The sequence below is a fragment of the Acinonyx jubatus genome, chromosome C1 (assembly GCF_027475565.1).
Source record: "Acinonyx jubatus isolate Ajub_Pintada_27869175 chromosome C1, VMU_Ajub_asm_v1.0, whole genome shotgun sequence".
NCBI lineage: Eukaryota > Metazoa > Chordata > Mammalia > Carnivora > Felidae > Acinonyx > Acinonyx jubatus.
Genome location: NC_069381.1, coordinates 128,655,710 through 128,727,798, shown reverse-complemented (window position 1 = coordinate 128,727,798; position 72,089 = coordinate 128,655,710).

Genomic DNA, 72,089 nt, shown 5'->3' with positions numbered 1-72,089 from the left:
GTAATATATATAGCATCCCAGTCCATGTGTTCACAATATTTCAGGTTTCATTTTTAGGTTTTTCAATCTTTCCCAGATGATCTCATATTAGCCAAGCTCATAAAAACTAATGCAAAACTGAATGCTAATTTAATAACTTACAAAAAGAAATGTAACTGCTAAGCATACAAGATTTATGGTTTCTTTGACCAACTTATTTTCTTGCAGGAAGCCACATAGGAAGCCAAAACATAAAGACAAGCTTACTTACTGAATATAAAGAATTAGTACAAAGAACATAAGGTGAATAATTACAATGTCAAATCATATCATATTCGGAATTGGCACTGCTAAATTTGCTTTCTGTTAAAAACTCATTTCTAGGCTTACCAATATTATTCTGATCAACTCACTTCCCTATTTCTCAGTTAGTATCAAATGTCACTTAAACACTCATTTTCTTTAATATGTTGTTCAAACATTTATTATTTGTCATTTGTTTTGTCTAAAAAATGTCATGACATCACAAGAAACATTTAAAAAATGTGGTAATGTATTTGAATGTTAGGAAAACAACAAAATATCTGTATACCCAACATAGGATTTGTTTTCAAAATTTCAGCGGAAATACTCAATTTAAGCAGTGGAAAAGAAGAGCAATAAAATCAATTATTTCATATTACAAAAATTGAGATACATTGGTTTCATCAGTGCTTTGGGAAGAAGAGTCTCTAACAATAAGAATGATAAGTTCTTGCTAATTTTTATTCTCTAGATTCATGAAAGAAAATAATGCAAATTATATTTGAAGGAATAATTGAAAATGTTAACTTTGAAACTGTTATTTAGAATTGTTCTGGCAATATGGTATCCTCGATGTTAGAAAAGTATGTACTATTAAACATCTACAAGTGCAGAATAAATTTTGACAAACATATCTTTAAATGTATAAGAGCTCTCATAGGCTAAAGTAAGATTCAAAGAAAGCAAAGATGAAAATAAAGTTGAAATCAAGGTGATATGCAAAAAATAAACCACAGCTATCTTATAGACATATGATAATACCAGGAACCTAAGACTGTGAGTATTGATCATCATGTAGGGAGAGGAGAAAAGGGCTTGGCCAACAGAAATGAGATCCTACATATATCTGTAATCCTTAAACCCCTATATTTTCAGTAAAAAGTGTAATTCAAAAAAAATCTAACAGTAAAATAAACAAACAAAACAGAAAAGTAAGATAATAAGGAATTTTTTTTCTGCTTTAAATAAAACATTTGAGCGAACGTATATGCAATTCTTGGCTTAAATTAGGATTGGGTGCTATTAAAAATGAATAGGTTAGAAAACAACAGGCCAAGATATCACTTATATGTATAGGGAGAGTAAGACAAAGAAACAGAGAGAGACAGAAAGAGAGAGAGGGAAGGAAAGAAAACATATATGGAAAAATATAAATAAATATAAAGGCATGTAAAGCAGCAAGAAAATAATACCTATAATGAGAAAATAACAGAGGTAATAAAATTAGTACACCAGAACATTAAAACAGCTGTTAGAAAAGGGTTTCATATATTCAAGAATCAGAGGAAAAATTGAGCATGGTAAGCAGAGACATAGAAGAGATAGAAAGCAAGAAAACAAGAAAGCAAGCAGGCAAGAAAGAAAGATAAAAGCTACCATGAACTGTGCAATAAGTTCAAGCAGCCAACTGTATGTGTAATTGGAGTGCACAACTGGAGGGGTAGTTGAGATAGAAAAAATGTACTTAGAGGGCCTGAGTGGCTCAGTCAGTTAAGCATCCGACTTCAGCTCAGGTCACAATCTTTCAGTTGGTGAGTTAAATCCCATGTTGAGCTCTGTGCTGACAGCTCAGAGTCTGGAGCCTGATTCACCTTCTGTGTCTCCCTCTCTCTGCCCCTCCCCCATTCACACTCTGTCTCTGTCTCTCTCAAAAATAAACAAACATTAAAAAAAAGAAAAATATATTTAAAAATTGCATAAAAAGTTTCAAATTAAACAAAAATTAAGAACTTTCATATCCAAGGAGCTCAACAAACTCAAAGGACAAGGAATGACATGAGGTTACATCATATTCAAATTGTTTAAAATCAGTGATCAAAAGAAGGTCTTAAAAAGAGCTGGAGAAAAAGACTCATTCTATACAGAAGACAAAGATGAGAATGGAAGCAAATTTCCTTTGGGAGAAAACACTAGCCAAGAAACAGTGGAACAATATGTTTAATATTCAAACAGACGTGTGTGGGGAGAAGTCACTGTCAACCTGAAATTCTATACCCAATGAAAATATCTTTCTAAAACCAAGATTAATAAAGACATACAGAAATATGAAAGCTTATATTTTATTTCTTTTTAATGAATTAGTGAATTAAATAATTCATTACTGGCAGGCTTTTATAACAAGATAATATTAAAGAAAATACTTCACGGAGTAGAAAATTGGTATTAGATGGAAATCTGGGCCTACAAAAGGGACTTAAGAGCACTGTCAATGGTAGTTATGTGAGTAAACAAAAGACTTTCTTTTTTTTTCTTTTTAATTATATAAGTGCCTTTAAAAGAATGGGCAATTTAAATGAAATTTATATAAATATATTTTGGAGTTTATAACATATACAGAAATAAATTATATGGTAACAATAGCACAAAGTTTAGGAGAGAAGAAATACAAGTATACAATTCTTAGGTTCTTATACTGTCCATGAAATAGTATAATATAACTTAAAAGTAGACAATGAGAAGTTAAAGATGCAAAACCCAGAGCAACCCTAAAGTAACAACAAAAAGTTACAGCTAGTAACCTAACAAAGAAGAAAATAAAATCATAAAAAATATTTAATTAATCCAAAATATGGATGATAAAATACAAAAAAAGGAAAAAAAAACCCAGAACCAATAGAAAATAAATAGTAAGACAGTATTTTAAAATCAGCTATATCAATTACCACATAAAATATAATATGTCTTAATACTTGAATTAAAAGGTAAATATTGTCCGACTGGATAAATAAGGGAGACCAAACTCAATGCTACCTATGAACGACCTATTTTAAATGTGAAAATAAAATTGGTTTAAAAAAAGAGAACTAGTAAAGATATTATCACTAAGTATATTATCACTAAGATATTATCACTAAGATATTATCACTAAGCATATTATCACTAAGTAAAGGAAAGCTATATTAAAATCAGAGAAATTAGATCTCAGAACAAAGCAAAGAACATTTTTAGAAATAAAAGGAATTATTCCATAATTTGAGAAAATTCATCTACATTCCTAATTTTAAAGTCGCAGAGAACTAAGAAAGAAGGGAACTTCTTAAAGCTGATAAATTACAGCTAGAAAAGCAAAATAAAAACAAAACAAGCACATAAGACAAACAAAACCCCAAATTATTTCTAATATCACACTTAATGGTGAAAAACTAAGTGATTTTTCCATGAGTTTAGGAATAGGAAAAAATGTTGTCTTTCACCAGTTGCATTAAATATTGTGCTAAAGTTTCTAACAGTATGATCAGTTAGGATAAGAAATAAAAGGCATTCACATTAGAATGGAAAATGTAAAAATCTCTTTATTAGTAGATAATTTAATCATTGATGTTGAAAATTTATGGAATCAACAGATTACTGGAACTAATAAGTATGTTTAGTCATGTTGCAAGTTATAAGGTTAATATACAAATATCTGTTGTATTTTCATACACTACCAACAATTAGAAATTAAAATTTTTAATGCCATTTGTATAGCAACAAAAAAGAAATATTTAGAGATAAACTGTGCAAAATATATTCAAGTCCTATACACTGAAGCCCAGAAAACATTACTAAGGGGGAATAAAGAAAACCAAAATTGTTGGAGAGTTATAGTATATCCCTGGACCGGAAACTATAATATTGTTACAACGTTGATTCTCACAAAATCGGTAGATAAATTCAGACTAATTTCAACCAAAATCCCAGAAGGCTTTATTGTAGAAATTAACAAACTGATTTTGAATTTATATGGAATTTCAAATAAATTCAGAATATCCAAAACAGCATGAAAAAACAATAGAGAACTTATATTGTCTGATTTCAAGACATTTTTATGGAGCTATAGTAATCAATAGAGTTTAGTATTGGCAAGAGACATTTAAAAAGGTCAATAGAATAAAATAAAATATCAGAAATAAACTCATACCTAAATGGTTAATGGATTTTCAACAAAGATGCTAAGTCAATTCAATAGGGAAATCATAGTCTTTTGAACAGATGGCAAAGTAATATATCTATCTGCAATAATAAAAAATAAAATTTGCTCCATAACTTGAATCACATACAAAATTATTCAAAACAGAACAGAGAGCTAAATTTTAAACTTAAAATAATAAAACTTCTGGATGGAATACATAAGAAAATTTTTGTGACCTTGGGCTAGGCAAATATTTTTTAGTTATGATACCAAAACTATGACCCACAAAAGCAAAACATGGGGAATTAGACTTCATTAAATTTAAGAACTTATGATCTTCAAAAATTACTTTTGGGGAACCTGGGTGGCTCAGATGGTTGAACGTCACCTCAGGTCATGATGTCACAGTTCATGAGTCTGAGCCCTGCATCAGGCTTTGTGCTGACAGCTCAGAGCCTGGAACCTGCTTCGGAATCTGTGTTTCCTTCTATCTCTGCCCCTTCCCTGCTCACATTCTGTCTCCCTCTCTCTCAAAAATAAATACACATTAAACATGATAAAAATAAAATAAATACATGTTAAAAAAAAAACTTACAATTCTACTGCTCATAATCTTGGAATTCTGCCTCAAAAGCACAAATAAGCCCATGCTAAGATGCCGGACAGTGAGAGACTAGAGTGAGGAGAAGCCCCAGTATGCTAGCTGTTCCAGCCATGGCTATCATAAAATGACCAGCATTAATTGACCCTTCAGTTGATTGCAGCCACATGAACAAGCATAGACACAATCAGCTGAGCCCATCCCATGTGAGTAGTACCAACCAGCTGAGTCCACACCAAATTGCTAAGGTACAGAAACTTGAGCTGAATACGTTATTCTTCCAAGCTCAGGGTACTTTGATCAACAGTAAAAGCTAACTAACACAAATGAGAACAAATTACACAAGGTACAGCACAGAGACAAGAAGACGTAGAGAGGGAGAATATGAGGTTGGCCATGAGACTTCAAAGATGGTCTGAAATGATCTCACACTCATATAACTGAAATTTCAGAGGAAAGCAACAGAATAAGAAAGAGATAATATTTGAAGAGATAATACTTGCATTGGGTTGAATCATGTTCCCTGTCCCAAAGATAATTCCTCTCAGAATCTCAATATGTGACTTTATTTGGAATAAGGATCTTTGAAGATGTAATTAAGGTAAGGATCTCGAGAGATAATCATTTTAGATTACGATAAATCCAATGATGGCTGTCCTTCTAAGACACAGAAAGGAAGGCCACGCAAAGACAGGAGCAGAAACTTGAGTGATGTGTCTACAAGCCACAGAACATCAAAAATTCCTGAGCTTTACCAGAAAGTAGGAGGAGTATTGAACAGATTTTCACTGAGAGCTTCCAAAGGAAACCAATGTGTTGATATGTTAACATCAGACTTCCAGCTTCCAGAACTGTGAGAGAATATGTTTCTATTGTTTTCAGACATTTAGTTTGTGGTAATTTGATATGGCAGCCCTATGAAACTAGTGCACTGATTACAAATTTTTCAAAATTAATGAAATAATATTTTAAAACTATGAATTCTCAGATTTCAAAAACATAACCAATGTTAGACAGTGAAAAGAAAAAGAAAACTAGGTGCACCTGGGTGGCTCAGTTGGTTGAGCATCTGACTTCAGCTCTGGTCATGGTCTTGAGGTCCATGGGTTCGAACCTGCTTCAGGCTCTGTGCTGACAGCTCAGAGCCTGGAGCCTGCTTCAGATTCTGTGTCTCCCTCTCTCTCTCTCTCTCTGACCCTCCCCCCATTAGCATTCTGTCTCTCTCTCTCTCTTTCAAAAATAAACATTAAAAAAATTAAAAAAAGAAAAAGAAAAAAAAAACTATATCTAGACAAGTAAACAAAACTTTATCTAGGCAAACAAAATGATTAAACTCATTGTCCAAAATAATAGTGTAAGTGAAAACTGTGTCTTATAGCTACCCACCTCTCCTCCTGGAGACCAACTGCTTTACCGTGTCATGTGCATATATATATGTCCTCTCATAGATTTTGTATTTTGTAATTTTTTTAATATGAGAGAGAGAGAGAGGGAGAGAGAGAGAGCACTCACTAACAGGGGAGAGGGGCAGAGGGAGAGAGAGAGACAACCCTCAGCAGGCTTCATACTCAGTGCAGAGCCCAACACAGGCCTTGATCCATGGCCCCCAGGATCATGACCTAAGCAGAAATCAATTATTGGTCACTCAGTTGACTGAGCCACCCAGATGCCCCTATTATTTTTTGTAAAGATGTATTTCAGTAGTAATTGTGCAACTCTAAAAAATGTAATAGACTAAAAACAGTTTTAGGTCTTAGGAAATACTCATTTCTTTTTGCCTCTTATTTAGGGTAAAATGGGGGTATCTGGGCATTCTATACTTGCTTAATTTTGTTCAATTGTCTTTTATCCATATAAATTTCTATAATTAGTTCATTAGTCACTTTAAAGGGTGACAAAGCAATAGTCCTCAGGCAACATTTAACCAGTGATGAATTTGGTGGTCTGGCATTGTGATTTTTATCGCTGTTTTAATTTTAAATTAAAGTTAAAATCCATTAGGCTAGGCTTGTGTTCTGCTTCCCAGGCCCCTACTGTCTTATTCAGAGATTTAAATTACTTGCTTGGGCCCTCTTGGACATTTAAATTTCTCTCTCTTAGGGCGCCTGGCTGGCTTGGTCAGTTAAGTATCTCACTGTTGATTTCAGCTCAGATCATGACCCCAGGGTCGTGAGATGGAGTCCTACGTCTGGCTCCACGCTGCTTAAGATTCTCTCTCTCACCCTCTGCCTCTCTCCCTTGCTCACTCTCTACCTCTAAAAATGAAAAATGAAAATAAATTTTCTTTCTTAATATAACAATTTAATAACTCATTATTAATTCACAAACAGATTAATAAAACACTATTACAAGTAATAATGGAGGGCACTTTTGTAAAAAGAAAACACGTTCTTGGTATACGGATTAGTGGAAAGAAAGTAATCTTTCTTAATCTTATAAAAATATTTATTTAACTAATAATATGTAATAAAAAATCTGGGAGAAACTTTACTAAATGTGAATAATAGTTATCTCTAGAAAGGAACATAAATTTCCCAATTCTTTCTTGGCTTATGTAAATTTTTTATATAATATTTTTCATATTTTTATATAATGAAAATGTATTAGTAACATAATTAAGTATTAAAAAAGTTAGAGGGACACAAATATAGCCATCTTTCCTTTTTTCAGTGAACTCTGAAATGTGTTTTTATTTAATTACTTTCCATTCTGTGTTCAGGATGACATTTTGATAATTAAAACAACCGATTTAAAAAAAGAACCGCAAACTGAAATACAATACTTCTTGTAACATAGAAGACAGGTACATTTACTGACACAATTTTTCATTTCTGATAGATATTAAATGAAGAAAATCTGAGTGTTATAAGAGACTTCTGTTTCTCTGGATGTTTAAAAAGAAATTATAATTCTGTGTGATAGATGAAGAGAGTTCTTAAATGATCCTGATGACATGAGTATATATTGCAATTTTTACTTACTTTCTCATATATTTTCGTATTTTTAAAGGTTGGAGACCATGTTTCTCTTTTTTCTGCTCTCCCATACATTTTATACATATTAATACATGGGTAATTTTTACCCATATGGTAGGCATTATATTGATGTATCATGTAAGCACCTCTCCAGAGTAAGACCTAAATTTCCCTCTCCCTTTATTCTTTGTATCTACAATATATGCATATCCAATAAAGAAAAACATTTTTAATCATGAAAACATTTATTTACCTTCTTCTTGGCTCTATCTACGTGGACTTTTCTTCTCTTCTGCAGTTTAAAAATCTCATATTCACGGCAAGGAGTCAATATTTTGAGTCACACTCTTAGAGGAAAACCAAGAAGCTCATATTCAGTTATATGTACAATCTGGTTACTGGAACTCATGAATACCCATTCATTAATGATTAAATTGAATAATCTCTGTGACATAAAAAGACATATATGTTTGGTATCTGTCTCTGGTTCCTGCCACAAAACTCCTAAAATCCTTAGATTTTCCTAAGTGATAAGGGTGAGAAAAATATTTTTTCTTATTCATAATGAGCCCCTTCTAACCACATCTGAGTGAATGCTAATGAAATGACTGTTTGAGATTGGGGACTGGTTTCCAGAGGAAGCAACCGTGAGATTAGAGGGTTAGAACTTTCAGCCCCACTTCCTGACTTCTCGGAGGGGAGAAGAGCTGAGATTGAGTGAATCACTGAAGGCCAGAGATGTTAACCAAGTATGCCTACATAATGGAACTTCCATCAGGGCCCTAAATGAGACAGGTTGCAGAACGTCAGTGTTGGTTAACATGTCTAGGTGCTGGGAAGACAGCTGTGTAGAGAAGGCAGAAAAGTGCCACGTTTTCCATCCATGCCTTGCCCTATGCATCTCTTCCATTTGACTCATTCTGTGTTGCATCCTTCACAATAAATAAGTCATATCAAGAAAAGTGTTTTCCTGAGTTCTGTGAGTCACTCTAGCAAACTATTGACTCTTAAGAGGGGGTCGTGGGAACCCCTGATTTATAACCAATCAGTCAGAAGTATAGGAGGCTCAGAGTTGAGGTTAGCATCTGAACTGGGGGCAGGCCTATGAGACTAAGCTTTTAACCTGGGGGGGTCTATGCTAACTCTAGGTAGTTAGTGTCAGACATGTGAGCACAGGAAAATGTTTTTCTTCTGGCCTTTCATAGCTGGTAAGAAAGAACTGTGCTAATACATAGTTCTTAAATTTTAACCTACCCTTTTATACTAATTTGATTCATGCTGTGTTTGACCTTCTATGATTTGTTCATAGCCTGGGCATTTTATTGTACAAAGAGCTAAGCTATAAGTTCCTATTATGTGCTTGACAAATTCATCATTTGATGAGGGCAAAGATGCTTTAAACAAAACCCTTGAAATAATTAATAACCTACAAAGTTTTCTATTCTATATCTACCCTACTAGCTAGGTACCAGAACCAAGAAGAGAGGAACCATCAATATGTTTTCTCAAATAAATGAAACTACATAATAGTTTTAATGGTACCACAAAGAGTAATTGAGATTTAGTAGCACATTATGGTTTGAACTTTTATTGACTTTCTCCCAACATAAACTGGCAGAGATATTTCTTCATAATGTTCAAATGTGCTGCTCTTTTTTTTTTTTGCAATTTTACTCTAAGCACTGATTTCAGCTTACAGACAATATGTTGGTAACATTTATGTTATTCAAACTATTGTTGCTTTAATAAATAAATCTTTAATCTGTCGCTCTTTCTACATAAATCCTGAAAGAATTTCATTCCTTTGATTTGAAAATCCTAGAAACCTTATGTCTTATTTATATAGTATTGGCAGAGGTCATTCCCTTCCTGGAATCACGGACATCTATAAATTATAGTAAGCACAGGGTGTGTAATGAGTTATGCTGAGAATGGGGATGTTTAATAAGAAACTAAGAAGAGTTTGCTGAGAAAATCAGGTCAAGCATTTATAATGAAAGAAACAATAAATATTTTCTTAAAACTGTAAATGTATTTTTATTTTCTCTTGAGTTCTCACTTTCACTGCTTTGTTTTATTGCATTTTATGTTTGTAATTGAAAGTTGAATTTCAGGATCCTAGTCAGGACAACATTTTTGTTTAAAAGGGTTTGTCATAAACACAAGCAGTCAAGACCAGAATTTTGCAATCTCATTTTGAATCTTTACTAAATCATACACTTGTAGTGTGATTTTGGCAAAAATTATTTCTTAACATAGGTTCCTCATCTGCAAATAAAACATACAGTCACTTCAAAAAGGGTTAAAAAGACAGTCCTGAGAAAATGTCAGGCATATTGTAGATGCTCACTATGTTCAACTTCCTTTCTTCTGGCTGGATTTATTTCAGGTTAATTAGATTTTATTGAGGACATGGAAAAGACTGATTTCAAATTATATCAATCAGTATTCCATTCATTTCAACATCCGAGTATTCTATCCCCTGAAGCCCACCACTCCTTGCCTAACTTACTCGAACCAATCTTTTAGTCAAACCAGAGCATAAGTTTTTCCCTTTAAATGGTGAAGTCTTCAAGGCTAACAACTGTGTCTTATGCACGGTTACTACTTTGAGATCTATTAATAGTGCCTGACACATAGCTAGCACTCCTTATTCAGTTCTCTCTCTTTCTGTCTCTCTGTCTCTTTCTTGTTCACTGTTCTCCCCCCCTCTTCTCTTCCATTCAAATGAGGTATTCATGATAAGTATTTTGGTAGCACTAAAATTTCAGTGGCACAATGCTATGACTCTGGTAGATACCTATATATCTATATATCTATATCTATATCTATATCTATCTATATATGTATATATAAAATCATAGGGCAGCAATTGAAATTTTGTGATGTTGCTGTGTTGAGCCCATTTGCACTATTGAGCACACGATAGACATTCAAAACGTAGCTATTGAGTGAATGGAGAAGTAAATTAAAGAATGATCTATCTGTTAGTAGGATTTCAGAATTCAAAGAAGCTCAGGCACTAAAGAAAACATGTAACAAGTTTAGCAATAACTAGAGATAGGGGAATGATTATTTTTGCCATCCATCCATCCATCCAGCAATCAACCAACAAGCAGTTATTGAGAACCTGTTTATGTCACTAGTACTGGGCTTTGAAAGATACAAATGAAATATATAAAATACATGGGAAGTAGTTCCTTACAGCAAATTATTCATAATACTTACAAATATAAACATTGCATCACTTATCCAGAATTTTGAGGACTGCAGGGCATTCCTTGCTTTTAAGTAAGTATGAAGAAGTCACATCAGATTTGTGCTACAGCCCTTGGGTTTCACTGTAATGAAATGCTCTTGATTATAGTTATTTGAAATAACAGAATTGTCTATAAACTAAGACCAATTTTAGCACCGATGAGCATTCCGGTACTCATTGCTTATATAAAGAGACCAAATTCAGGAATAAATAACATAACTAAGTAAATGTGATTTAAGATAAATAATTGACTAAATTTACCATTTAATAAATAATTGATACCCATTTGCTTCAGGAATATGCCATCCCTCAGAAATGTGCCAGGTCAGTTCTGACTCCAATTCCAAATGTCACTCTGCTGTCAGAATATGACAGTCACCAGTGTTAGATGTTCCTTCCAAGAACAAATTATTTCCGGCAATAAAAGCCCATCTGTTTATCTAATTTGTGGATGTGCTCTGCCTACATTATCATTTGCCCAACTAGCCTTGAAATGATCACTCTCATATGACAAAGCATTACAGGCGCTGCATGACAGCATTTTTCTACATAGCCATTGGAAGAGACCAAAAGCTACAGCTTAGAGAATGAGACTAACAAACTAGCTTTTGAAACTAACAAACACTCTACAAATATTAGGGGCCAACTTTGTCTGAAATACTATGCTAAGTAACCTGGAGGATTTCAAAGGTGAAGGATATAGCCTAAGCCTTACGAAGAATGCAGTTTTCTGAATAATAATAATAAAAATAACATGTAAATCTTAACCGACTGAGCCACCCAGAAGCCCCCTAAATAATATGTTAATCTTTCCAATAATTCAACTGTAAGAAATGGTCCCATGGGGATTTAAAAAATGCTAAGTACAGCAAAGATTTATGGACATAATACATAACAGTAAAAAACTGGAAATACACTACTAACTGACCAATAATAGTGATAAGTCCATAAAATGGAGCCCTTTGAACTCATGTCAATGAAGGCTAGAATAACACACACAAATATTTCATTTGTAAATAATACCAACTAATATATAGACACTAATTCACCTATTATCTATCTATCTATCTATCTATCTATCTATCTATCATCTTTATCTTTAAAATCCAAAATATAGCAAATGGGAAGAGAGATTGAAAAAAAAACCCATATTATCTTTAATTGATAGGTCTACAGATCAATGAATTATTTTTTTAAATTTCTTCTCTGAGGTGCCTGGGTGGCTCAGTTGGTTGAGTGTCTGACTTCAGCTTAGGTCATGATCTCACAGTTCGTGGGTTCGAGCCCTGTGTTGGGTTCTGTGCTGACAGCTCAGAGCCTGGAGCCTGCTTTGGATTCTATCTCCCTCTTTCTCTGTCCCTCCCCCACTTACACTCTGTCTCTCCATCTCAAAAATAAATAAACAACAGCAACAAAAAAAACTTTTAAAATTTCTTCTCTTCTGTGTTCTCCAAACTTTTAAAGTTTATATATAATAAAATATCAGAGTATTATGCCTCACATGACCTTAGTCTTGACCTGCCTTCATTGAATTTTTTATAAGCTAGGACCAAATGCCTCCATACTAGAAGAAATGTATGAAAACAAAAAGGATTTAAATAATTATAGATGGAAATTTTTTTACAGAGCTTCTCAAATAAAAACCAGTATCTTATAGTACTTTATACTATACCATATACTTTCAGAAATATTACATCATTTTTTTTCCACATAATCTTCCTGGACAATAGACCTATTCCTTGTTTTACAATAAGGAAATTCTGACTCAGAGAGTTTAAACCATTTGGCCTGAACCAAAGATTTAGTAAATGTCAAATTCGAGCCTCAAATCCCCACTTTATAACTCAGGGTCTAAGATGCTTTTTCTGCACATATTGTCTTGCACTACAAGTACAGCCTCTGACTTCACTTGAATGTTGAGACAAGTTCTTTGGGAAAAAATATTTTTAATATTAGTTGGCAAGCATGCTTTTCATCATCAGCTATATGCAAACGATTTGCTTTGCCTTTAAATTGAAAAATTGCCTCATTTAAAATAGTGTATCACAAAAAATAATACGAGTATTACAAAGAGACTGAAAGACAAAAAGTAAAGGTGAGTGTACATTTTCATGACTGACAAAGTTCTGTCTTATATAAGGCATTTATGTTAACTACACCCACTCACCTCTAAGCCAAAACAGAAATTATCTTCCAACAAATTCATATAAGGCATGTATTTTGGGTCCTGCTAATTAATTACTTCTGTGTCTGCATCACCTTATGCTTGTGTCACAGAGGATAAAAACAGCTAATTAATTTTACATGATCTAAATGGTATAACTTTAATCAAAAGAAGTTGCTCAGTGGCCAATATACAGCTAATTTTCTGACTTTGATTTTCCAGAGTTCTTTCTAGGCCAATGATTAGCAAACTTTCCCAGACAAAAGACCTGAATTCACAAATAACTATAGAAACAAGAAATCAAAGCATTAATAGTATCACTTTTTCAGGTTTTAAGAAAATATTAATGATGCTGAGTGCTGATAGAAGAAATTGTACAAAAGCTGATTGGCACCAGTGAATGTTTCTGATCTCTATCCAGTGTGTGCCTTGTGGGCCATAGTCAAGCCCTTTATTTGTCTTTGGCCTGTTTTCTCCAATATTTCTTCATTTGTGTTCTAGACTTCTATTTCCCCACCCTCCTACACAGCAGACAGAAAACTAAATCAATCATGTATCATGTTTCTCAAATACAAAGCCTCTCCCAGACTATATTTTTTCTCTTCTTTTTTTTTAAGTTTATTTACTTATTTTGAGAGAAAGAGAAAGAGTGTGAGTACAAAGGGGCAGAGAAAGAGAGACAGAGAGAGAGAGAGAGAGAGAGAGAGAGAGAGAGAGAGAGACTCTCAAGTAGGCTTCGTGCTATCAACACAGAGCCTGAGGTGGGGGACTCGATCCCACAAACCTTGAGATCATGACCTGAGCCAAGACAAGAGCCGGTTGTTTAAGTAACTGAGCCACCCAGGGCCCCCTATTTTTTCTCTTCTTAACCCTTTTCTCCATTCCCAGACATTGTATTCCTGCTATTTGAAGGCAATCTACCCTTCTCTACCTAGAGCACCTGACTCCACTTCCTAGGTCTTGCTTTAGATCGCTCTCTCTCATTGCAATTTATAAACATCCTATAAAATTGTCCTTCCCTGAGCTAAAGTCATCTTCCAATAACTGAATCTCTGTTCCATGCTTTTCATCTAAATTTGTCAAAAGAGCCATCTATTCTGATTGATACCACTTTTTCACCTCATATTCGCTTTGCAATCTGTTAAATTCCAGCTCCTGCCCCATGACTCTGTTAAAGTTATCTCTTACTAAAATCACAAGGAGCTTTCAAATTCCAAATTCAGCGGGCATTTCAAAGTCTTTATCACACGTGATCTCTTCACTGAATTTCTTTTTAATTACTTACTTTTTGTTTAAAATGTCATACTTTCTTACTTCTATGGCATCATACTCTCTTTGTCTTCTTTGTGATCTTTAGGTATTATTTTCCCTTAGAATGTCAATGCCTTTGTAATTGTTAAGAAGTAATTTACCAGAAGCATCTCATCAGTACCATTAAATAAAGATCTATAGAATCAGATAGTCTAAAAGTCTTCTAGGAGTTTAAAATGGAAACATGATATAAGAGAATTTATTGAAAACCAAAAATTCTTTTAATATAAATTTTGATTTTTGACACTGTGCTTATGTAATAGCCTACAAACAATAGGATAGATGCATTTTGATTGTTTTATTTATTTTTCAGAAATTTTATAACTACATTGGTTGGCTGCATTTCTGTAAAACTCTTCCAGAGTTTTACAACCTTGGTTTTAATTCCAATATTGCCGCTAGCCTTGTGGCAAATATTTAACCTTTTTGTACTATTTTCTAGATTTATAAGTAAAATGAAATACTATTCATGATCATGTAGATAATTAACAATAAAATAAATTATCAAGAAAGGAGGCACTAGGATTAGTAGAGACTGGAAAATGGGCTAACTTCTAATTTTAATCACTTTAAAGAACTAAAGCATGTTCTGCCTCCCTCTGGGAAGCTACTTTCTTGTCTTTATTTCCAGATAGCTTACTGTCTATGCAACCCATTTATCATTTATTACCTTGGTGTATTAGGCTTTAAATCTGTGTAGGTCCTATTTTTTTTAAACTAGATTGTAACTTGCTCAGGAACAGAACAATATTTTATTCTTATTAGCATTTCTCGGGTTGCTTTTCAAAATTAGATGTTCAAGACTATTTTCTTACTACTTTATTGTATAATTGATCTATTAAAATACAGTAATTTAGATCTCCATTTCAGCATTAGATTTTTTTTTTCTGCCTGAGAAAATTACTGCCTGATTATTCTCTCTAGGATGTGGAGGTAGAGAGGAAATAGCTGTAAGAAGGCATTTGTAAATAAGAAGACACGTGTTAACCACAGAAACTAATGTATTTTAAAATATCCTGGAGAAGGACCATTCAAATAGAACTGTTTGGGAAAGAAAAGTGTGGTGTGGATAAGTTTGCATTAGTTTTCTATTACTACATAACAAATTACTCCCAAACTTAGTGGTTTAACCAAAAACTCGGTAACATTTGTTATACCACAGTTTTTTTTCATCAGGAATCTGGTTCAGAATCTCTGGCTTTGTGTTTTTTACATAGCAGAGACTACAGTCATCTTAAGGCTCAACTGGCGTTGAGTTCGCTTCCAAGCTCAGTCAAGTGATTGTTGGCAGGATATAGATCTTCACAGTTTATTCGACTAAGGGTTCTGTTTCTCATGAGCTGTTGGTCATAAGGGTACCTCGGTTCCTTATGGGTTGAGATATTCCAAACAGTAGCTTTCAAAATGGGAATTGATGTCATCAGAATGAGCAAGCCAGAAGAAAGGAGAGAGTGGGACAATATGAATTCACCAGTCTTTTGTAGCCTAATCTAGAAAGTGGCATCTCTGTTGAATCACTAAACTGTACCTGAAACTAATATTACACTGTGTGTTAAACACCTGGAATTTAAGTAAAAGCTTAAAGAAAAGTGACATCTCAAAACTTTGACATATTCAATGTTTTAGAGCCAGCCACTAGGTCCTACCTATATTTAAGAGGAGGAAAGGATTACACTGGGGAGTGAATACCAGGAGGAATTATTAAGAGCCATCTTAGAAATGTGCCTACCACAGTTATTTATTTATTTCCTTCTAATACCTTGTATGAGAGAGACATCATTTGGGGATGATGAAGCAAGGAGGAGATAAATTGGAAGAGACTCTCTCTTTATGTGGAAAGTTGAAATGGAGAGATAAAGAAAAATGAAAAAAATAACTAAAATAAAGAATAATAAGAATAATAACCACCACTTTATAAAGTAATGATTATATCCAGGCTTTGTGATAGACTTTATATACGTTGCTTCCAAGCCTCTACAATTCTTTGAAAGTTAGACAACATAATTCATGTTTTATAGATGAAGAAATGGTAGGAAAGAAAGTGGCTTCTTAAAACCTCATAACTATTAAGTGGCAGGGGCACAATATTAGAACAATATTGAGAATTTTTCTGGTCTTCAAAACTCACAAATTCAAATTCAAAACTAATTTAGAGTTAGAGTATTTCACTTTTTATGAAATGTGAAAAGTCCTATTATTCATAGATCAATTGCATCCTCTTTTTCTTTTTTTTAATTATAACTCAGATTCTTTAAAAAAATGAGATTCTTCTGGAAAATGCATTAATCTGTCATTCAGTTCTCATTACTCTACTTTGATTTTTAAATCATATTTTAAAGCCAACTTTGTTTTGAAGGGACTACTGAGATGCTGCTTAGGATGTATCTGTCCCAGATGTGTGTGTTTGTGTGTGTGTGTGTGTGTGTGTGTGTGTGTGAGTGGTGGTTGTCAGATTCTGACTCCCACAGTGGGAAGACACAGTACAAAAATGCAATTCATGGTTCTAATTCACTCAATTCACTATAATTCTGGCACATTGATCTATCTGGGCAGGGAAGATATACATCTATATCTATCTATATCATCTATCTGCCTGTATAACCAGCCTCATCCCACATTCAAATATTGCCTAATAACCTGTTACTTTATTAATATTAACTGTCATAAAATATTGACTTTAAGCTCAGTAAAATATATTCTTTTCTAGGTTCACCCTTATTTCCAGAAAGTGAGTAAATTTGCATAGCATACTATTACTTGTGAACATAATTAGGCACCTAAAAAAATTGTATTGTGCAAGCTACTGCATTTATCATTGCCTAATAGTGCTTGCATGTATCCAATTATCAGCATGATTGGCCACTTACCCTATCAACAGCAAAAGTGTTTAGCTGCATGTAAAATTACCTATATGGTTAATTCAGAATGTTCAGTTGCCCCTACATTTAGGTTTCTTGAAACTGTATCTTCAAATAAGGAAGCAGTGCAAACTGCTAGAAACAGGTCAATAGCAAAAAAGTAAAAATAAATCTGGAATTTAGTCATTTTATTGGTTTTGGTCATAGTATGATTAATTAACTTATAATTTGTATTATACTAACAATACTCATTGTATTACAGATTTTTTAAAATCACTCTTCCTCACATCATCTTATGAAGAATTAATGAGGGAAGTTTACAAATGCAAAAATAGATTTTTAATGGTAACTAATGATAAGTAATTAAGTTACTTGGGTATCTAGTATGTAGTATGTTGTTTGTGGTATGATTTCGGAAATCTTAATGGACCAGGATAGAAAATAGTCTAGGAAATACAATAGACTAAGGATAGTTGAAGATGCAAATAGGTAAAATTAGGCTTAATTTCTGTATTGGGATTGACACAAGTAGAACAGATAAAACGATGGGAAGAATTTTATATCTGTAGTGTATTCAGGCACAGGACTGATGAAAATCGGCAGAGTGTTTGGCAGGTAATTAGAACTTGATAATGACCTCAGGAATAATGATTTTCATCTATATAGGGAGGTAATCAAAAAAGGTTGAGAAGTCAACAGTAGAAGAATATGGGATTCTGAAGTGGAGGTTTGTTAAACAGAGCAGCCTATCTTTTAGAATGAAAATAAAAAATTACCATTTTTTAAAATAACAGAGTGTGAAACAGCAGGTACCAACAGAGGACTCATGTTATTATTATTATAAACTTGGTTTGTTTGCTTTACTTTATTTTCTACAGGATTTAAAATGTAAACACAGAAAAATAATTATAAATTTATCTTAATGATTATGATATATAAAAATATAATTTGTGACATAGTTACCAAAAGTAAAGGTGTCTGTGTTGTAAAAGAGTACAGTTTTGTATGCATTTGAAGTTAACTGGGTATTGATTGAAGAGAGATTGTCATAATTATGGATGTTATAAGTAATCCTCATGGTAATCACAAAGAAAATATCTATAGATTATACACAAAAGAAACACGAAGATAATCAAAGCATCTTGCTAAAGAAATCACCTAAACACACACAAAAAGCCATAATGGAAGATATAAGAATCAAAAAGGAATAAGACATTAAAAAGAGAAAACACACAAGTTAGCAAAGTAAATGCTTTCCTACCAGAAATTACTCTAAATGGAAATGGATTAAACTCGTAATCAAAAGACAGAGATTGACAAAATTAATATAAAAAATAAAGGAGTTGTGTAGTGTATATTACTTTAGGGGCGCCTGAGTGGCTCAATTTGTTGAACAACCAACTTTAGCTCAGGTTATGATATCATGGTTCCTGCATTTGAGCCCCACATCAGGCTCTGTGCTGACAGCTCAGACCCTGGAACCTGCTTTGGATTCTGTGCCTCCCTCTCTCTGCCCCTCCCCCATTCATGCTCTGTCTCTCTCTCTCTCTCTCTCTCTCTCTCTCAAAAATGAATAAACGTTTAAAAAAAAAGAGAGACCTACTTTAGATCAAAAGGCACACATAGATTGAAAGGATAGAAAAAGATATTCCATGCAGAAATAACCAAAAGAGACCTGAAGTGGCTATAATAATATCTGACAAAATATACCTCGAGTCAAAAATTAAGAGACATGCAATGGAATATGATCCCACCTCAGAAAGGAACATCTGACACATACTACAACAAGGATTAACCTTGAAGACATTATGTTAAATTAAATAATTCAATCACAAAAAAGACAAATACAGTTGATTCCACTTAAAGAAAATACCTAGATTAGTCAAGTTCATAGTCAGAAAGTAAATTAGTGGTTGCCCAGAGATGGGAAGAGGGGATTGCCAAAGCAACCGAAACTGGAAAAATCAAGATTTCAAAGAGACAAGAAACACAGAGAAGTGAGTCAATAATTTGTCAGCCACTTTCTCTCTATGGGCATTTCATATTTCTTGGCCATGATGTAAAATATAAGAGCCCAGGTAGAAGCAAGGGAGAGAGTACTTTTGCCAATCTCATGGAATTTTCTTATCATCAAAAATTAAAGGTTATCACTGCGATGGAAGCCAACAGATGAGAAGCAAAGACATTGGTGAGAAGGGAGGAATAGAAAATGAGTCCAACATTCAGTTATTTCTCCTTGTAGCATCTGCTGGCCTAGAAATGAGCTAAGAAGTTAAATGGAAAACTGTTGAAACAGAAAAGCTTTTTCTTTATTCTTATGATATGAAAGAGGCAAAAACTGAAGTTCAGGATCTACAAAAAATAGGGAGCCTCTATTAAGCACACTAAGCTCTCTGCAGGGATCCTTGAAAAGTTGAATTTTAAGAACAGAGCAAACCAGTGGTAAATTGGAGACTTACAAAAACTACAACTTAATTTTAAGAATTTTAGATTTGGTTAATTAGAGAAAAGTGAGCAGTATGGTTTATCACAGTAAACGATTAAAGTAGAAAATCACATGATTATCTTAATAAATAACCAATATTTTTTGAAAAATTTAAATACCAAATCCTGATAACTACTTTTAGCAAATTAAATTTAAAAAAATTCTTTAATCTGTTTAATAGGACCTATGAAAAATCGGCAGCAAACTTCAGGTGAGCTATCAGCAACTTTTCTCGGACATGAGGAATAAGTCAAGAACACCTGTTATCAGCACATCTATTCACCTTGAATTTGAGATCTTAGGTCTATGCAGGAAGGCAAGATTTAAAAAAAAATGTAGGGGCGCCTGGGTGGCGCAGTCGGTTAAGCGTCTGACTTCAGCCAGGTCACGATCTCGCAGTCCGTGAGTTCGAGCCCCGCATCAGGCTCTGGGCTGATGGCTCGGAGCCTGGACCCTGTTTCCGATTCTGTGTCTCCCTCTCTCTCTGCCCCTCCCCCGTTCATGCTCTGTCTCTCTCTGTCCCAAAAATAAAATAAAAAAAAATGTAATATGAAGCAAATAATAATTGGAATGGGAACTAAAACCTGTAATTGTTTATAAATGACATAATGATGCATATGTGAAGCCAAATGAATTAATTTGACTATATTGCAAGGTCATTAGACACACTGTTAAAATAGAGAATTAATTATATTGCTATGTATCAGTCACAAAAAGGAAATTTACTTTTAAATGATATCACTTATAATGCCAAAAGAAATAAGACTACTAATTTTCCAGTGAAAAGTATGAGCCATCTACACTGAAACAAACTAACAACAACAAAAATGCAGCCAGAAATATAACTGAGATTAACTGAAGAAAACCTAAAACATGAAAGGAAATGCCATGTTCACAGGTTGGAAGGTTCAATATTGTAAAGCTGCCAAAATCCCACAGATTTATTTATAAATGCAATACAGTCAATCAAAATCCCTACATCATTTTCTTGGAAATTGACAAGCTTACTTTAAAATGTACGTGACAATATAAAGAGCTAAAAACAGCCACAACAAACTTGAAAAGAAACAAAGTTGGAGCACTTATGCTACCAGAAATCAAGATGTATCATAAAGCTACATTAATTAAGATAGTATAATATTAGCACATAAAAAATACAGTAGAACAAAGATATGGGGAGGAAAGGGGGAAGGAGGGAGGGAAGAGGGAAGAGAGAGAGAGACAGAAAAATAACCCAGATCCACATGATATAGTTATTTGTTTTATGATAAAGTCACTTGTATTAGAACACTGCATTGTATAGGGATAAGGATGACCTTTCAACAAAGGATTGCCACATGGATGGGGAGCCCGGGTGGCTCAGTGGTTGGGTGTCCGACTTCGGTTCAAGTCATATTCTCACAGTTCGTGGTTTGAGCCCCATGTTGGGCTCTGTTCTGACAGCTCAGAGCCTGGAGCCTGCTTCCGATTCTGTGTCTCCCTCTCTCTGGCCCTCCCCCACTCACGCTCTGTCTCTCTCTCTCTCTCAAAAATAAATAAACATTCAAAACAACAACAACAAAGGATTGTCACATGGAAAAATAATTTAAAAAGTAAGTCCTTACCCCTACCACACACCATAGATGAAAATCAGTTCTAGTTGAACTGTAGATCTACACTTAAATGGTAAAACAATGAGCTATTTAGATAGAAATAGGATAACATCATCCTGTGTCTGAAGAAAGTAAAAATGTCTTAAATGGCACACAAAATGTACTAACTATATTGGAATATATTGATTAAGTGAACTTTACTAAGTCTTATGCTCATAAAGGACAACATTAGGAGCATAAAAATTCAAGCCAGTGTGAGAGTGGATATATATATATATATATATATATATATATATATATATATATACACACACATATATATATACCTCACAAAGGACTCATGTCCAGTATATTTATAAAAAAATTTTACAAATCTGTAGGAAAAGTACAGACCATCAAAATAAAAACTGGCAAAAACTTTACCAGACACATTCAAGATATTCATGACTATTAAATACATGAAAATGCTCAGCCTTAGACATCAGAGAAATATAAATTAACAGTAGAGGGAAATACCTATCAGAATTGCTAAACATTAAAGAGACAGACATTATGAAGTGTTGCTGAGGCTGTGGAAAAACTGAAATTCCCATACACTTATGGAGGTGATGCATCTTTTGATACTGTGCAGTACTGTCTCCTAAAGCTGATCATAGGCAAAAGTTATAAAATGACCTTCCTACTCCTAAGAATATACGCAACAGAAATGCATGCATATGTTCACAAAAAGACACATAAAAGAATGTTTGTAAACTGCACTAATTGTAACAATTACCCATTGTTTGTCAACAATAAAACTGATTGATAAATTGTGATACATTCTTATAATGCAATGCTATATATTAGTGAGAAAAAACAAACTATTGCTAGAACCAAGGATGGACACACTTGAAAAATGTAATACTGAGAAAAACAAAGTAGAAACATACTCTATGATTGCATTTATAAAGATCTCAAAAGTAGGCAAAATTAATTTATGATGTCAAAATACAGAATAAGAGTTGTCACTGAAGGGGAATAATGATAGGAACAGGCATGAGGGGGACTTGTAGAATGCTGGTAGTATTCCAGATCTTAATCTGGGTGTTGATTACAAGGTTTCTTCACTTTGTGTGAATTTATGAGGCTGTATTTTTTATGATATGAGCATGTTTACCTAGTATGTGATATTCTAATAAACTGTAAATGAAAAAGGAAGATGTTACACAAGCAATCTCCCTCTTTCTCCTTCCTGCTACTTGCAATGTAAATATGATGGTTGGAGGCCAGGCAGCTGTTTTAAGCCAGCAGGCATGTGACAACGTTCTCAAGAGGGCAGAGCGAGGAGAGAGGAGCTCCATATCCCAGATGCCATGGAACAGCTACACCAGCCCCAAACAGACCACTTCTGGGCTTCTCTTACATGAGAAATGTATTCGATCTTCTTACAAAGTAAAGCACGGTCATTTCCTGAGCACCAAACAATATGATGAGATTAGTGCCCATACTACCAAAGAGTTTTGGCTGGATAAACTTCATGACAGAAACAAGTAAAAACAGGAATTTAAAAGTTAACCATTCTGCAGACTCGTTCTTGAATGTCTCGACCATTTCCCTTAGAGATAAAATCTCCTAAACAGATTGATAGGAAATATATAGATTTAATTCTTTTCTCATGTACATGCACAAAAGCAGAATAGTGTGTTTTATTTATTGGGGCTGTTCTCTGCTGTCACAATTCTTTGGAGGACTTTTCCTCATCAGCATTCTTTGCCTGAGAAGAGTGATGACTTTTCTGCTAAAGTCAAGGTAATTCCACAACTCAGCTTTAGTGAACACCCCTTAGCACATTAATGAATAATATTTGTGCATTAGCAAACATGCTCCAGAGACAAAATCAAATCAAATGGGCTTGGATGTTCATAAATTCTGACACTTCTAAGCTCTCGGTAAGAAACTGCTTTATAATGAATTGCATGGGTTACATGCGTTCCACAGGGAGATTTAGGCTCAACTTTGCTTAAATGGAGTGAAATTTAGCTAAGGATAAAACAGCAACAATAATTAAGAATTTTCACAAATCCATGAGGATTCTAATTAAAATCTGACTTTCTAATCATCAGCTGTGTATATTCAGTGCTGATGTAAACTACCCGAACTTTAGCGTTGTTCTAGGTACTGTGTTATATCCAGTGATCACAGTCTTAAAAGCCTCCTATCCCCTCCCAGTTATGTGAATGCCTTTTTGGTGCTGTGATGATGGTAGAAGAGTCTCCACAGGGTGGCTTTGAGATTCAGTTAATCTCACAATGAGTAGTTTGCAGTTCTTATTGCTTCTTAAGAGGAACACATGAGATTTATAAAAATCAAAAAAAAAAAAAAGAAGAAGCCAATAGCTGAATACAGGTCTAGGCACATCTGTGGTCTTGATTTCTTTTTGTATATTTTCCCTCCCACTAATGATCTCATCTTTTCAAAGCCTCTTCTTCATATCCTTTCCTGTCCATATCCTTCTTCTCTGTCCATCCAAACTTCTTGCAGAAGATGCTGATATTTGCCATCCTTTTTTTCATACTGCCATTCCCATTTGAATTACAATCTGATTTACTTCCCTACCACTTGCAGAAATCTAAGTTTGCTAAAGTCTTCCATACTCTCTTGCTACTGAGCATGATAGATACGTTTCAATCTGACTCAAACATTTGATACTATGAATACTCTTTTAGTAGAAACTGCTGTCTCTTGGCCTCCTTATGGCCTTGGTTTGCCATGGTTTCAATGAACCATATTTCCTTGGCTCTGTGAGTTCTTTTACTCCAGATATCACGTTAGCTTTTTGTTACTTAAGCTTCTCTACTAAGCTCTTTCACAGTCCAAGTTGGTTAACATGCCTAGGAGAAGCTCATCCACTTTCATGGCTTAACCTGTATTCATGCCATTAATTCCAAATTTTTAAAAATAATTTGTAATGTTTACTTTTGAGAGAGAGAGAGAGGAACAGAAGATCCAAAGTGGGCCCCACACTATAACAGTAGAGATCCCGATGTGGGGCTCCAACTCAATGAACTATGAGATCATGGCCTGAGCCAAAGTTGGACACTGAACTGCCACCACCACCCCGGCAACCCACTAATTCCAAATTTAAGTTCCCCATGTAGCCCTCTCTTATTATTATTATTATTATTATTTTTTTTTTATTATTTATATATAGAGAGAGAGCCAGGAAGAGGGGCAGAAGGAGAGAGAGAGAATCTTAAGCAGGCTCCACACTCAGCGCAGAGCTCCATTTGGGGCTCAATCCCATAACTCTGGGATCATGTCCTGAGCTGAAATCAACAGTCAGATGCTCAACCGACTGAGCCACCCAAGCAACCCTAGCCCTCTCTTCTGTAAGCCACACTCCTAGATACAACAAACTAGACACCATTTAAACATTAAAAATCCCCCAAAAAGAAGTTAATTAAAATCTGACTTTCTTGTTTTTATCTGAGTATATTTGGTATTGATTTTAAACACCTAACCTATGGCAATGTTCTTTTTTCTCAAATATCCTAATCTAGTATTGCCTATTTGAGAAAAAAAATACTATATCAGACTGAATTCTACCTATAAATCAGATAGTTATCTTTAATTTTCCTCTTCCCCACCACAACATCCAACTATGTCATCACCAAATTCTTTTATCTTTTAAGTAGCTCTTGAATATATCTACTTATTTTTTTATCTGTTGACCTACTTCAGTTCAATTTACCACTTTATCTTTTCTAAATTATATAGTAACACATTATGATATGTACTATTTTTAAAAAAATCATTCTAGGGGTATCTCTCTACTTTCTAGATGAGATGCTGCCCAATTTGTGACTCACTTAATAAAGCCAATTACATCTTCAAATTTATATATACATGTATATAAATATATATAAATGTATATATATGTATAAATATATATATGTATGTATGTGTGTATATATGTATATATGTATAAATATATAAAAATGTATATATAAATATATTATATATAATGTATGTATAATGTATATATAATGTATATATAAATATATAATGTATATATGTATAAATATATATATAAATGTATATATATGTATAAATATATATGTATGTATATATATATATATTTATACATATATATACATATATATACACACACACACACACACACACACACACACACACAGGGCGCCTGGGTAACTTAGTTGGTTAAGTGTCCAACTTCCACTTCGTGAGTTCAAGCTCCTTATTGGGCTCCACAATGACAATGACAGGCTGCTTAGGATTCTCTCTCTCTCTCTCTCTCTCTCTCTCTGTCTCTCTCTGTCTCTCTCTCTGCCCCTCCACTGTGCACACGTGTGTGCGTGCTTTCTTTCTCTCTCTCTCTCTCTCAATCTCTCTCAAAATAAATAAATAAATAAATAAGCAAAAAACATTTACACAAATGTTAAAAAATAAAATAAAATAGCAGCACCTGGGGGATCAGTTGGTTAAGTGTCCAACTCTTGACTTCAGCTCAGGTCATCACCTCATAGTTGCTGAGTTCGGGACCCACATCAGGTTTTGCGCTGACAACATGCAGACTGCTTGGTATTCTCTGTCTCCTCTCTCTCTGCCCCTCCCCAGTTCATGCATGCACATGCACTCTCTGTCTCTGTCTCTGTCTCTGTCTCAAAATAAATAAACTTTAAAAAATAACAAAATGAAACCAATAAAATAAGTTCTACTAACCATATAGGATATGGTTTCTCTTCCTCCATGGATGCATCACTTCATTTTGTTCCTCACTCTACAACAAGGGTGATTATTCTAAAACTATATCTGACCATGTCACTCCTCTAATTGAAATTATTTATTAAATTATTTTTTTCCTTAAGAACAGTTAGGAGTTGAAGTCTTTCTGTCCATTCGTTCTGCAGATACATTTCGTTTGTCATCCTTTAGCTTTTTAAGAATATTGGATTTGAATGTATTCAGTCAGTGACCTCATTCACCCAGCTCTGTACTGGCAGTATGGTTTACAACCCTTTGTGATTTTGCCCCTGCTTAGGCCTAGTCCTAACTAATGCTTCACTTTTGGTATGCTTTATAATCAAGCCAAAATTACACTTCCTTTCAAAAGTATACACCAGTTCATAATGCTATGCTTTGTATATACTGATCCCTCTGTTTTGAATGCATCCTCTCTTTCATATTTAAGGAATATCCACTCATTTTAATGCTCAGCTCACATCACAGACCACCAGAAATATTTATTTCTACCTGAGATGTACATAACCACTTCTGATTTCGTTCCTGAACCATTGTCATGATGTTTAAAGATATGTCCATCCATGTACATCTAACCATAAGGTTCTTGAATTTCTTATAGTCTTAGCTCCTAGCACAATGTCAGGCATACAGTGGGTGCTCAATGAGAGTTTGTGATTAAATAATATATAAATGGATCATTTAACACCCTTTTCTGCTAAAATCTTATTATTCCAAGCTCCAACTTCTGGTCACTTCCTTAAGCTATGGGCGTGAATCCCTGTTGCTTCAGAGGAACTATTAAGAATTGTCTTTGTAGAATCAACTTATAATGGATTTATCACAACCACAAAGCTCCCTGTAGGAACTCTGAGTGCAAGGATGAATGCCACAAAATTAAATCACTCAAATGTCTCTAAAACCAAGCTTCTCCAGCAGGAATGAGTAATTATTTAAACTCTTCAAAATGTGGGCCATAGACAAATTTAGTAAGTTAGGATTTTACAACTTAATTGGACTCAGTGCTGGAAAGCAAGTCTTAGGCTCTTTCCCGACAGCTGTTAGCTAATGGAGGAGTCATATGGATATCATTTGCATTGTTGAAACGGTGTCTCTTATAGCATCGAATGGTACACAACTTTACGACTTCCAGACACTTTTTTTATTGTTTTCCCCACAGGAAACATTATCCATATCAAAATAAATGCCCTGCCTTCCACATCTGATTGTTAATCGGGAAAAGTGTAGATTTACAATAATTGCCTAAATAATCGTTTCTTAATTAGTTACCTGTTTTGTGTGATTTAGTGTGAGCTTATGTTTTCCTGCAGAAATAATGTTTTATGCAGTCTCTTCTTGGCGTTCTAAAAAAGCAGCAGGCTATGTAAATACAAAAATGTTCTGTGCATTTTGGGTTTCACCTGACTATGAACATTTCTTGGTGCTTCTTAGGTATACAAGACACAGGAGTCAGTTTGGGCAACAAAAATAAGTACAATCCTTCTTCCTAAATATATCTGGAATCTACTCACTTTCCTGTCTCTCCTGGCAACTACTCTACCCAGGCCAATTTAATTTCCTGCTTGGACACCTGCTATAGCTTGCTAACTGGGCTCACCAATTCCTATTTTCCTGCAGTCCATTATCTAATAATCACAAAGTCCTCTTTCAGACATTTTAATGGTTCTTAAGATAAAGAGTATTGTTCTTTACCTGAACTCTGAGCTATTGCAGTATCTGGCTCCCACCTCGTTCTCTAACCTTGTTGTGATGCCCACCAGCTGCTCCCTCTGCCTAAGTTCTGCCACATCGGTGTTTTTGAGATGGGTCCAAGTTCTTTCCCACTTCAGGCCTTATACCTTTACTCTTCTTTTTCTTAGAACCCTCTTCTTACTCCACCCCTACCAGCGTGGCCATCCTTAGCTACTTGTCATGTTTCAGCTTAATTATCACACATTCAGAGAGCACTTCCTGTTTGCACACAAAAGGCAAGGCCACACTGGTATTTGCTTTCATAATAGGCCCCACAATCATCCAGATGATTAGGAAAAAGTTAGTTAAGCAAGTGACATGGACTTAAACATTAATATGACAGTTATCCAGTACGAAAGCCCTTGTTAAAATTAGCAACTTCTGGGGGTTCCTGGGTGGCTTAGTTGGTTAAGTATCTGACTCTTAATTTCAGCTCAGGTCATGATCTCCACATTCGTGGGTTCAAGCCCCATGTTGGGCTCTGCACTGACAGTGCAGAACCTGTTTGGGATCCTCTCTCTGCCTCTCTCTCTCTCAAGATAAATAAATGAACTTAAAATTTTTTAAAAATAAAATTAGCAATCTCCGGACATTAGTCAAAGTAACACATAAGCAAACATTTTAAACCTTTGCAACTTGTTGATTTACATGATACAGCCTTTTATTCTCATAATTTTGGATGGAGTACATTCTAAATTAAATTATGCTGCATGTGCTTTAAAATAAACCATACTGAGAAAATTAATTGCTGCAGTAATTTGGTGCTACAATATGAACTGTTATAGAGAATACTAATAGTTGATAGGATCTCTTAGGGATCCTCCAAGAACTATCACTCTTCCTTCTTGACAAGGTCCTAAAAACTTGAGTAAGAAAGCAGAGACATGAAAGAAAGCCTGAAATATCAACCTTATGACCAATCATTGCTAAAGTATCTGATGTCAATTTGTGTTAGAGCCAGTTGAACCTGCTTCCTGACCCCCAGAATCCGGCGTGCTTATTAACTCTCTCAACTAGGATTTTCTCTAGAGCTTCAATGCTCCCAGTTGGAAACGACACTGAGAAAAAGGACAAAGCTGAACCCAACATGGTAAATTATTCTCCCCCAGTTTACCAATAGGTAGCTGTTGGGAAATAATTCTCCACGGGTTTTTCATGTGCCTTAATAGTTAGGGACTCCTCAGAGAAAACATGTTTGAATAACAAACAGCTTTGGAAGTCAGGTTCTTCCGGAAGAATTTGAAGACGTACTTCCCCAGAAACATCCCAGGATAATAATTATAATGTCTCCTCATTCCCCTTCCCAGAGCCATTCTTTTTCATTCCAGGGTGATGAGTATTCTCTCTCAAGGGCCGAAAAGGGTGGATGTGCCGCCAGCCCCATGCAAGTTCAGCCTCACGTCAAGGTTCCTGTCCTGAAATGCACTTCCTGCCTTCCTCACATTGACCTTTGGGAACCGGGGTGTGAGGAACCCATACTGCTCTGGATGTTCTTCTCTGTAATAAGTGGTCTGTCTCTCTGATCCAGGGATTTTTTGATCCTTTTGTCACAATTTCTGACTTAACAATAAATCATCCCAATTCCCCAAAAGTGGAGAGAGTAAAATCTCCATACAATGTGCTCGGGGACAACTCCTAATTCTAGGAATTAGCAACAAAGTAAAAAGGTGTTTCCCCTTCACTAACTATGATGGCTTTGGTGATACGATATCAGTAAGAAGAACAACTGTATAGTACTTACCCTTTTTTTAAAGGAACTTTTATAAGGAACTTTACTGTTGTTATCTCTCTTTAACAATTTCATGGGAGAAGTACAGTTATTATCTTCATTTTATAGGAGAAATTACAGTTTAGAAAGCTTAAGAAACTTGCCCCAAGTCAAAATAATATGTTCAAAAAACAGAACGAGAGTCAAAGAACGTGTGCCCTTTTTTTTACTAAATAATAAGGAAAACATCATTAGGATAGAAAATGTGCCAGTCTTGCTTACCTCTAAAGTTCCAGTCTACCACACCCCCAGACCCTCGAAGTATATTGGGGAGATATATATGTGAATATATATTCCATTTTTAAGCTGTCACATTTTGATGATTTCCACTTGCCTCCACCTACCAGCCCTGTATTACTCAAATGTGGAAAAGTCAACTGTGAACCAATTTTAATCATATCTAAATAAGTGCAAACAGACTTTGAGTGAGACTATGAGGAATTTGTTGATCCTTGGGTTTATTCTGAAACATTAAGAGTGACAAATAAATGAGATGAGGTTAAGTAAGGGATTATGTATTTATCACTTCCTCAGAAATTCCCTGCAAAGAGCAATTGCTTCTTGAATACAAGAAAATTTTCAAACCAAGCCACTCTCACTTTGTAGTCCTTCTTAGGGAATAGCAATTCTCACTTTTGTCTTCCAAACACCAGAAGCTTATAGCAAGTGAAATTTGAAAGACTCTTTATATGGACGTGGTTAATTATTTCTGTTAGAATACCCAGTGAAATGTACTGTTGATGCAAAGTTACATTCTTTCTTTTGCGTTGCTTCCAACAAAATGTTGTAAAAAATGGAAGTAGGAAGCTGATATTACCTCTTTCTTCTCTAAGGCTTGTCTGGGTGACTCTTCTGGACCACATGGCACAAGCATATTGACACCATACAGTATTTGTCCTTGGCCTCACTAAGTGTTTGCCCTCTAACTTTATGCAACTGAAGTCCTGTGTTAATGGCATTTCCTTCTCACAGAGTTCCTGTAGGTAAGGGATCTTGTGGCTTAGCTGGTTAGGGTCACTCACAAGGCTGCCAGCTGTGGTCACATGACTGTCCTGGGGAGGATTTGCTCCTAGCCTCACCCATGTGTTGATTAGCAGGATTCAATTCTTCATGGGCTCCTGGAATGAGGGCCTCAGGTCCATGGGGGCTGTTATCTAAGATGATGCTGCTCATTTCCTTGTCGGGTGAGCCTCTCCATAGGACAGCTTCTAATTTGGCAGCTTTTGTCCTCAGAGTGAGTGAATGAGAAAGTGAGAGAGGATGCCCCAATGAGAGACCACAATCTTGCTATAACCTGTCTTCATCTGTTCAGGCCGCTGTAAAAAGATAACACAGAATAGGTGGCTTAAACAATAAACATTCATTTGCCACAGTTCTGGAGGCTGAGAAGTCCCAGGTACTAGCAGATTCAGTATCTGGTGACAGTTTTCTTCCTGGTTCATAGATGGCCATCTTCTGGATGTGTCCTTACAGGGCAGAAAGGATGAGAGTGCTCTCTGAGATCTTTTTTATAAGGGGTGATGTCCACATGAGCTAATCACTTCCTGAAGGCCCCACCTGCAAACACCACCACTTTGGGGATATTAGGGGGACATAAATACCCCATCTATAACATAACCTAATCTTGGAAGTGAAATCTCATCATTTTTACTGAATTCTAATAGTCAGACTAATATATGCTATGTATAGCCAGAGGCATGGGCTAGATTACACAGGATATGAGTAAATGGAGGCAGGGATGGTGGGGAGCCATTCAGAAGCCGTCTACCACAGGTAGTAACAGCACACCTTCCCATTACTGAGAGGATACTTGGTTCCTGCTGCAAAGCAGAAGGCATCATACTCCTGGCTTAGTCTTCTGCCCCCTGCTGGAGAGAGGTAGAGGCACCCATTATCTCTGGGCACTTCTCTATTCTCCCGCTTTCATAATGGACTCAGAAGCCGCAATTTTACCACTTTAACCGTACTCTCCTCTTGCATCCTTCTTGGCTCTCTAAAAATAATTTCTAAGAAAAAAAATTATAAAGAGTGCACAAAAGTTGTATTCATTCTATTTAAGTTATACTCCCACTGGACTAACCTTTCAACCATTTCTTTAAAGAAATTTATTTAACTTGATTTTTTTTTTTTTTTTGAGAGAAACACAGTGTGAACTGGGGAGAGGCAGAGAGAGAGAGGGAGACACAGAATCCAAAGCAGGCTCCAGGCTCTGAGTTGTCACAGCCAAACTTGTCCACTTAACCAACTGAGCCACCCAGGAGCCCCTCAGTCATTTCTTTAAAAGCTTAAGCACATTCAGGGGCACCTGGGTGGCTAAGTCAGTTGTCCGACTTTGGCTCAGGTCATGATCTTATGGTTCGTGAGTTCAAGCTCCACGTTGGGTTCTGTGCTAACAGTCCAGAGGCTGGAGCCTGTTTTGGATTCTGTGTCTCTCTCTCTGCCTCTCCCCTTCTCATGCTCTGTCTCTCTCTCAAAAATAAATAAACATTTAAAAAAATTAAAAGCTTAAATGTTCAGTAATTAACCAATAGTGTTGCTGCAAGCCGTAATATTTTTACTTTTTAATTTGGTGGCAATGATCCACAGAAAAACTACATATATTGCTACTGAGTGCATGTGTGTATACGCCTTTGTATATAATAAATGTGGGACGATGAGCTAAATGAAATTACACCACAAATTCTTCCTGGTTGAAGACTTCTAACTTCTTCCTTCACCCTAAAATAGAAGTTTCAGTTTGGTTTTCTTTTTCAAACACTTCAGTTTTTAGAATAATGAATGTTGGTATTTATTTAAGTAATCTCTTCACCCAATGTGGGGCACGAACTCACAACCCCGAGATCAAGAGCCATGGGCTCCACAGACTAAGCCAGCCAGGTGCCCCAAATGTTGGCATATATTTAATGCCAGTTCATGATTTGGTTTGACTTTTTTCGTGCCCAATTATGAAGCTGTCCCTTACCGAACAGAAACAACAAAAGTGCAATAAAATAAAATAAATAAAAAGTACTCTCAGTGGGAGAACTGTATTTCAGTTTTGCTGTTCAAGTTTGCTTTTTTATTCTGTTGCTTGCTTTCAAATGAAAACATGCCTTATGCAACCAGAAAATGGATAATTCTGGGAATTCATTTGTTTTGGTTTTAAGTAAATTACCAAGAGCTAGAGGTGCACACTAAAAACTGAGGTTTGGGGAAGTTCTAAATTGACATGAGCCTCTAGTCTGTGTTCAGTAAGGGGAAGTCTGTCAAGCAGCCTGAGTCCCTAGTCACTCATTAGCAAAATTCATCAGAAAAAAAGAGGCTGGGTTACGGTCACTGAAGTCAACTTGGCAGTCAACCTCTCTTTTCAAAGGAAAACAAAATTCAGTGAGTTTGGGGCATGTAAATGGCTATATAAACAATTATTTTTAAATGCTTTCTGGGCTTTTTTTCAGACATGGAATGCTTCTAACATATTTAAGATTTAATTAAGCAAGCAACTATCTTTCCTCTGAATGTCAATGACTTTAATAGGACATGAGGTCTCATAGCTGCTTTAATTGCTTTTATTATCAGAAACTAACCTGATAATTCAGATAAAATCCTGACAATCTTAAAATAAAGAAGAATAAAATTTTTTGAAAGCACTAATTCTGTATAAGCTAACTACATTCTATACAATGTATTATGCTTGGTATTGGAAAAAGAAAGATAAACATATACTTTTAAGAAGCTCACAATCCAAGGTGGGGGCAAGAAATATACACAAATAACTCTGCTACAAACTTCTCTTCTTCTGGAAAAAGCCATGCAGAAAGTTTTTACTTCCATCAATCTCAAATTCAGACCTATGAAAAGTGGGACTTAGAAATAGTTTTGGTCTTAATTTTTCATTAGAATTTTGTGACTGAAAATTTTAAATTCTACTGTGTCTCACTTATTAATGTGCTTTTCTAAATCATTCTCTTTGGAATCAGTTGGGTTGGGGGAAACTTCCAAGGTCCGCTAAATTAATTAGAAAGGGTAATGTGGAAAGAAGTGGTAGAGGACTGGGTGGAGTTCTAGTCAGTTTCATCTAGATAGTGGGTTAGACAACCAAGATTTGTCATCTAAATCCAGCCAGCTATAAGTTCTTGTAAATAAACTCTCATTGGAACACAGCCATGCTCATTTATTTACATACTGTCTGTGGCTGCCTTATGGTTCAGCAGTACTTATGAAAAGTTGCAGCTAAGACCATTTGCAACAGAAATCAACAATATGCAAATCCCAAAATGTTTACAACTCGTCTCTGCCCAGAAAAGCTTTGCCCACCTGTGACCTATACTCAGTTTCACTCATATTTGGTGATTTTATCTGTTTTACGTATTGGATTTAAATATATAAGTACAGGAAAAAATATGGGAAAAGAAAATAAACTACATTTGCTTCCATGATCAAGAGGAATTATAATAATTGCCTTAGTAGTAGAAGTTGCTTATTTTAGAAAATACCTTAGTAAGTTATTTTGGTTGACAAAGTGAGGGCGGTTGGGCCTGATCTAAATGAGAGTTTTATACAAAATATGCAAATTATACTGCATTATATAATACAAGAAGTGTTCAGTTTCCTTCTGTGATGGCTGTGAAACAGAATGTGGCCAGTATGGTTGGGGGGTGGGGGAGGGTGCATAAAGAGAATAAAAGGATAAATGGAACGGTAGACATGGGAAGTTTACTCCGCGACATCAGGTATCAAGTAGAACCAAGTAGAATCTCAGAAGTTGACCAATTATTTCCTGGTGGTGGAAATGGTCAGTTAATTTTAAAACTCATGTTATTTTTTTATCCATTTTTTGCTAAAATTATCCCACCACCACAAGCCATGATCTGAAAACTACAATAATAGCTTGATTCTAACAGCCACATTTATGTTAGAGGGGAAAAGAAGTAACAACTGATCTAATTTGGGTGAAATGGATGTATGGAGTGGATATTTCAGAGGTGTTGAGGCAGTGTCTATGAACTGGGCAATTGCAGAAAAGTAAACTGCAGACACTCAGGAGGTAGACTCCAGGCAAGTCCACTTTTATCCCAGTATAGCAAAGAAGAAGATAATCAATGGGAGTTGAGATAGAGAATATAGATCCCAATTTTATGTGGGGCAAACTTTAAACCTTTCCTTCATTTTTGCTTCTTTATTTTCTTTCTTTCTTTTTTTTTTGGGTGACAGGATTTTGAACTATAAACGTGAGAGACTGAATATACAAAGGGAAAATGGTCATACTATATATAAAAGTAGAACTCTGACCCACAACCTGTAGCAACCTGACCAGGAAACCGACCTCCTTATCTACAATAAACAACCCAGGAAGGCATTCTGCTATAAATGAGAATTACAGGCTGCTATAAATGAGAATTACAGGAATTCAAATTGTTATCTCTAATGACAATCCAAGAAGCTAAACCACAACTTCTGTAACAATTGGTCCCAAATGTCCAGGACTTGATTAATAACTAACAGCTTCCCTAATTTTTGTCTCTGTATCCAACTCAAGATCAACTTGTACCCCTAACCAATCACATATGATGCTCTACTTCTAGTTAACCCCACCTATAGTTTCTCCAGAACAACAGCCTACAGTTAGGCTGCACCTGAAGCTTTCCCTTTTTCACTCTAAAGCTTTCCCACTCTTCTGCCTGCTCTTGAGTCTTTACCAGAATTCAAGTGAACGTGGCTGACTACCTAACAGTACGGCAAGCTCAGAATAAATAGCCTTTGATTTTTCCATTTGATTGGTCTTTGTTTATTTCCACAAATTTAACATTGTGTTTGAAGAATAAATTGAGATTTATGGCTCTCTCCCCCAAAATATTGAAAACCATTATGTAAACCAACATTTTAGTCATATAGATGGGAAACTTGATTTTGGAGAGTATAAGTAACTTGCCTTAGACCAGTGATTCTCCACCTCCTGAATTTTAGGATCACCTGGGGATTTTGACAACATCTGATGCCTAGGCCATATCCCTAGAGAAAATTAGATGAAGCCAAGTGTAAAGCTATATTTTGAAGCTTCCTAGATAATTCTAATGGGCCACAAGAATCTGGAATCTCTGTCTTGAAAGTTGGTAAAAATCAGATGCAAATGCAGGAAATGGAACTGTTCACCTATTTTCAACTATCTTGCATTTAAAACCTTTCATCTCAACGTGAAATAAGAAAGGTGATCCAAGGAAATATGGTAACATTCCTCCTGGCTAGAATCTAAATCCCAGGCAGGTTCACCTGTCTAACAAATATGACAAAGAAAAGCGAAAATGACCTCTAGGTAGTCAAAATAGTGTCGCTTAGTCATAGAGGATTCCCTCAAGCCTTCACTCAGAAAATAGGTATTCTTATTTTACACACACTTCTGACAGGTTTGGAAATCTCGTTTTCAGATTTACAACTTCTGTGAAAGGGGTGATGTTTTATACAGGTTATTTGATTGCCATGAGAAATGACACCCAAGAGCAATCAAGGAATTGGGAAACCTACAAAAGCCACGAAACCCAGGCCCTGCATAACCACTAATGCTCCACATCACAGTACGTCCTGGAGTCACAAAACAACCAGAGATCCTATATCTGGAAAAAAGAAAAAATCCCAACTGTAATGATTGAAATATATATCTACTATAGCTTGACTAAAGACATCAATTCCTAATTATTCAGAAACCTGGGTATTTCAAATGGCACATTTCTTCAGATTTTTGCACAGCAGAGAGATTTCTAGTTTTACCAATACAATGTTACATTTAAACTAAAAGAAATGAGGAAAACTGTTCCCGCTTTTGATCCAAAAAATGCTCACCCACTGAGGTATATTTTGCAAAGACCAATATGTCAGTTAAAGCTATATGAACTTTGCTCTTTCTTAATGTGCCATCTTTAGCAACTACCACTTTTGCAAAATGTTTTTCTCCTAGAAGTATTTCTAAAATGGGTTTTAGCGATCTACAGCAAGTAAAAAGCCCTTGGTTATGAAAGTCTCACTCCCTCTGTTTAAATAAAATGCTTAAAGATAAATCACAACTGAAGTCAACAGTTCGTACAGAGAAAATGTCCTCTACTGAGACTTGGGTTTCTGTCAGTTCTAATCTTTGCAGTTTGCAGCCTAAACTAATAAACCATTGCTCTTGACTATCCTCCTTGAACAGTGTTCATCTGAATGACACAAAGGCAAATGCAGACAATATGTATGTTCATTTAATATTTAATGTTCCTTCCTGCATATACTTTAGGGAACACTTAGCATACTGCCTATAATGGTGCTTGAAATGAGGTGGCAACTCCAGAAATAACAAATGTAAAAATATATGTTTTCATGGAGATCAAAATAAATTTGAAACATTATAAGCAATGTTTATAAAATCCCTCAAATCCAGGTATGGAAAATATTTGTGTTAGTGTCTCTCTTCATTCAAATGTCTCCCATCAAAAGACACCTCTGAGACTCTGCAATTTGTAGCATTCTAAGATAAGCATCAAATGTCACCCTTCTTAGCCCATAGACCGCTCCCAGGCTAACCCAGAGGAATAAAATTAAAAGGTATTAATTATTTACATTACTTACTTTAAGTGACTTTCAAAGGGATAATTTAAACTAGTTTGAGTGGCACCTTCTACTTGAGGAGTCCTGTTCCTGGTTAAAAACCTTCCCTGATTTTTCAGGCCTGACAATAGGCAAGTACAAAGGCTTTACCTGACAGGTCTCACGATGGAAAGCTTTCTTCCCTACACAGACTTTGTGCATGGCCAGTGGGCCAGTGCTTTGCAGTCTCTCAAGGGAGATACGATAAAAGGCACAGGACCCCTTGGCCAGTCACACTCCGACACATATGGTGACCCTGGAACAATGGGGGTCGGGACGCCAATGCCCTACATGGTCAAAAGTCCTTGGATGACCTTTGACTCCTCCAAAACTTAACTACTAATAGCCTACCATTGATTGGAAGCCTTGCCAATAACATAAAAAGTAGATAAACACATACTTTGTATATGTATTATATACTATTTTCTTATGATAAAGTAGAGGAAACAAAACGTTATTAAAATTATATGAAAGACAAAATACATTTACAGTACTGCATTGTGTTTATGAAAAAAAAAACTGGATATAAGTGGACTTGTGCAGCCCAAACTTATTTTGTTCAAGGACCAACTGTATTTGCATTCTTAATCTTGAGGTCCTCATTTCTAGGTCTTTTTATCTGAAGCTTTCGGCAAGGGTCCTGTTCACGTGCTCTGCTGAGATCTCCTTATGGGGCTGAGGGAGAAAGAAGAAAACCTTGAAGACACTTGCCCCACTCTGACCATTACCTTTTATTTTCCCACTTCTAGCCTTCCCTCTTCCCCCTATTTCCCACCTCAAGGTCTTTAAAACAGCCAGAACCTCTGTTTGTGGCTCCCTCTACAGCGAGACTACCCTGCGTCTGTGCTGATCCGCTGACCCTCACCTGGTGCTTCATTCCATAGGGGAAAATGGAAGAGGAGAAGCTGGAGTCATCTCTGGTTTTAGACCTTTTCTTATACCATCATACTAAATGATTAAAGTGATTAGGCTCTTTCATTTTTGGCTTGTTTCACTACTCTGACACCAAACAGCTCAGCTGAGCTCCTGACTCTAACCTGTATTAGTTGCAATCCATATTGTTATCCAGTCCCTAGAGAAGGCTCATGACAAAACATTTCCACACTATTGATAACCTTTGAGAATTTAGTGTTGGTGTGCTTACTTTCTATAATTTTAGGGGACCACATCGTATCAAAACCCATAATGCTTGAAGAGCAACTGGATGCCTGAAATTTGGGATTTCTCCACCCTTCACTGAACAGCTCGATTTTTCTCTTTTATTAATCCCTCCACCACATACTGAGTAGTCTAGTGTAATCCCTGAGCAAACCAAGACTTGCCACTCTCATAATCTACCATTTTGGCATTGCCGAAGCCTGATCTTTGATTAATTGTGTCATTTCTGACAAAACTTTCCTCTTTAATCTATGCTCTTCTCTCACTAAATACCCATTGTGTGACAGCTTAATCTTACTGAGCCACATAGAACAGCCTGGTGGAGAATTTTATTTCAGCAGCCTTTCAGCAATATTTGCATCCGTTTCTATAGACAAATACTCCTCATCTTTCTATAATCCCTATATTTGGATCCACACCTTCCTGGGAAAACCTCCAGCATGGTTTATATATAATGACTATTCCAGATTGACAAAAAGCTGTTGGATTCCAGGGAACTCATTCCCAGGGCTCTGAGTCTATAACAGAGAGGCTGCTCCACACATTTGGGAATAAGAAATTGATTATATGGAAAAGCGAAAATAAAATACTGAAGTGCTGATGGTGTTGGTGGTAGAGAGTTGGTGTTAGATGCTAAGACCTGACAATGAGTACTTTGTATCAACAGGCAATTTCTGCTGATAGCTTCATTTGTAAACACAAAAATAGTTTCACAAAGCTCTTATAATAAAAGAAAATAGTTTCAAACTATAAAGAAGCAGCTTACTTGCTTAAACAGAGATTTTCTCAGGACAAGAGATGACAGAGAAAAGGCCGTGAAGCTTCCTGGTCCCTGAGACATGTCCTCAGTTGTTTTCCTCAGTTCTGAGAATTCATCGGGAAGGGGCATCATCATGTCAGGGTTGAGCCTTTTTTTGTGGGGTAAGTGAGCCAAGTCATGTGTAGTACAGCAGGATCTTTTGAGAAAGTAATCATTGCTTGTTGTTCCTAACACTCCATCCACTGGTGTTATTGCCTCAAATTGGAGTGTACATTAGCTTACAGCATAGAGGACACAGTAATTTCGCAGTCGACTTTTTTTGAATGCATAGAGAAAAAAAAGTCACAGCACTTTTTATTAGTAAGCGCCTGGTTTTAATAGAGTAAAAGATTTTTGGAATTCTCAAAATGTGGCTTTGAGTATTATGAGGAAATTCTAAAGGAGTTAGAGTTTTGAAATGATGCCATAAAGAAGAAAGAAAAAGTTGTTGAGTGAAGAAGAAATTGTGATGACAGAAGAGCAGTTTTCCCAACCTCAAACGAAGAAATGATACTTTAAAGATCTCTTCAGGGTTCTGCATAGAGAGGTGACTCAGTAAGATTGAGTGATAAGTGGTAAAGAATTTAGAAACCAATTAGGGAGTTGTATCAATTCCGATGTGTTCTCTGTACTTGAAACCTTGTTTAAATTTCATTAAAAAAACAAAATATGGAAATGGGAAGACAAAATTATCTGTCATTGGACTAAATAGTGCCTCACAGGTTACTTTGAATTTAATTATAGTGACATAAAACAAGTTTCCAAAATACACCTGACTCTGGATGATATACCTATTTATATTTAATATATAATTAAGTATATGTTTGCATGACATTTTATATATTTATATTAAATACATTTTACATTAAATACAGAATATTTAATATAAATTATAAAATGTTATACAAACCTATAACTACACAAAATAAATATATAAATATAAATCTTATATAAAGTATAATTAATTATATATTATATTATATTATAATATAAATTTATATGTATTTAAGTCCCTATTTGATATTATACTTTCACTTTGGGTGACAGAAACAAGGGAACAATTTGTGAGGACTTGTGTCTAATGACCAAAGAATATATTCTGTGAAAGTTTTCCAAGGATAGCTACATGTATTGGTTTTCTAATGCTGCTGTAATGAATGACCACAAACTTAGTGTCTTAAAACACATATTTATTTGGCATGTCAGAAGGTCTAAAGTCAAGGTATCAGCAAGATCTCATTTTTTATGGGGGCCCCAGGGGAGAGTCCAATTCCTTGGCTACTGATTCCTTTCATGCTCAAGGTCCCCAGCTTAGCCTTCAAATCCTCTGTCACTCTCTGAGTTCTGCTTCTATTGTCATATCTCCTTCTTTGAATCTGATCCTTTTGCCCCCCTCTCACAAGGACCCTTGGAGGCTCAGCCTCATGCTCCATGGTCATCTTCCCATCTCAATATTTCCAAAGTCTGAAAAACACTTTTCTCATTTAAATTAACATACTCACAGGTTCTGGGATGGAGAAGAGGCATATTTGGTGGCCCATTCTACCTCAGTATACTTCAGACCACGGTGCATAACCCTCATAACAAACCATTGATCAGAATCAAAGGTGTATATTTGGCATCTTACAGCAAAATCTAATGTCTTCTTAGAGAACATGAGGTTTTTGGAAAACCCAATTAGTCATTTCTAATTTAATTCTTACACCAATTTATGGTTTTATTCTTCCCAAACAGGCACACAAAGAAAATTAGCTATATTGGTAATCATTGAGGAACAAAAACATCTTCCTCCATGGATTTAATTAATGTGAGAGAAACTTTGAAATACAGGGCTGAAGAAGAAATTGTGATGATAGAAGAGCAGTTTTCCAAACCTCAAGCCACCCTCATGCCATTGATACACTACTCATTTATACTCACCCCATAAATGATACTCATTTATCATTCACCCCATTTGAAAGTAAAAAAGGTAAAAGGCAAAACGATCTCCAAATGTCATTAAATATATAGTTTTTGCTAAAATTAAATCATTTTAAAATTAAACTTCATAAGTTTACATGTTTTTATACAAAAGATTATTTTAAAACATTCTGGATAGTTACATGGTAAGTCATTAAATAGGATGATTTACGCTTTTACAAACTTATTAAACCTTTTGACAGCCCATCTTTTTCTATGAAAGGTTAAAGCAGACCATATGTTCCATTGGGCACATGACAGTCCTAACTATTAACAGTGTCACCTTTAACTTTCAGAATGGTTTGATGATAAATCATATGGTCACCCCACTATTAATTCTTCCTATATCAAAACACAAATGGGAGATGATTCCATTCATTGTCTTTCTTCTCCACATTACTATACATAGAGGATAAAAAGGGAAAATGTGAAAATGTCTATAAGTAAAAGGGGATGTCTTGAGCAACAGGTGTTGTTAAGGACACGAGAGACTGCAGGCAAATGCGGTCTGACACAGGAAGAGAAAAGCAGCCTGGGACTCTTGCTGACACTTGGGTGAGGCCTTAGTACTGAAGGACTTCTTTCTTTATTTTTTTTTTTAATGTTTATTTCTTGAGAGAAAGAGAGTACACACAAGCAGGGGAAGGGCAAAGAGAGAGGGATACAAAGGATCCCAAGCAGGCTCTGTGCTGACAGCAGAGAGCCCAATGAAAGGCTTGAACTCATGAACTGTGAGATCTGACCTGAGTCAAAGTCAGACATTTAACTGACTGAGCCACCCAGTCGCCCCAAATACAGAAAGATTTCGCAACTGTAAACATTAATGAAGAAAAGACCAACAGACATCCAAGAAACACCAGCACCTAAAGAAATTAAAAACAGACAGAAGACATCATATCCAAGGAAACAGATGACTGAGTAGCCAGAATAGGAGTCAAAGTAAATTAAACTAATGATATCAGAAAGGTGAAGAGGTACTTAATCAACAGAACATCGGTAGGAAGTGTCAGCAACAGTAAATAATAAATATACAAACTTTTCAGAGATCTTAAACAAGAAAAAGATACCATTTTAATTTTATTTTTTTTAGTAATCTCTACACTCATTCTGGGGCTCAAACTCATGACCCCAAGGGCAAGAGTTGCACACTCCTTTGAATGAGACAGCCAGGTGCCCTGAGAAAATGATAACATTTTAGTTTAAAAAATAATCAGTAGTTGTGCTAAACAGTAGACAAAGCCAAATTTGGATTTAGGTATTACTTTTCAAAGTATCATATCAGAAACGAATTGTGAGATGAAAAGTATAATATAAACATTAGAAAGAAGAAGGTAAAGAAGTGGAATTTATTTACTTAAAAAATTTTTAAGAATTTATTTATTTATTTATTTATTTTTGAGAGAGAGAGAGAGAGAGAGAGAGAGAGAGCGTGCGTGCATGGGAAGAGCAGAGAGAGAAGGAGACAGAGAATCCCAAGCTGGCTTCTCACTGTCAGCGCAGAACTCAGTGTGGGGCTCAAACCCAGGAACTGTGAGATCAGATCATAACCTGAGCTTAAACCAAGAGTCAGAGGCTTAACCAACTGAGCCACCCAGGTGCCTCAGGAAGTGGAATTTAAAGACAGAAAAGAAAGAGTATAAAAGGAATTACTAATACAATCACTACTACTTTTAATATATCGATCTTGTATTCAGATACCCTGTTAAACTTTTGTTGTTGTTTTTGTTTTCAATGTTTTATTTATTTTTGAGAAAGTGCAAGTGAGGGAGGGGCAGAAAGAGAGAGGGGACAGAGGATCTGAAGTGAGCTCTGTGTTGATAGCACAGAGACAGATGTGGGGCTTGGACTCAGGAACCGGGAGATCATTATAGGAACCAAAGTCAGATGTTGAACCTAGTGTGTCACCCAGCTGCCCTACCCTGTTAAACTGTTTAAAAAATAATTCTTATTTACTTAAATTTACCCATTTATTCTTTGGATTATCTACATAGATGATAATCTGTAAATAACAAAATAAAATATCTTCACTTCTAATTATTATACTTTGACTTTCAAATGAATATAAGACGATATTCACAATAATCATAATAGCAAAAAAAAAAAAGAAAAAGAAAAAGAAAGAGCCTCCTTTCCATTAGTGAGGAGATAAATCGACAAAAGTATGATGAAATGCGATATAAACAGTTAAAAATAATAAACTGACTTGTAAATAGCACATGCATGGATTTAAAAAAATATGATCTTGAGGACAAAAGTTGCCAAAGGAAACATGTGCTGGGATACATTTTAATATAACATCTTAGACTAAACATTAAGTATTATTATTCATGGTTTGTGGATTTCACACATATAAGTAACAGCCAGAGAAAGGATGAGAAACATTTACTTTAGATATATTATAATGGATGTTTGTTGGAAGAAAGAGAAAAAACTGGGAATGAGGGATAAAGCACATAAAAATCAAAAATAAAAAGTGGGGCATTTCTTGGACCAGTGTAGATGTTATGCTACCAACTAAGGAATATTGATTAAAACAGTGCAATCCTTCCCATCTAGAGCTTGGTGCCTCAAGACAAAAAGAAACCAAACCCCAAACTAACAAAATAGAAATAAATAAATAAATACATACATACATACATAAACAGGCAGATTCATTTTTTTAAAAAAAAAGGAAAACCAATGATAACACATTGACTGCCATTTCTAGGAGACACTGGTAAAGAAAGTGATACATGTGATTCTCTACGCTTTTATAACTAGAAAAGTGGCTACAGTGGTCCCTCCTCAGAATAAACTCTAAGAAATGCATGCTCTATGGGCTCATACCATAGGGATGGGTGGACACTTTCTCATTAACACCTCCAAAGCATAAAGAAATGGAATTCAAAATTAATACAAACTTTCGATAACAATGTGATTATAAATAAATCTGGATTATTATGATAGATGATGTTAAATGCTGGTTCTTATAGTGCTGTCTGATAATTATCAACGTCTTGACCATGAAACATAATGTAGTGATGGTCATTATGTGAGCAATAGCATGAAAGGTGCCAAGCTGACTCATTCCCAAAGAATTGTGCCTTGTTGAAGATTACCTATAATGCAGCAACTTTAAAATATTGGTATGCAAATATTTATGAATTTAGAGGAAAAAGGCACCCAAACTCATAGAATTACCTGATACTAACAAAAGTAAATGACTTAGTAGAGTGACCGAAACTTGTATTTAAGTAACTTAAAGTAAGGTTTATATCCAAGAATTGGAAGGAGGGAGTTCTAAATGTGAAGACCTGCTTAGAATAAACTTCATTTCAGATCTAAGATACATGACTTTTAGAATAGGAATTTTATCATATTTGTGGTTTGGCCCTCCTCACCTTCTGACTCCATGGAAAATAATATAGTAGTGATCGGGAAAGTCTGAACACACTACTTGTGTTCAGTATTAGGAGTACCAATATTCAACATGCTATAGAGTTGTTTGCTCCCAATTTAACTTCTGTCTTTCAAATAGTGTTTGTATTCATTGGCTCATCTGATGATTTCTGGGGATTTAGATGCCAGGCTTGATTAAGTCACTGCCAAAGCTTTGCTCATAGACAATCTGGACTGGGACTATTGTTTCCCCAAGGGCTTCTTCTCAGTGTTCGCTATGTAAATCCAAGAGGAAAACAATAGGTCTTGTTGATCAATAGATAGAATCAAATACAGCTGAATGGCAGCCTGTGGGACAAATCCAGGCGACATTTTGCTTAGATAACTAACTGGCTGCCTCTTTTTTTTTTTTTTTTTTTTTTTTTACAAACTCCACTTGTCAAAATCTCTGACCTGGATAAAATCTCCATGATGCTCAGAATTAGGGAAAGGAGATTGAAAAACTCCTTTCGGTGTTACAGGCTGTGTTTCTTAAATTTCAGTCTGTGAACCACCTACTTTGGATTCACAGAGACATTTTTTTTTATTAAATATTCAGTTTCCTGGGCATTAAGGCCAATTAAGTTATCTGAAGTAGACACCAAAAACACACATTTTAACAAATTCTTCACATTCTGAAATCGTAACTTAGAAAACCTTAATTTTAATTCAGTAGTCTTGGGTTTTTTTTTGTTTGTTTGTTTTTTGTTTTTTTTTGAAAGAGACAGAGAGAAAAAGAGAGAGAGAGAGCATGGGGAAGGGCAGAGAGACAGGGAGAGGGAGAATCACAAGAAGGCTCCATGAACCATAAGATCATGACCTGAGCCGAGATCAAGAGTCAGATGCTTAACTGACTGAGCCACCCAGGTCCCCCTAATTCAGTGGTATTGGTAATTCCTTATCATTTCTTGTTAGAAGTTCTGTCAAAGTCATTGTTTATTATAATGCAATGAGTTCTAAAATTATAATGAATTTTCCTGAATAGAAATCTACCTTTGAATCATTACTCAATTGTGCAGCCATCTATTTTCATGTATTAAAGAACAATGGGTAATTCCATTGGGTACAAACTGGATCTAATCCCACAGCTCTGTGTAAATGACTAAATGTTTTAATATGTGAGAATTAAGAAACTTTTTAACAAATCTCATAAAATGATGTTTTGGTTGAGTCTACTATTAGTTCAGAGAGAATTTTGGTCAGGTACTTGATTACATTGTCAATCTCATTAGGAGATGAATTAATGGTTTAGCTTTGGAAGACTAGGAGACTAGGAGCATCCTAAAAGAATAATTGAAGGAAGGAAAAATACACCAGTCTTGTTGTTCAAGATATGGTTTAATTCTTAGGGCTAAATTGAACATGCCCAGGTGTTCTACTTACCTCATTATTAAAAACAAGAAGAAGAAGAACAACAATAAATTTAGACTAAAAAAGAAAATGAATTCAAACAAAACTTTATAGTTATAAAAAGTTAATTAGCTAGGCTAGTCTCATAATCCTAAAAAATAATGTAAAAAAATCTAAAAGGTAGGAGAAAAAAAAGAGAGGAATAAGATAAAACAAGATAAAACCATTAATGAATACTTAAAATAAATTGGAATAGGGTTTTTAAAAAGGACTAGAAATCTGAAGAATAAAATAACAGAATAAATGTATAAGAACACAAGAACCGCTTATAAGGATCCGAACTAAAAGAAAATCTCTTTTGTTGATCTCTCATGATTTAGGGCTTCCCAGGAATATTTCCCAGAGCTCCAGACTTGAATATCAAAGGCTTCTTGGCAACTTTGCCCCCCAAATTTTATCTCACATTAGGGGACAAAGTGGGTAGATACCATGTTTTCCACCCTCTGATACTCCAAAGTGAATCTTTTCCATCCCTCTCTGTCCCTGGGATCCTTATATTCGTGCAATGCAAAAACCTCTATCTCATTTAACAGTCCATCTGGAACAATGGTCTCACAATGAAAACTTTTAAAGAGATTTTTGCCAGTATTATTAGTATCTGATATTAGTATCAGAACTATTTGACATTATTTGATTTCATTTCTTATTGGACTACAGCTATATATGAAGCAAATATATACCCAAAATAATTTGGCACAGCCACCATGTCAAATCTTGTACCATTTGTCAGATATCAATCAGATCATGAGTCTCAATTTGGGGTTATAAAATATGAATGCCATAAACAAATACTAAAAATTAAAAGTAAAAAATTGGGTACCTATTATGTGCCATTTATTTATTTACTTACTTATTTACTTATTTTTGAAGTATAGTTGAGATGCAATATTTTATTACTTTCAAGTGTACAACATAGTGGTTCAACATTTGTATTCAAATACACTAAGACTAAGACACGAAATAATGCTATAAGCTACATATTATTATTTCCATTGAATATATGAGGAAATGAAGACATAAAAAGGTTAACTAACATGTCTAAGACAGCATACCTAGAAAACACTGGCAATATGAACTTAATTTTAGGTTTCTATGGCCACAAACCCATGTTCTCTTCTCAGTAATGCATCTTTCTAGGCTTGTAAAGGCAGGCAGCCTGGGCCAAGCAATGCTAATTTCATCTCCATAGAGCATTTCTTAAATCCTTTTCCTTCTGTGCGACATAAGGCATGTGATCTGGTACAATGGAGAATAACAAATATAGGAATACAAATGAAGTGTGCTTATATCAAACACCAAACTTCCCTTAGGGTATTTTCCTGTTACACGAAACTAACGTTGCCTTATATAACACATTTGAATGTCATGTTTTATGCAAACTGGATTTTACAGCATGTGGATAATAATGCTGAGTTTAAAAATAAACTTTATTTTGCTTTATCTAAACTTTGTGAGTATAATAGACAGATAAGTGTTAAATAATAAAGAAATCCCCATAGTCCTTTTTATACTAAGTCCTACACATATGTGGGACTGGTTTTCTGTTCTGCAATATTACATAGTTGTTATTGACACACTGCTCAAATATCACAATTACCATAATTTTAGCTAATTTTGAATTAATTTCTCTACTTTTGATAAACTTCATTTACATTGGGTACATATGAAATCATTGCCACATTTTCAGATAAACTCATAGCTTGTTCATTGGTGCCCAATACATGAAGTGTTGGTTTGTTATTGTTTTTTGTGGGTTCGGTTTTATTTTTTTGCTTCTGAGAAAAATTCATATCACTTTGCGTCTTTCTGCACTCATGCTTTTCATTGTATATTTTAAGAACACTAGTAGTAAGCTGCATGGCAAGTTAATTAATCAAGCTTTGTACAGTAAAACATAAAGGCCACATTTTGGGATGTTTACTAGTTACAAAAAAATGTTAATGGTACGTAATTGCGTTTCACCTTATGGCACATTTCAGGCTTTTAAATAAGGAAAGATCACTCTAAGAGCATTCCATATTCCGGAGGGGCCATTTCTTCTTAAAAGGAAGTTTGATGCACAAGTTTTTCTTCCAAAAGGATTTCACCAGAAAATATAGTATACTGAGATGGGCAAAATACGGCTTTTTTGCTCTCTCTCTATACATCATTAATGTCAGCTGTTTAAAAATGGATGCCTCTGAGCCAGTTTGCAGCATGTTTTATGGCTGCAAAAGTGTTTAGTGTGGATATAAGTCAGAATATGATTTGTTCCTGACACCAGATGCTGCCTGTGACGTTCTGTGAGGAGAGAATAATGAAGGGAGGCTGCTGCATAGAATCTGTTCATTAGGCTTTTCGTTTTAATCAGGTCACAGTTTGGGACGTTCTGACAAAGCAGTGCCACTGCTGTACTGATCCAAGCATGATCATGTTTGACGGACAGTGAGTGCGCCCCCTCACCATCCTTTGGGCTGCTGACTTTGGCTTACAGTTTGCTAATGCGGCATTTGTTTTCATATCAGAACATGAGAAGGTGGAAGACTTCACTGAGTCATTTGCTTTTGGTGATTAATTCAATACAAGGAGAACTCTTACAAGTTTTCCTGCCACTTGTCGACTCGTCTATTAACCAGAAGGGAGAATGAATTGATACAGTTGAAAGTGAATAGGTTTAGCTTCCTAAGTTTGAAGACTTCTATTTAAAGAGCTGCTACAAGACTGCTAGATTTCAGATTTGAAAGCCAGGGTGATATGATGAAGGGGGAAGAGTTGAGATCAACTACAAGAACTAGTGCGGATTAAGGACAGCAATGGCTCACGGCTAGAAATTTGCATACAGCTAAGAAGCAGTTATTTTTAATACACTGCAGTCAAATCTGAACATTCTGTTCAACACCTTAAGACTTAGCTACTTTCTAAGGGAGGTCAATCCTGATTACTTGGAAGCACTGATCATTCCTCTCCACTTCTCTCTCTCTGATTAGGAAAATCCCAACTATCCTAATCAGCTTGCGACTCTTTCTCCACTCAGTTATAAGTTTTTTACTGTCATCTTTTTGGGTAATCATTTATTAGATATGACACTAAAAATACAAATCACAAGGGACACCTGGGTGGCTCAGTTGGTTAAGCATTTGACTCTTGATGTTGGCACAGGTCACGATCTCATGGTTGATGGGATCAACCCCAGGGTTGGGCTCTGCACTGACAGCGTGGAGCCTACTTGGGATTCTCTCTCTCTCTCTCTCTCTCTCTCTCTCTCTCTCTGTCTCTCTCTCTCTTTGCCACTCCCCTACCCACATTCTCTGTCTCTGAAAATACATAAACAGTAATAAAATGGCAAGAAAAAGAGATAAATTGGATGTTACTACAATTAAAATCTTTTGTGCTACATTTGATACCATTAGAAAAGTAAAAAGGCAATCAATCCAAAGAATGGGAGAAAACATTTATAAATCATATCTGATGAGGAACTTGTATTCAGAATATGCAAATAGCTCCTCAACTCAGTAATAAAAAGACAAATGATCCATTTTAAAAAATAGGTTATGTATCTGAATAGCCATTTATCCAAGGATATACCAATGACCAATAATCACATGAAAATGTGTGAAAACATGTTTAGCATAACTAGTCATTAGAAAAATTGCAAATCAAAACCACAATGTTAATACAACTCTACAAGGATGGCTACAATAAAGGAGATGGACAATAATAAATGTTGACAAAATGGTGGAGAAACTGGAGCACTCAGACATTGCTGGTAAGACTGTGAAAGGGACAGCCACATTGGAGAACAGTCTGGCAGCTGCTCAAAATGTTAAACAAAGAGTTACTATAAGACCTAGAAACTTCACTTCTAGGTATATACTCAAGAGAAAAATAAAACATGTTCACACACACAGAGATGGACATGATTGTCCCTAGAAGCATTATTTATAATAACCCAAAATTGAAAGCAGCCCAACCGTCCATCCAGTAATGAGTGCATAAAGAAAATGTGGTATATAGTTAAAACAAAATATTACTTAGCAATAAAAAGGAATGAAGTGCTGGTACATGCTATGACATGGTTAAATCCTGAAAACATTATTTGACATGAAAAAAAGCCAGTTATAAAAGACTATAGATTATTTATAGGTAATGTCCATGAGAGACCAAATTATAGGGTCAGAAACTAAATTAGTGGTTATCCAGACTTGGCACAAGGAAAAGCAGTTGGATATGGCATGACTCTTAATAAATGAAGGATTTATTTTTGGTGATGATGAAAATGTTATAAAATCAAATTGTGGTGATGGCTGCACAACTTGAAGATTATACTAAAAACCACTTCATTACACACTTTAAATAGGGGAGGTTTGTGGCATATCATTATACTTCAACAGTGATGTTTTCATTTTTTTAAGTTTATTTATTTATTTTGAGAGACAGAGAAAGCACAAGTTGGGGAAGGGCAGAGAGAGGGAGAGAGAAAAAGAAATAGAGAGAGAGACTCCCAAGCAAGCTCTGCATTGGCAATGCAGAGCCTGATGTGGGGCTCAAATTCATGAACTATGAGATCATGACCTGAGCCAAAATCAGATACTTACCCAACTGAACCACCCAGACACCCCTCAACAATGCTGTTTTTTTAAAAAAAAAAAACCTGCTAGCAACCAGAGTATATTGACTTTTAACTGCTTCTTAAAAATAACTGCAAGTGTATAAATCAATCTATACCAATTGATTGCAATTCATTTCTGGGTCACAATATCAATATAGTTTGTTTACTCTACTAGCATCTTTTTCAACATGAAACAGAATAGAATAAATTAGGATGGAATGGAATGGAATGGAATGGGATAAGGAAGAAGAAGAAAGGAGAGGAGAGGAGAGGAGAGGAAAGGAAGGGAAAAAATCAGAATATATTAGTAAATGTATACTAAATTATATTTAACTGTGGCTCATGATCAAAAAATGTGTGAAAAGTACTGACCTATATATTCACTATTAATTTACTGCCACTTCCCCTCCCTGCCTAGCCAAGTACATGAAATTATTTTATCTTCACAAGAGCTGTCAGACTGAATTTAAATGACCATTCCCCTTCACATTTGCTCTTTGTTATCAGTGAATGGGATTCCATCTTTCTAAAATTCTAAAGGATTTAGGGAAATAGAACACTATACAGGACTGTTACCAGAGAAAATAACCTGGATTTCAGCTCATGTTCATATGAGTGACAATACTTAGACCATATCCTTTGACAGGAAATTTAATTGTTCTTGTTTCTTTGTTTGTGTGTGTGTCTGTTCTTTTGTTTAACTTTGATGTTCCTTCAAGTGTGATACTTTTTTAACCAAACAATACAGATTTATATTTGGCTGTGTCATTATTGTCTACAGCATAGCACGTGTGAAATTGTTAAACAGCAGCCCACTATATCTGGCAAGTGATTTATTCTAATATGGAAGTATTCTCTATTTTAAAACCAGGATAAAATGATCTTGTCTTGGTATTCCAGGGAGCACACAGCCAGCAAAGGAAACAAAAATTAACTCAAAGAAGGTACTCCAGTTGGAGACAGAGGTATCCAACATCACAGCTCTAAATAGCTATCTCATTAATTCATAAAGCAGGCAGGGTTTTATAGAGTGTATTTGAGGGGGAAGAAAAATATTCCCCCATAAATCTGTTAATGACAAGGTCTTACATAAGATTAGACTTTGCACAAGGGCATAAGCAAAGTCCAAAATCTCTCTGGGACTGGTTGTAAAGCTCTCAAGCACAACCTGGACACTTCATTAGCTCCAGATGGTGTCAAGGAGGAGTCAGCCAGAAACAAATACAAGGAACCTGAAATCCATGAGATGAAACCAGGGCAGGCAAGACACTCACAGACTGTGTCTCGCCTCTATCACTCCAAACCACCATTATTTCATTTAAGAAAAAAAAAAAAGAATAGACAAATATCACAATCCAAAGCATATCCTTTTGTATTCATTTTAGCATATTAACCTTATTTTTTCAAATAACTATCAAATTTAGAATAATGAAAGCTCAGTTACTCACAAGGCTATTTTTTTCTTCATTGAAAAGTCCTAAACGGGGTGCCTGGGTGGCTCAGTTGGTTACGTGATTAACTCTTGATTTTGGCTCAGATCATGATCTCACAGTTTGTGAGGGAGCCCCATGTCAGGCTCTGTGCTGACAGTGTGGAGTCTGCTTGGGATTCTCACTCTCCCTCTCTTTCTGCCCTCCTCTCTCTCTCTCTCTCTCTCTCTCTCTCTCTCTCTAAATAAATAAACTTAAAAAAAAAGAAGGAAAAAAAAGCCCTAAACAGAAAAATAAAATCCCACCCTCCCCACCTTCAACTGGCCATTGAAAATGTTATTTGTCATCTTTGGGTCACGTGGCTCTTCAGATTGTAACTATGAATATAGACTTAAATTCAAACAGTTTGCCCATCTTTTAAAGGCTGTCTTCATAAGGCTTATTTCCCCATAGATGTTCTACTGAGAATGGCACAGACCCTTGAGATAAAAAAAACTGCTTCCAGGCTTTTCAGTGCCCGGTCCATATCGTTCCATTCTTCTCAAGGTCAGAACAGAGCAACACCTACTGCCAACAAAGATCTTAACTGTGACACAGTAATTTGAAATATTTTCAATCAACAGCTTGATGTTTCCATTAGCCTGTCTCTGCTGTTTCACACAGTCTGGGAAGTGCTAGACAAATGCATGGGACCAGACAGATCTGGGTTCAAATTTTATTTCTTCTGTTCATCACTCATATAACCTCAGGCAAGTCCCTCAAATTCTGTTTCCTCATCTGCACGATGAACACAGTATTACCTGGTAAGTCTTATAGAGTCATCATAGAGCGTTAAAATATGGTAATTTAGGTAAATCTCATTATTTAATGAATTTGTTGCTTTGGATTAATAGTAGTTTTCACTGTCTGTGTCTTTGTATCTTGCTGATTTTTCCCTCTTGTTACCTTTTTCCTCTAAGATCTGGTTGTGATGTTTATTCAACCATGAACAGAAAGTACTCTTACTTTTCCCTCAGATAAAACAGAAAATATGCAGAAATTAAACTGAAACCAAACACAAAATCAGCTCTTGGAACTAAGATGTACAGAAAGAGAAGGAAAACTGAATAAATATATTGCTGCTCTCAAACTCTGGTCGTTGCATAAGCCTAAGCTAGAGTTTCTAAAACCTCAGCATGCTATTGACATTTCAGGCTGGATGATTTGTTGTGGGCGGGACTGTCCTGTATATTATAGAATGTTTAGCAACATTTCTGGCCACTTTACACTACATGCAAGCAGCACCTCCCCTCTCCCCTATATGACAACCAGCTTACTTATTGTCTGAACTTACAGCCCAGAGAAAGCCTCCCAACTGCAGCGCAAGGAGAAGATGTCAGGCGGGGCCCACTGGAATTCATGAGTTGAGGAGATGGAGCTGAGATTCCAGAGAGACCAAGGCATTTAGAGTTTGCAGAATAGAACAGCTAAGAATAGAGACCTACGCACAGAGCAGAGAATACATGGAAACCTGAAAGTCAATCAAGTCACTGAGCTCAATCGATCAGAGTTCTTCGGAAAAGCCACAAAGTAAATTGAGCAGATAGAGGAAGAGAGTGAGCAGAGTGAGACCACAGTCACTTGAGAGCAAATCAAAGATGTAGATCAAAGAAAAGACTGATTTTGTTTTTAATGGAAAAGTAGGGTAAGCCAGGATCTAGGGAAGTAGCTGGAGCAAGAGCCTCGAGACACCAAATGCAGGCAGGGCACTACATGATAATTAGGCTATCATTTGAAGCTCAAAAGGAGTCAGATATTCTTCTCACTATTCTAGAAGTAATCTAAGGGCCTGCAATGGCAGCAAATGAATAAACTGATGGGACAGCAAGCCTCTGAAGACTGTGATAGATCTTTACACTTAGCCAATCATTGACCTATAGAGTTAGTGGATGATTGAGATTCATGGTGTTTCTACATAGCACATAACAAAGTGATTATTATTATAGGGGTCAAGCCAGCCCTTAGATCTTTCTTCCATTAGAATGCATGAATCTCAATACTTTTTTTGGTGACTCTCAAGAATTTTTTATTTTTATTTATTTTTTTGTTTTTTGTAGATCTGACACTTCACTTTGCTGCCCTGTCTGGTTATATAAGTGTTCCTGTCAATATGTCTTGCCTCCTCAACTAATTTCTATGTCCCTTAAGGTCAGCGATTTCATCTTCTTTGCATTTCCCATGCTGCCATGAAAAATGCTAAGTATTTAGAAGATGTTCTGCTAACCTGTCTAGAATGAATAATGAATATCACTACTCCCCAAGTGTGACCATCTGTTTTAGAAAATGACACGAGACAATTGAAGGGTTTGGGAACACATTTGATGGCATTGTGGGTGTGGGGGGTCATTGTTATGGCACTAGAAATGATATTAAGTTGGTCGCCAGGGTCTAATTTATTATGTAAATCTTAATGAATATAAAATGATATTAAATTGAACAATGAATTTAAATGAGGAGATTTAATGAGAAATTTCCATCTGCATATTTCATCTGGGCCACTGTTTCCCAAACTTGGTATTAAGGTACTCAAATAGATGAACCATAACATCCTTAGCCTTTTTAAGATGACACAAAATAACCAGAGTCAACAACAAAACATAAAAAAAAAGGTGGAACATGTGTGTGGGGGTGGAAGAAGATTCACAAGGGGTATGTGATTGCATATGTATGTGAAGACACGTGAAGTCCTTTATGATTTCACATATATTTAGGAACTAAATCCACTTCCCTAGTAATTCACCAAGAAGTTTCCAAGAATAATGTACATGTTTCTTAGGCAAACACAAAATACATGTGCTCAAATCTATCTTATATAACTTGTCTGCAATTAGACAGTACATATGTTGCAAATGGTTGGGAAAAAACTGACTTTGGGCTACAGATTTTAAGGTTTTATGGGAATGGATAAAATTGATTTGAAGGTGAAACAGGGTCATTCTCACTAGATCAAAGTTTCAATGTGAGTCATGGCTCTGACAAACTAGGTAAAACCAATGACAACCATAAAATTGATCCAACAATTAGGTTAAAGATATTTCATTGAGTAAAACTATCCTTTAACAATAGCAACAAAGTCCGCAAATTTGCTTATAGTTTAGCTCTCTTCCTCTGCTAAACTTACTTTTTTTATTACTCGTATGCTAAAAAGGAATTTAAAACATATGAAGAATGTGTAGAAATGTGAATGAAGTTTTAATTTATTACAAAATATTAAATTATCACATGGTACACATGCTATGGTTTTAATGATATGAAATTTTATAGGCAAATGGATAAAACATTGGAGGTATAAGAACTTTAAAGTAGTCATGCTCTGTTGACAAAGCTATAGGTCATTTGAAATGTGCTTAAATATGTTAACTTGTAGTTTGCCTTGTTAAAAACTCTCAAGTAAATGTTAAAAAAGTAGATCACCACCTCTTCTAACCAGAGACCATTACAGTTTTAATGGAACTGCCAACACTAACACATTAATCAAAGAGAATGTCCATCACACATCTTTGGTGTCATTGCTTTATCTTTTTATTTGCTTATATTGAAGGCAGAAGATCAATTTTAAATTGTGCGAAGCCCTTTGATAAATACATTTAATTTATATGGGCACATTTAACTCATAACTCTTCACTTCTTTTTTTTTTTTACCCAAGGAAGTGGCTGATAATAAAAAATGTTCCATTTTCATAGTACAAGCTCTATGAATTTGAGCTTGTTGATAAATTTAAGTGCAATGACATTAATTACACTGGCAAAAGCTCTGAAAGTGCACTTTTCTTGTATAGCAAAATGCCTTTTCAATGAAACATTTTCAAACCTAGCGAAAAAAAGTTGGGGGAAGGGAAAGATAAGCTTTTTTGTTAATTAAAAGTATTATAAATATTAAACCATTTTGTGTCATAAATTATGGATTCTTAAAAATGAATTACCAGCTTCAAGCTAAAATGATTTTTACTTCATAGTGATACAGCCCAGAGTGATGTGCGTGTAACTGTAACTTCTGGTATGTTTTTAGAGTTAAATTTTGATTTGAGAAGTTAAAAAAATATTTTGTCAATCTCACTTGGGTTCTCCATTTTCTTAAAAAAAAAGATTGTATATTTCATCACCATGCAAGTGATGATTTAGAGCACAATAATTTTTGATCTTTGGTAAAGAAACTCTTGTCAAAGAATGAGTAGAAAGCCTGTCACAAAAATATAAGCTTTTGAAAATGCCAACTCATATAATGAAGACAGTTTTAGTTCAGAGGAGGAAATAAACTAATATGTTTATATTTCTTCACTTCCTCCTACTCTATGTGTATAAAGAGGAGGGTCAATTTGCTTTCTACTAGCATTCAAAAAAAGAAATAAAAAACAAAAACAATTCACAAACATTTTGTTGGATTTATGAGAGTTAAAGATTAGAATTTATCTGTAGAAATACATATCCCCCTCTTCCCAACACTATCAAGTACATCTCTCTTTTCTACTTCCCAAGCTGGTTCAGGAATTACCATGCACTCCAAGGCCACCTACCTCTGCAGTGGTGAGGTTTTGACACAACACTGCCGAGAGAAACCACAGTTCTTTTACAAGCAATGTGTACCAGAACAATTTACCTCAACTCTCCTAGAATTAGGATCTTCTTTCATAAAATGATGACAATGGTATCTATTTTTTATGGTTGTGTTAAGTATTAATAAATAATCCTTAAGTAGGTAATCAATCAAATTTATTTTAATACTTGCCTGTCCTTCATCCTTAATATCCAAAATGCAAACAAATCATTTGTGCTCTAACTTAAGCAAATGTCTCTCATAGCTAAAACCTCCTTTTATTGCCAAGTGTGTCTCATCATCTTCCATCTCTCCCTCCTTCTATTCACCTTCTGCAATATTGCTAGTGTTCTCTCACTCTCTCAAAATCTATCTCTTCATGTCACTCCTATGCATAATTATATTCTGCAGATTCCTCATAGTTTACATTCAAAAAGTCAAACTCTGTGTGCCATTCAGAGCTCATTACTGTCTGGACTCATCCTACATGGTAGGTCTTATTCTGGCCACACCACAGTTAGTGTTCAGCAAACACTCATATATTGATCCAACCAAGTAACAGACTTAACTATAGAGAACAAACTGATCATTACCAGAGGGGATGGGCAAAATTGTGATGGGGATTAAGGAGTGCACTTGCTGTGATGGGCACTGAATGATGTAGGGAAGTGTTGAATCCTATACTGTATACCTGAAACTAATATTACACTGTATGTTAACTAACTGGAATTTAAATAAAAACTTGAGGGGCGCCTGAGTGGCTCAGTTGGTTGAGCGTCTGACTTCACCTCAGGTCATGATCTCACGGTTTGTGGGTTCAAGCCCCACATCGGGCTCTGTGCTGACAGCTCAGAGCCTGGAGTCTGCTTTGGATTCTGTGTCTCCCTCTCTCTATGCCCCTTCCCACTTGTGCTCTGTCTGTGTCTCTGTCTCTCTCAAAAATAAATAAACATTAAAGAAAACTTGAAATAATTATTATTTCATCCATACAAATCTCTCTACCTGAAATACTGTTTTCCAGTGTTTCATTCTTCATGCCCCAGATCAGTCATCTCTGTGGAACCCTTCCTTATTTGTGCTTCTGTAGTATATATTTCTAAGATAAAAATTTTAATGACATATTTGAATTTATAAAATATTTTCTGAAAAATATTTCCAATAGCCCCTGGCGCTAGACAGTGAATAGAAAATATCAGCGCATAGAAGTTTTTAGCTAAATAAACAAAACTAGTTACAATATACTTGCTGAAAGAAGAGAAAGTTTTTTTCTTTTTGTATTCTCTTTCCAAATAAAATATTAATAATAAAAATATTTATTAATAATTTATTTATTATAAATTTATCATAAATTTATAAATTATATTTATTATAAATTTATTATAAACAAATTAATAATTTAATTATTTATTAATAAATTAATAATAGAAAGGTAAATTACAAGGCTGCCTGGGTGTCTTACGTGGTTAAGTGTTCAACTCTTGATAGTGGCTCAGGTCATAATCTCATAGTACTTAAGGTCTAGCCCCAAATCAGGCTCTAGGCTAAAAACACAGAGCCTGCTTGGAATTCTCTCTTCCAATCTCTCTCAAAGTAAATAAATAAACGTTTAAAAAAAGAAAGGTAAATTATACCAAATTGTCTTATAAGTGAAATTTTAACCATTTTTAATTATTTAACACTTGTTAAAATTAATATTAGGCAAAAATCTAAACTGCAATTTCAAGTAATTGGAAAATAATGGAAATTATTAAACTCAAAAGATATAAGGATTTTATTTTGGTTAACTATTGTATTTTTTAATGCAACCGTCTATTGTTTATCTTCCGAAATCCTGAAGCAGCAGTTCTTGACTGATTCCCAGTCATCTCTCTTTGAACAACATCCAGGTTGTTCAAGGAACACACACTGAAAAAATTACATCACTGACAATCAGTTAATATGTACATAGAGGAATACTGGTAGTCTTAGCATCATTTTTTTAAGGGATGAAAAATAAATTACACATTGAGGTTAATACATTTCATAAAACTCACACAAACTGAAATCAAAGAAAACATAAAAGAAAGAAGCAACGATAAAAGAAAGATTAAGAAAATAGAGAATAAAAGGCATGCCAATTAATAAATAAAATAAATTCCAATGCTTCCAAAGTATGAATAAAACAGCCGTAGCTGACCAATTTGTTTAAGGAAAAAATAGAAAATGAATATATGATGGAATTCAGAGTGAAGGACAATGAATGAGGTTAAGTAATCATAAAAATAGTATGTGATATATTTTCATAATGATTAATTTGAAATTTTAGCTAAATGTTAATATACATATTATCATAATTTACCCAAGGAGCTGAATGACAACTATAGCAAAGAAAGAAAAGAAAAGAAAAAAACAAAACAAAACAAAAAAACCACAAAAAAACAAGAGAAGTGAGGTGAAGGAAGAAAGAGAGGAGAGGGAAAAGAAAGAAAAAGAGAAGGTAGAGAAAATACATTTAAGAATATACTTTTTCTCAGGGGAATGTAAAAACATTATTATTTTACTTTAAATTGCCTTCCAATGGAAAAAGCATAAATTCATCTTTGCATATTGTTTTTGAAAAAGAAGAAAGTGGTCTATTTGAATGGAATCAGTTATCACAGTTATTTTGACCATCTACAGGATTTCAGAATCCCCAGAAGCCTCAAGAATAAGCAGTGAAACACAAAAGACTAGTATCCTGGTAAAAGTTTCTTTCTAGAAGGCAAGGGGACACTTTCAGCACTTGAATTCAGTGGTGAAAATTGGAAAAGAGAAAAGTAATTTCCTGTGAGAAAAGTCTAGCCCTCTACCATACTCTAAAAATGTCTTATTCTTCTTTGGGTGAAATTTTCTACAGTAAGACAAAGGATCTCAAGAGACAGAATTGAAACAGCATATAAGCCTGATCATGTCTGCTACCACCTCAGGAATCAGGCATTTAAAGCCTACATGAAGGAAATTGATCCAAGGGACAATAAGTAAGCCAACTTACCAACAACACCAGATTACTGTCATGAGATGCTTCAAGATGATTATGTTCCTTGCCCAGTATTGCCCTAAAAGAGATTCTCCTATGTCATGACTCTTCTCACTATGCACAATTGCCCTTCTTCTCTGACAGGACATCGTGATCCCAAAATGGGCCTTCAAACCCATTCTACTGGCTTCAAATGGGTCTTATTCACAACCTATTGTTAGAGTCCAGTCTGATTACTGCCTATGGTCATACTTATCAGAATCAGATTACTAAAGCAAAAACGGTTTTATAAACAAAAGGCAAGCAGTCAGGTGCAGGACAAGGACAAGGAGTTTTAGCTCCTTTCAGAGGGCTTATTTAGGAAAGGAGTATCATCAAAGCATTCTAGAAGTGAATAGAGCTTGCAACTGTAACATAATCTCAAAGAAACATGACTTAGGATATTTCCTTTTTGGAATAGTCTAAGCACAAAGCTAATATTTTAGGATGCTCTTCTTACTGTTATTCTTTAAAATGAATGTTCCCAAGTAAATTTCACATTTTATACAACTTTAGGAGAGTCATGTTCTGCCAAAATTCATCCATTAATCTATTTCCTTTGATAACTATTCTGTTTAAATTATATATAAATCATTTATACACACGTACATGCATACTATGGAAAACAGTATGGAGGTTCCTCAAAAAATTAAAAATAGCACTACCATATGATCCAGCAGTCCAGCTTCCGGGTATATATCCAAAGAAAATAAAATCACTGTCTTGAAGGAATAACTGCACCCTGATATTCATTGCAGCATTATTCACAATAGGCAAGACATGGAAACAACCTAAGTGTCCATCAATAGTCAAATAGATAAAGAAAATGTTGTACATATAATCAATGGAATATCATTCAGCCATGAGAAAGAAAGAATCCTGCCATTTGCAACAACTTGGATAAATGTCAATGGCATTATACTAAATGAAATGAGCCAGAGCAGAAAAACAAGTACTGTATATAAGATATTACTTATATTTGGAATCTAAAATACCCAAACTCAGAGAAACAGAAAGTAGAGTGGTGGTTACCAGGGACTGGAGAGTGGGAGAAATGGGAGATGGTGGTCAAAAAGCACAAACTTCCAATTATAAGATTAACAAAGTCTAGGGATCTAATGTACAGCATGGTGACTATAGCTAATAGTGCTGTTATATATATATGAAAGTTGCTAAGAGAGTAGATTTTGTATGTTGTCACTACAAAGAAGAAATAGTAGATATGTGACAAGATAACAGGTATTAGGTAATGCTATGGTGGTCATCATTTTGCAATATATAAATGTATCAAGTCAACATGTTTCAACTTTAAACTTACACAGAATTCTATGTCTATTAAACCTCAATAAAGGTGGGGGAAAACAAATAAATAATTGTCACCAATTTAATACATTAAAGGAAGAAACTATGAATATATAATAGATATTAAAAGGTTCTTTATAAGATATAGCAAATACTCTTGACATAATTGGCAAGAAACTTAAAATAAATGAAATATTTCTGAACATTATGAGACATATTTATATGAAATCATTATCAAATATCATTTGTTTTTTCAAGTATAAAAACATTTCCATTAAGTCAACAATAAGACAGTGGTATCTGCTTCAATGATATTAGAAACTCTACCAGGTCTAGACAAATAGATAAAAAAAGAACTATGCACATATGATCATTTAAGATATGATAAAGGTGACTCAAATCTTCCTAGAAGAGATTATTTTTTTCAATAGAATGTTGATACAATCAATTATTCACTAATTATATCTCAATGAGTGTTGTGTATGTTGTGTATGGGCCCCTTTTATGCCCATACATGAGCAAGAATTCCAAATGGAATTAATATGTAAATATTTAAAATAAATAATATTTTCATTAAGAGGTGTCTGGGTGGCTCAGTTGGTTAAGCATCTGATTCTTGGTTTTGCCTCAGGTCATGATCTCAACGTTCGTGGGCTTGAGCCCCGCATTGGGATCTGTGCTGACAGTGCAGAGGCTGCTTGGGATTCTGTCTCTCCCTCCCTCTCTCTGCATCTCCCCTGCTCTCTCTCTCTCCCTCCACTTCCCCCTCTCTCTCCCTGTCTCTCAAAATAAATAAATAAACTTGAAAAAATAAAATAGTAATTAGAAGAAAACACGTGACTTTAAAATATCTTTACGAGGATAACAAATCTGACCAAGACACAAATTTAAAAAATAGCCAAGTTTTTAATAATCCATATGACAAAAATTATCTATACACAAAATTAACAAACTATAGACAGAAACAAAATATTTCGAGCACATATGACAGAAAATGTCCTTGACCCATAGTCATGTAGGGCCCGATATACCAAAAAGAAAATGGCAAGCATCACTTAGAAAAGGTAATGAAGGCTACTAATGCAACTTTTATAGGAAAAGAATTTTAAATGTTAAATAAACACGTGAAAACTCACCAGTTGTTAAATATAAATTAAGTATCTTTTGCAAACCACTAGGGTTTGCAAAAACTTTTTAAAAAATGATATCCAGTGAAGAGACACTTAGGAAAATGTTCTCACTTTCCTACACTGTTTCATGGACTGTAAATTGATGTAAACATTTCGGAGGTTGACCTGGCAATGTCCTCTAAAATGTGCTCATGCTCTCATCCCATAATCTAAAATAAAAGAGGTTATAAATGTGAAGTTCAAGTAGTATTGCAGGAATAAGTAGACTTGTCCATCGGAGGAATACGAGCTTGCATCAAAAACACAACCACAAGCACCAGGATCCTTAAACACACATAGATCAATTTAATACCAACTGAAAATAAAAATACCGACTCTTTATATATTTTGGGCAAAAAACACATAGTATGATTTTCACTTCCCTGATGGGGAAAAAAAATTATAATTAGCTTTCTCACAGGGAATGACTGCACAGGAGACAAACAAGGAAACATAGACACCCAGTTACAAAAACATGACCATATAAAGAGGATATAATGTTGTATTTTGTAAATGGAAGTGGGCAACAGTATGAGACCACTCAAAGAATAGCCACTGGTAAGAAATTAGGATAGAATCAGAAAGGCAATATTGACAACCATAATGACAAAAGAGGTTTTTAGTTTCCCCAAAACTTCATATGTGTGCTTAAGAACATCTGGATTATCTGGGGCGTTTGGGTGGCTCAGTGTGTTAAGCGTCCCACTCGATCTTGGCTCAGGTCATGGTTTCATGGTTCGTGACTTTGAACCCCAAATTGTGCTCTGCATTGGCAGCAGAGAGGCTGCTTGGGATTCTGTCTCTCCCTCTCTCAGCCCTTCCCTCTCCCTCTCTCTCTCTTTCTCAAAATAAATTAAAAACTTTAAAAAATACTTTAAAAAAAATCTGGATTATTACAGGCCAATAGCCCCTTGTCCCGTCCCCAGTCTAATCACTGTTCAAGGTAAATTAATCCATAGTAGTAGATCCCCATTACTTTGTTTGGTCTAACTACAGATATCACGGCTAAGGCTTGCTTGAGGCATGGGAGCCAAGAGAGGTTTCTCCCTTCTCAATGCCAGGGAGATGCATTGAGATAATGTAGCCACCTATGAAGAATGGCATTACTACACAGGGATCAACCACCAAACCTGCTTTAGATGGTAAGATGCTGGTGAGGTGTGAAACCAAGTCCTGAAGGAACATATTTATGCTTTATCATACAGAATTTATGAGAAAGATAAGGTTTTGGGGTTAATTTTTGCATTCTTATTTGAGACTTTCAGATTTTAAAAGATCAGCCAGGATACATTATAGATCAGAAAATAAACCTGGTATATTTTTACAGTAAAATCTGAGACATTAAATGTATTCATGATTTTGACATGCTGCGTCAAGCCCTATCTCCAGGCTCATTTGGAACAAGTCATACCCTGGTATCTTTTTGCTTCTAGAAGTATTTTGGTAGACAGGTTTAGATGGCCGCTCACAAGACGGGAAACATTACAGTGCTTTACAAATATTGTTTACCACCTTCTCAACTGAAGAACTAAGAAGTGTGCCACTGATTTCCCTTTCATCCCTACCCCCTTTCTGTATTCATCTTTCTTGAAGCATCATATTTGTTGGGAGCACACAATGACTTTTCGTTTAGTTGTATTAATTTTGAAGGCCTCTAACTACCCCCTCCCCTACACAGATGGTCTTTGCACTGCTCTTGAGCAAGAGCTTTTTTCTTGAGGCCCATCTCTTCATACCCACAAATAAACAAGCAATTCTTCATGCCACAGCTTCCCTTATGTCGATCTGCTGCTCAGCCCTGTTCGCTTTTTGCTTCACTCAGAGTCCGATCTGCCCTTTCAGGTCCAATTCAAATCACCCTTGTCCTTAAAATGCCTTCATCAGCCATGTCAGCTCACAAAATTATACTGTACTTTGAAGCAGTGGTATCTTCAATTAGCACAAATTTAATCTTCAACTCTTTATTTTCCCTTGTATTACAATTCTTCCTTTTGACTAAACTAAGATACAGACCATGGTTATAACTTTGTAATATTTCCTCAGTCACTCTATGTTACACTCAATTACCCTTCAGTATTTCCCATGCAATGCTTACCAAAATCTTTATTATTGAACAGTTGATATTCTAGCCAAATGTGCACTTTAAAAGCAGCAATATTTACAGTGAGAATTTCACTCTGTTAGAGATGTTTTAATAACGTTTCTCTGCATTGATCATCACCTTCCATTTTTCATATTGGTCAATGAAAAAAAAATGCATCGCTTGAAAAGAAAACAACCACAAACTTCAAACAGCAGATGTTAACCATGTACAGGTGGCTGAATAGCTCATGGGATGGCTGATTGGATTTGAGACTTTTCACCTCATGGTAATCAGTCAGGATTTGGCCCATGGTTGACAGGTCACCCTACAGCTGTTAAAAGGATGCCAGGTGTGATAAGCTCTCATTACCAGCATGGTGGGCAGGTGTTTACATCACAGTGAGCGCCCTTGTGGCCACTTTTAGGGGCAGCGAAGGCCCTGGTTCCTGGAAGGTACAGCTACCTGTCAAGAGTAATGTGGGTTGCTCTGCATAATGGCTGCAGCATTCCCCAATTGTACCGGAAATGCTATCAAGTGAGAAATGGCACCTCAATGTGACTTACTAAGATGTGATAAATGCACATTTGGAAATAATCTGGTGCACTTTGAAATACGAATATCAACTCCAATTTAAGCCCATTATTCTTTCTAAATGAAATGGCTTTTTTAGATGACTAATTTACATGAGCTATTCACTTAATAATATTTAGGTTGTGTTGTTTAATTTTCCTGGTTATATCTGCTTTGCAAGCGAGGGTCTCTATTTTATGGAGTGTCATCTGGGAACATTCTGTAAACTTGAAACCACAAAGGAGGCAGAGTCAATGTGGTAAACTCATTCATTAACCACTAAGATTTCTGGGTAAAGCCTCTTAAAATTGCGTCTCTTGCCAATAGAAGCCACTGAATAAATGCCCATTAAATTAATATATGAATACACTTAATTTCTATTTTAAATAAAGGGATTGGACTTAATGTCTAATAGTTTTCTATTCTCACATGCTGTCTATAAATGCTCAAAAGGAAGTAGATTCCTACAGTGTATAACCGAAATTATGCACAGTGATTCATCCTGCTAGAAGCAGAATAATTTCCCAAAGAAGGGAGATTGTAATTGGTTTTTTCTTCTGCCCCCAGAATTCTTTCTGCCACTTTCTCCTTTATAGTCCTCTGAATTTCCAGTGCCTCAAGGTAAGGTTCATTAGTGTGGCTCCTTCCATTATAATTTTCTCTTTAACTAATGAAACTTAAGTAAAGGTGGAGGCTATCCCCAGAATAAGTGACAAGATGAGTATTATATGCTAATAGCAGATCGGGAAAGAAAACAGTATATGTATAACAGGATAGTCCCAGTTATCTGGCAGTCAACGTCTATATATCAAGTATAAAGTAACCATATTCTCTATAGAGAGCTTCCAAGGACATTCTTGAATCCCTCCACGCTTGTTAAGAAGCTGTTGCATGAGTTTGATTATCTTCAACCATCACCCCATCCTCTTGACCCCACACCAGTATATATAATCTGAGTGGGCACAGGAAAAAGAATAAAAAATAATCATTGAATTTATATACATACCCTCAACCTCAGAGGGGTCTCCAGATAGTCAGAGATAGAGAGATGAGGTGTTTCACTCTGTAGAGGGATACTGGCCACGCTGTGGAACCCCAGATTATCCAAGGCTCTAATGACAAAACACTGCACAGAAGAGAATTATTGTGTACCTGAGATGTGTATGTTCTAGAATTGGGTTCACAAAGAGTTCTCATGTCTGTTTCCCTCCAGGAAAGTATTGAGGAAGCCAGTTGGCATAGGCCACACCAGTCGAGCAGTAAGGGACCATGTTATCATATGTCTGGGAAGAAGACATCAGCAACTCTCCACAGCATCTAAGAAACCTGGTTACTTTGAAGAGCACAGAAGAGAGGCTCAGCAGTCCAATGACCCCCCTCTCTGAAAATGCCCTCAACAGAGACACATGAGACCAGAGATTTTTTCACTTTACTGAAAGGAACCCCATTATAGGAGTCCATTTTGCCTATTTTCTCATCCTACTCTCCAATGCCAGAGAATTAGAAAATGGAATGGACAATCAAATTCATTCTCCTACACATTGGACCCAAGATACAGGTCAAGTATGAGCTGGGAGGGTGAGAGATGACAATGAAATTTTAAGTAGTCTTGAAGTGGTCATTTTAATAGCTGAAAATGGCTAGAAAGTTACAGTGTCTAGCCAGAATGCCATTATGGATCCAGGAAAGAGAGAGTCAGAAGAGCTTATCTGAAGGCAGCAGTTAATGAAAAAGCATAACTATTTTATATTTGTAGCCTGCTGGCTTCCAGTCGTTCAATAAACTAGCTGCACATATATGGAGTGAGGACACAGTGATGTGGAGTAGAAAACCAATAATGGGGGGGAAAGAGGAAAAAAAGAGGAGTAAAATCCCATAATTAGTATGCATCCATTAGAACCTTAATATCCAAATATGGCATATGGACCAGTATCACTGGCATAACCTGGGAACTTGTTAGAAATGCAGAATATTGGGCTCCTACACATCTAAACAGAGCTTTACAAAATTTAAAGTGCATCAAAATCCCAGGGAGACTTTGATAAAACAGATTTCTGGGTCCACTCCAGAACTTTTGAATCATTAGGTCTGGGGTGGACCCAGAGATTCTTAATTTCTAATAAGCTCCCAGGTGATACTGATGGTACTCATCTATGGGCCAGTAAGGCAGGTAGAAGCCTAAAACTTGTGTTTATCCACTTGCTTGATTTTCCCAATAATTAAAAATTATCTGAACAAGAGGGATGAAGGGATGTATTTCTCTTTACTTCCTTCCAAAAATCATAGCCACTTTAGCATGCAGCAAAGAGCTGTTCTCCTCCCTTATCTTGTAGAAACGTGAAAGAATTGGGGAACAGATATCTAGCTAAATGCAAAAACAAATAACATATATATAAAAAAGCAGATAACAAGAAAAATCATATCTTTTTAAAATTTCTTTCACTCTTCTGTTCTCTTATTAGACTTTTTGTATGTATACACAGATCTTCCATGGCTTATGGTGACATTACATCCTGATAAGCCCACCGTAGACTGAAAATATCATAAGTCAAAAAAGCATTTACTACATCTAACCTACTGACCTAGCTTAGCTCAGGCTACCTAAAACATGCTCAGAACACTGATATTAGCCTACAGTTGGGCAAAATCACACAAAGCCTACTTTATAATAAAGGGTTAAATATCTCATGCAATTTATTGAGTACTGTGCTGAAAGTGAAAAACAGAATGGCTGTATGGCATAGAATGGTGTAGAGAAAAAGAAAAAAAAAGAGTGTAAGATAAGAGCATCCATTGTCTACCCTCTTGCTCATGTGGCAGACTAGGAGCCGTGGGTTGTCTGATGTTGCCCAGTGTCAGGAGAGAGAATCGTATGCATATCACTAGTTGGGGAAAAGATCAAAATTCAAAATTGGAAGTGAGGTTTTTACTGAATGCACATTGCTTTTACATCATTGTAAAGTGAAAAAATTGTAAGCCAAAGCCTTGTAAGTTGGGGACGATCTGTAGTGAGTTCTCTCCACCATTTCTTGTGGCAATTTCCCATTATTTTACTGCCTTATTAGGCTCTGAGTGTATTCTTTTAATGTCTCTCTTTTCTCCTTCATGGACTCTAAAGGAAAAAAAAATAGAGCTGAGAAGTATCTAATAGAACTGAAAAAATTACATAAAATCTGCCATGTAATTTGCAAAACTCCCAGTTCTATTGTTTTATGAAAATGTAAAACTTGCACATTTTTTCCATCAGGCTAGAGAATAAAAACCCATGACAAATAATCAAACCATGTCTCTGTTATGAAATCTCCCACAAAGAAAGCAACTGCCATTTCCTTTTTGTGTGAGGAAATGTTCAAAGAGAACATTTTGATGAGGAGTTGGATGACGTATCTGAGAGAAAAGATAAGATAGAAAATTCTGCACAGCCTACCCTTACCCCAACCGGCTTATCTGAGATTCTCCCTGGGGATCAGCTTAATGCTTCCTCCGCTCTCAGCAGGGAAGCTGTAGGAGAAGCATTGTAAAAGTTCCTCTCAGCAGCTTCTTTCCCCCATGGCAGTCATTACCATTAACAATGGCTGAGGGTTTCATCACTCTGCAGTTTAAACTCTTTGAAATAAAGTTCACAGATAAACATCTAATCTGCTGCATAAACCAATAATTAGATGATGATTCCAAATAGCATAGCTTACCACGTATTGGATGGAGGGAAATCTGAAGAACAAAACTAAGGGGAAAATATCGGTCCCCAATATTTATTTTCTATACGGTGCTGAACAACCACCTGGATTTTTGACATAGGAGAATCCCTGTGTTTTGTTTGTGTGTGTGTATTTGTTTTAAGGTTAGAAATTAAGACTATATTTTTCTTTTAGTTAATATTTGCATTTCCCTAAGACACTGTTCTTGTGCTTAGAACCAGTGGCTATTCCATAAGTAGTTTCTGAACAAGCTTGATGTCTCTCCTTTGTCTCCTTCACTTACAAAAATCATTTATCCCAAAATAAGATGTCAGGTCTCCAAACTGTAGTTTCTACCCCATCTAGGTACCAAACTAAATGAAATCCAAGATTCAGACTTCTCAGGGTCAAGTGTCAATGAAATTCTCCACAAAGACTGGTTGACAAAGTAAAGCATCCCTGTGGAAACCTTATAATTTTTACAACACAAGGAAGGTGACTTTTTCTTGTCTTCCTGAACCAAAGGTGCTGTTAGAATAATCTTCATGAGTCTCATTATATGTTATTAGCTTTAAAATGCAAGCTGTATCTTTAATAACACGATTATATTTTTCTGTTGCCATTTTATTTTAACTAGAGAATTTCTCAAAGTTCTGTGAATGGTAAACAACTTTATATATTAATAGATGCATATTACTATTGTGCATTCAGAGCCCTGGTGCTTTTAAAATAGGGTATGCATTGACTTGACTCTCATTTGATCATAGAAAAAATAAAGAATGCAGCCCCTTGAAACATGCTGAAGGTTTGTGGTGTTTTTTGAGGGGGTGGAGGAGAACCATAATATGTCTTTCACCACTCTCACTTTGACCAAATCTGCTATAGAACTAATAATTTTCTAAGGAAAATAACTTCTTTCCCATGCTATTCATATACAGTTTATACAGCAGACAGAATACTTTGTTAAGAATGTGAATAAGGTCGTATCACTGTCATGTTTTCAGTGTTCCAATGACCTCATATCACTTATTACAATCTAAATATCTTACCAGGCCTAACATAATCTAGGCTTTGATTACCTCTATGGTCTCTACCACTGTGCCCTTTTTTCTGCCTCAACCCCACTTGTCTTCTAATTATGTTTTGAATATGTCAATTGCAATCAGCGATGCCTGGGGTTTATTCTCAGGGCTCAAGAACTAAATATAGTAAACTAAAAAAAGATAGATTGATAGCATTAGTCTGCTCATAGATACCTTTTTTTTTTCCACTTGTGAACTAACTTACCATACCCTCATCTTGAGAAATGGTGTTGAATTACTATTATTCATTATTTCCTAAAAAATTCTCAAAGCCAATGCCTGAATAGATATTTACTTAAAGGACTTGCACATTGAATACAATGTGAAAGGTCTCCCATTGTACCCATTGTCAGGAATCTTACATGTCTGAAAAAAGGTAAAGCAAATGGAGTATAAGATATATCCATACATTTTGATTATCTGATACAGTTCAAATAAATAAATAAATAAATAAATAAATAAATAAATAAATTTCCTTCCCTTTCCAGTAATAGCTTGTATAGCTTGTATCATACTAGCCCTTCTTCTAAAAACAATTATAAACTCAGGACAATATATGTAAAACAAGACCTATAAAGCATTGGACAGCAACCAAAATAGGGAAAAATAGGCAAAACTTGAGACAGTGAGAACATAAATGAGGGTGAAATCATCTTGGGGAAAAACTCCAGTCCACAAGGCATGCAGCTGATAAAGATCAAGCAGAAAGCTGCGGTCCCTTGGGTTGGGTAGTCAGATATTAAATTTTAAGGCAGCCTTTGTAGCTGGAATTTAAGGGAAAGAAATCCTTGGAAAAGAAGAATCTATAAAGTGCACACATAAACTCACACAAATTTGTGACTGACAACTGAATTATTTGCACACGGGATGAGATTCCATACAGTCCTGGAGAAACAGCAATTCTAATGAAAGAAAGATATGACTAGAGATTTGAATTGTTACTGGCTGCTGGAGAGACAGATTTTTATGTTCAATTCATGCCAAACTAGAGGACCTTGGTAACCATGTCAGACTTCCCACTGAATTCCCAAAAAGGCCATGTCTTATAATTAGAACCCATATTCCAGAACTAAGCTATTTTCTTTAGGGCTAAGAGAAAACAAACAAACAAACAAACAAACAAACAGATTGACTTATAGAAAGTACAACCTAAATTCAAGTCTCCATAAAATCAAGATAACTCACTTGTAACAGTCTGCTAAAAAAGTCAACACAATTTAGAGGGAAATAATAATCTTCTGTCTTAGCACATCACTTAAAACACATAACCACCAGACATGAAAATACACAGGAAATGTATGATGTAGAGGAAAATAGGCAATAGAAGCAGATAAATGACCCAGATTTTGGAATTAGCAGACAAGAATTTCAACATAATTATGCTAATTCTGTTATTGACCATCCTGACGTAATTGGAGTAGTCATGCTTATTGCTGTAAACATCTAAAAAACTAGACACAATATTTAGACAATTGCTTTCAGACATTGGAAAATAGTCATTGCAGAACTTTGATCCCTGAAAGGAAGAGAAAAGTGAGACAAAATCTCACCTAGCATTCTGTCTGAAATACATTTCAGAATACTGTGCAGATAATACAAGTAATGTATGGAAATTTCACTAAGTTTAGGAGTGAGAGATCAGAGTTCAGGGAGGATAAAGTGGTTAAAATTTCAGAGTAATGAAAATGAGGTGGCTAAATAGAGAAAAAGGTCAAGAAAACTGCTCAAGATTCCCTTTGAGTTGATTGCTAAATTGTATGCTGTGGATGTTCAGACTGAAACTCCATAAGGACAAGAAAAGAATGACAAGGAAGCAATAGACTAAACAATTTCCCCTAGGCTGGGGGAAACTGAATTCTAATTCATCACAGTGGACATTCCTTGTTTATTATAAAGGGTGCTCAGTAAAGACTCTGGAAAAATCATGCTTTGGTAATGCTAAACTAGACCTGAATTAAAAGCTTTTCTGTGCTCACCATAACTAAATTGCAAAGATAATTTGAAAGGGTCAAGTTGCTTGGTATATAACTGAATTGCCTGTCAGAACCAAGTCTAATATTAAAAAAATAATAACAAACTACATCACTCAATAATGTAGAATTCACAATGCACAATGTCTAGCAAAAGAAAATTTCTAGTAATAATAAGGAGATGTACATGAACAAGTCAGTCAATGGAAAAAATGTAGACATGGTAGAAATACAAAATTAACAGAAAAGGCTTTTTAAAGCAGCTACTAAAAACACGTTCAAGGATGAAAAAATAAGGAGAGAAATGGAAGCTTAAAAAAGAGCATAAAACATAGTAATATAAAAATACAATGTGTGTAAAGTATAAAATGAATTAGAAGAGTTAATAAACTTCCAAAGAAAATATCAACAAACTTAAAGACCTATTAATAGAAATTACAAAAGCTAAATCACAAACAGAAAAAAAACCAAGAGTAAACAGAGTTTTCATGACCCATCTACTAATATGAACAGGTCCAACAAATGTATAATCAAAATCCAAGAAAGACAGGAAAGAGGATTTAAAAAAATAAAATTTCAGGCATGCCTGAGTGGCT